The following is a 71,867-nucleotide window of genomic DNA, read 5'->3' as shown; positions in this document are numbered from 1 at the left end:
ACCTGCAGAAACTGAGTTAAGTTCGAGTGGGAGTTTGTCAATCGCTGACGCACCTGTGAGCAAGGACAGTGCGGAGACTGCTGGTGTTGCAGCACCAGCCGTGTTGCAGGAGTCTGCTGAAGAGATCAAGGAAGGCTCGGAAGCAAGGAAGCGCAATAGACGCAGAACAAAGAAGAAACCTGCAACGGTGGAGAAGGAGACAAGTGGCTTCGAGACTCAACCTCCATCAAGAGAGCCCTGCCTAAAGCGACCAAGAAGGAAGCAGAAGGCGAACGTTCGATTATCGGATTACGTGGTAGACCTAGTGCAGGCTACGACCACGGATGTGCAAATTCCGACGACGTACAAACAAACACGCGCAAGCAAGTACTGGCAGCAGTGGAGAGTTGCAATGTTGGTGGAACTTCAAAAGTTGAAAGGTGACAAGACCTGGAAACTTGTACCCCGCAAAGAGGCCAAGAAAGTGAAGGTGATAACGTGTAGGTGGGTCTTTGTTGTGAAGCGAGACGAGTGTGGACGAATCAAACGATTCAAAGCGCGACTAGTGATCCACGGATTCAAACAACAACTTGGTATTAACTACTCTGAGACCTATGCACCTGTGATCCGGCCCGAAACCATACGAGCGGCTATCTACTATGCTGAACAAAGAGGTTGGCAATTTGACGTGAAGACGGCTTTTCTGTATGGAGCCTTGGACGAGACTATCTCCATGGAGCAGCCTCCTGGCTTCCAGGTGGATGGACCTGGATCCATTTGCAGGTTGTTGAAGTGCCTGTACGGACTGAAGCGAGCACCGAACGTTTGGAATCGCACGCTTCATCCGAAGCTTGCGGCGATGAGCTTTACTAGGACGGACTCTGACTATGGACTATATGCATTGAGGGAAGATGGTAAAGTCAAGTTGCTACTGACTGTTTATGTGGACGGTCTACTGCTGATGGGACCACGTGACCTGTGTGCCACGATTGCTGCCTCACTGTAAGAGACATTCGAGCTTACGACGATGGGCACAGTCAAATATTTTTTAGGCATCGAGATTTTGATTGACCGACCGCGCCGGCAAATTGTATACTACCAGAAGCAGTACGTACTGGAGGTGTTGAAGCGTTTTCATGTGGAGAACTGTAATGGCTGCGCTACACCAGAAGCTACAACGCCCTCGAAGCCAGACGTGCCTGCTTCGAAGGAGTATCTTCCCTACAGAGAGCTAGTGGGTGCTCTCCAGTACCTCTTTAGTGCATCGAGACCTGACATAGCTCATATTACCCGACACATGGGCAAGAATCTTGCGAGCTACGATCATATGCATTACGAACAAGCCAAGAGGGTGATTCGTTACCTGAAGGCTACATGTGACTACGGACTAGTGATGAATGTGAAGCTACAGACTGATGTGCAAGTCAGTGGTTACTCCGATGCTGATTATGCGAACGACCCTGTGGATCGACGGAGTATCAGTGGCTACATCACTATGCTGGACGACAACGTCATCTCCTACGCATCTCGAAAGCAATAGATCAGCGCACTCAGTACCTGTGAAGCGGAGTACGTAGCAATGGCAGAGGCGACCAAGGACTTGTTGTGGCTTGCTGGCCTATGTAAGGAGTTGAGCTGGAAGCATTCAGTACCTCAACGTTTTTGGAGACAATCAAGGAGCCATGACCTTAACTGCGAAATCTGGCAAACATTCGAAATCGAAAAATATCGACAGCAAGTACCACATGATCAGACGCCACGTGGGGTTGAAGCAACTTACGACCCAGCACATCGGAACTGATGAAATGGTGGCCGATATCATGACAAAGGCACTTGCAGTGCAAACTTTCGCAAGGTCATGAAGATCTTACCTATTGTGTCGAGCGACGACAACGTATCCACCGACATGACTACGACTACTGCTACTGCGCTGTTGATGCGGAGGCTGTACCTGAGCGACCTTGATGAAGACGAGGGCGATCGAGTGGGAGTGCTGCTGCTGAGTGGACTGCTATTGCTTATGGGCTTTGGCTACGCTACTGCTAGGACTATGGCGGCAGCGAGGATGCGCGTGTGCGATCGTACCGACTTCCAAGTGCGTCGCGGAGATCAAGTGGGAGTGTGAGCTGCGAACTTACCTGCGTGTCGAGCGCCAGTGCAATGCGTCTGCCAGTGTCTGCAAGACACATCCCAAGGACACTCATGCGCCTGGCAGTGCAGCTTGCGGCTGCACTACAACCGGCCACACTGAGTACACATGCGTGCAATGGCGAAGGACTATACCAAGGACTGTATGCACAAGAACATCGTTGGCTGTGCGCTGCCAAGATGGTGTACTCAACGAGAGTGCATTTATCTAGAGTTTAGTACTGACCTATCTGCTATTTATATACTAATCTACCTTTTGCGGAACAGCGGTGTTCTGGCGGAGGCTGCTCCCCACTTTGCGTTTTGACGCCTGCCGCTTACCTGAGAGCAGCAGAGAAGAGCAGCCTCGCCAGATACTGTAGTCCTGTCGCGGCCTTTTGCCCGACACTTACGTGTTTACGCATTTTCCCTGATTACTTCTCTAAAGTTGATACTTAAGTGTATTTACATTTAAATGGCTCCTACGCCTAGAAGCGATCGACACATGGAGAGCAATCCCCCCGTGACGAGCCCTACGTCACCACTTTGAGTGCAAGGAAAACCCAAAATACTTGTTTAAACAGGCACCTTATCTTCCGCTCTGCTGGGTCATAATAACTCTTCCTTCCGCGTAGAGTGTAAAATAATAGAGGCTAACGTTAAAGAGCTGATAAGGAACATGTACCGCTAAAGTACTGATGTGCACCTCAAACTTGGTCTCATTTCCGGCGCTGTAGGTGCTCGTCACAGTCGTAACAGTGCCGTGTGCTATCAGTAGACACGCAGCCACCAGGTCCCGGGTCCGTTGCCCTCTGAAGATACCATTTTTCTTGGCTTTGGACATGAAGTCAAAGCACCGTACTACGTAATCCTTCTGGACTGGCGTCTGCTCTTGCTGCGAGGTACTTGGCTCGGACATGTAAGTAAGGACGCAAATAGCTCACTAGATGCACGAGATGCTGAGGAGCATTAATGTAGACGACTCCTTGTTCTCTTTTGGCGCCAACTCGAGGCGTTTCGCCAATTCAAAATGGTAAGTTAATATAATCTGGTCCAACGTTCAATGACGAGTACAATAATTATCAACTCGACGCTCGGCAGTCCCGAAAATTGTGACATGAAGTCGTTCGAACTGCGAAGTTTGCTATGATGCGATTAATAGTTCAAGCATTCTGTATTGTGGCACTTGCGCAGAGCAAAGGATGGCCCACAAATCATTAAAATGTGTTGGTTTGCTGGTTAAAACTGAAGTGAACAAGATTGATGTTGTCTATCTTCGACTTGTCTTTCCTGTCCTTTGTGCACTAACTGCTCCTACCTACCGTCGCTACCAATCGTATAGGTGCTGTACGATATGAACCAATCACAGGACGGTAGCTACTGAACCGGTCCAACGGCTCGAACCGCGCATGAGCGGTGCCAGCTCAACAAAATGACGCCAATGAAGACTGACAAATAAGCACAACAAGAGCTGGCGCAAGAGTAACTCGTTAGGTCGGCACATCAAATTTCAGCGTGCCCCACAGCTCTTTCAGAGCAATATTTTCGAGGAAACCACAGTTCTTTACTCACTCCTGCACAAATGGTTAAAGGCGCAATAGATAGCAAAAAGCTTATAGGAAAATTAGTGTGGCAGGAGTGGGTTCGAACGACTTCATGTCACAATTTTCGTGACTGCCGAGCGTCGAAAAGATAATTAACTAGGAGAATAAAATCGTACAGCAATATCGGTAAGACAATTACAAAATCTCTTTTTTAATATTGGAATACTCTGGTGCCATTATAAACGATGCGGCTATATATAATCAAATACGACTAATTAATGATATGTGGTCCACATCGTGAGGGGGCTTCGATATTTGTTTTCAAAATTTCGAGAAATTATGTATGTTCGCACCAAATCATACTTGCAGAAAGGAGCACTCGCATAAACACACTCTCATAAACCAAATCAAGCAAAAAGACCCCGACCTCAACGACAACGTCTAATGAATGACACCTCGCTGGTGCATGAGTTGGTGCGCGCTCGGCTTGTCGAAATCGCGACGATGAGAGAAACGTTGGAGCGTATCAATGCTGGACTGAAGAGGATCGTGCAGCTAGAGTTTCAGATCTTGGCCGACAAGCACGAAGAGCGCAGTTATGAGCTGCTGGACACTGTAGCAAAGAAGCCTTAGGAGCTGATAACACTGAGTCACTGTCGTTTGATATGCTACTTGTGGTCAAGCTTAGTTGCTAAGCACAAATAAACGTCACTGAGAAAGCAATATGTATTAAGACGCTAGCAAATTAGCTTTTATCTCTTATAGTTGCTTCCGCAGCAGTTGGTAAATTCGACTAGCCTTGTCTGTGTCATACGCGGAGACGATTGAACGCTCGACACACTACTATCCAGAGCATTAAAGGTTGACATCTCTCTTTGACACTCTGTGCTCTTGTAGTTGCATACCCTCCTGTAAGATAGCTGTATCCCTGTGCTACGACAAAAACGCCGCCGCTAACGGCGTCAGGCTGCTGTGGCCGCTCAATCCACTCTGTCGGGCTAATTTCCAGCTCGTAACCAATGCCGCAAGCAGCATGCCAGCGTTTCGCGAAGTCAATAAGTTCTTCTTTGCCCTCGCTCACTTCATCGTCACTCCCTTCTGCATCGTTCATAACACCATCCACACCGTATTAATTTGCTCTCGATACTCTTCATCGACAAGCGGTTCGAACATGAGCACACTTCCCCGTAAGGTTTTAGCCGCAACCTCGTGATACTGACGCACCACAATTAGACCCCAGTGATTCGTATTTAAGTTCACTGGATGAACAATGAGCTTTGTCTCATGTATTTATGTTTTGGGGGTTGTTGGTCAGCCCACCACTCCAAATAAGGTTGAAAGCATTAGGGTCTGTCCGATTGACCCCGCCATAGCTTCCATGCAGAAATCCATCGCACTGTCGTTCAACCAGCCTCGAGAGATAGCGCTGATGATGTTGTCGAGCCTGGGCCGCAGCTTATTTGATTGCGTCACAAATGTTGTACGCAATTTGCTTAATGCAAAATTTGATATATCTTATTGGCAATTGTCTTATGCCGGACTTGGACTGCTTGTGGAGCAAACCCCGCGGTTTTGGTTTCGACACAAAGCTATTTCCCCAAGGGTTAATCTTCATCCAGTCCTGTTCGATCCACTTCCTGTCTTCGATCCACGATTTAAACTTCGCCCTTATATCATAGTAAGCAGTCAAAGCACCAACGTACTCTCTGTATAAACACAAGACATCATCTGTTAGACAACGTTAGGTAAATAAAGCAACCTTTGCTTTGAGCAACCCTCCTAGAGCAGCTCCAAGTCTACAGCAACCTTCCAACGGCAGCCACAGCAGCAAAGTGACTGAACTTCCAGAACTTGGTGTCGATGGTGATGACGCGTCGCTCTTGAGTCCTTGTTTCTTCATCTTCCTGTCGAGACTGTAAGGATACGCCTGGTCTACCTAGATTGCTGTGGCTCGCGCTCGCATCGATCGTGCGAAATCAACAGGAATGACAAATATGTGCACGTAGCCCGACGGTCGTACAACTTCCCAGTGACACTTCATCGAACGGGCTCGTATGTAAGGGTCTTCTAGCTGGACAGGATACTTCTCCATCTGCTCCAGTACATGCTTTAGATATGGGGTGCTCCTTGCCCAAGCTAAAAGCTCCTTCAACGATACTGTTAAATTACTTGGGTACGTGTGCACGGCTAGTCTGTCTGACCCTCGTGGTAGTTTTAACTGCTTGATCTGGGTTCTTGGTTTATTCCGGCGTTTAGGTTTCGGAACATTAATAATATCAACCTGCCGCGCAGTCGTCTCTATCGTGGACTCAAACCCTACTGACACATTGCGGGTACGAAGCTCTTCCTTTATCGATACCTCACTCGTCCCTGCCAGTTCCCGTTTTTAGACAACGGTAGCTCACACTCCGGTTCATTTGAGCTGGTTCCATAGTTTGAGTCGGGAGCACATCATCGTTTGGCACGCTGTCATCATCTGTCGACTCACCTCTGTGCTCGGCTTCATTTTCGAGTTTTTGCATTAGCTTCACCGTATCCATCGTCTCCGTAGGATCAGTTATTAAGGTTGATTCGCTTTCACTGTCACCATCAGCAGTATCTCCATCAAAGGGTCCATATTCGACGGCACCGGTTTTCTCGCATTTTAACTCGACGGTTTCTTTCCACGTTCTTGATAGAAGTCAGCACTAGACAAATGTGACAAATGGTCTAGAAGGGGTCCCAGCATCGCCTTCGCGTACGAATATTTTTCAGCTGACGACAACACAACTTGATGTGCTCTCGTTACGACGAAGGCGAATGTATGCTACTTCTTTTGTCGGCCTTGAAATTGAAACAGCACTGTCGTTGGACTGATTACCATACGTCGACCCATACGGCAACTCTTCCGGCAGCCTTACCTTTGACGACTTTAGCTTAGACATCTGTACAACTGTCTGTAGTGCGTCTGCTGCCGTCGCTATATCGTCTTTCACATTCAGCGTCTACGACATACGCCATCGCTCATTAGTCGCGAAAGCAGGAAGCACTTCAAGCCCGTTCACTTCTCGGGTCAAATGCGTAAGATGACGGCACAGCAACTGATGACTGCTGTAGGATAGGAATGTACGCATCCACTCACGCCGTCGCATAAAAACGTTTGGCTGAAATTGTGGACCTTCCATCCAGACACACTTGATGCCACTCGCTAGCATCTTGCATGACCCATAGGGATAACGAAGCGTTCCAAATCTTGCTTGAGCTTTAAAAGCATGTCTGATGCCAATCGTGTGCCAACTACCCTAAAAATGTCGTGACAGTCATCGGCATTCTTGCTGTAGAACTATGCTGCCCAATTGCTAAAGCGAACTTGTGCCCAATAGTAATCTGATGTTGAAGTAGCCCTGTAATTGTTTTATCGACCCGAGTTTTGTGATCTAACAACAGCTTAACTTGGTTCCAATTTGATTCAATACAATTCGTGATCGTATTGCCAGCCGTAAAAAAACATTGCTACGAGAGAAATTCGATCCTATCTCGGCAAGAATTCCGGTTCTCTTTGAAAAACGAAAAAAATGGCGGGTCTGTTAATCGTCTCACAGTAACGTCTTACCGCATCGTCCCGCGCATCATAGTCATTTTTATTGGCGCTAATGAAAATATATACGCATCTTAGATTCCTATCGAATAGCCGATTGTAGTGATACGTACCTGTACAACAGACTCGTCATGAGTACGATCAGCTCATCTTGCTGTGATATCGTCAGACGGAATGCAGATCGCTTCATCACCTTCTTCTAGTAAGTGATTGCGTGAAACTGACACAACAATACGGAATGCTTCCATCGGAGTGCGAAGGCCTTGTTAATCACGACTGACGAGATGCTCCATCCTGTTTTCTTATCCTTGAAGCAAGTGATAATTGTTGAATATAGTCATAGCCTGTTAGTCTAGGCAGATAAAATCCAATACATGGAATCCTCTGCCAGTGGCTGTAGCGACCATAAGACTGCCTAATATTTACAGAGGAATCGCATGTTTCGATTAAATTCTGAGCCTGCTATACGGCTGCTTTACTTGGGTTGTCGTATGGTTGCTTTGTCATATAAGGCTGATATTATACGTAACCCAATGGTAGCCCAGATTGGTGGTACAGTGTGTAAAGTCCGTTGTAAGCGTCTCTTCCCACCGCTCAAAAACTAATGCACCTTGGCTGCATTACGACTGCACATGTGACATCCATCTGGTCCTGCGTGACGAGTGCGGCATTGCTTTCCTGTTCCACCAGAGCGTAGAGAATATTTTTGAAGCGCTCCTCTGCCAAGTCTTGACCAAAAGTAAGACTTCTCACCAATGCGGTCGCTGAGATGGTGGGAATTTGCTTTGACGACACGTGGGCGTCGGCAAGTGTCGGAACGTCTTTAATATCTTGCTCATCAATTGACAACATTTACGCTGTCAAATATGATACAGCCACTGTGTGCGTGGTGCGATTCAAGTAGGTGTGATTATAAAAGGTAGTAAAGAAAAAAAAAGATGGATGCATAAATGTAGCACTATGAGAAAGCTTACCTCATTTCTGATAAAAAATCTGGTACGTTCCTACTGTCTGTCACATCGCTTGCATATGCTCCCATGATCATCAGCAGAGCGTTGCGGCTGCTTTGATCAATTCCCATATGTGTGTAGGACATGTAAGCGTTTTGCGCCATCGAAGACAGGTTGCGTGTTAAGTTGGCATATTTTTTTGAGATCGTCTCTTAATAGATGGCTGTAGAATGCGATAAAGCGCGCCAGGCATCCGCAGTACCGCGCTTTGCAATTGCGCAGCCCAGTAAATAGCGAATTTATGACACACCGCGCGTAGAGCAAAAAATCCTGTAGCTACAGCAAAAACTTGTAGGTATGTCGGAGCACTGATTTCTTCAAATAAAAATAGCACCAGCAACATCAGCTCATATTCGCTCGTTAGATCGACTCGATACATATATAAACATTTTAGTACACCAACCTGTTGCATGTTGTCGATGATTTGGAGCTACGAACGCGGAAGTGGGACTTCTTGGCCTTCGTGTAGAGTTCAAGTGTGGTGTCAAATACATCCAACGACTTGATTGGTACCTGGGTAAATGGAGCGAGGACATTCCCAATATTTTGCTGTTGATCCGCCTTAGAATCAAGCTCAGCAACATGGCTGCTAGCTCATTTGCGTGGTTAGTACCCGTCGTTATCGTCCTCACTAATCGCATAAACATAGAAGTGCATCGAAGATGCGTGCTTGTCCGAAGCCTCTCCAGTCGTCCCAGTACCCATCATTCGCGGAGACTTCACAGTGTCGAACGTCGCCTTTGTCGCATCAGTCTCCGACGTCTCCACACCCCCCACAGCCGTCTCCTTCATATCGAACGTAACCTGTGTCTCATCAGTCTCCGCTTTTGCTACAGCCGTCTCGACCGTCTTTTGTGTCTCCACAGTATCCGCAGTCTCGGACGTCGACTGCTTCTCCACATTCTCAGACGTAGCCCGCGTCTTCATCCTCCCGACGCATCCAGCGTCGTCGCATTATTTACATTCACCGACGTCTCCGCAATAGCCACTATCTTCACACTCTCCGCTTTGTTTAACGTCTCCGACTCTTGTCGGGTAACTATACTGAAGGGATACGACGGGTCCAAGTCGGCCACTGATGTTTTACTCGAGAGCCAACGGCTGGACAAACGCGGTCGATCAAGTAGCGAAACTAATTTAGAGCGACGCTCCAAACACTGTCCGTATCGGTTGCCCAACATTCTGTTTTCGGAGGGGGGTTTCGACAGGTTTATCAATAAGAGCGGCCGCGCATACTACAAGCCTCGATATTTTTGTTTGTTGGATGTGTGAGCTGTGATCTCATATGAGGGCATGATCCCAACTTGGGGTCATCGGAGTATTTTGAAAATCACATGTTTATTTTTAATATCCAATCAAGTTTCAGATGATGGGATCATGCGCCGAAGATGATCCCGTTAGGAACGGGCCTAAGGCGACCATAAAGCTACTTTGCAGTAAGACGACCATAAAGCAGCTCTGCGACGGTGACCATAAGGCAAATCGGCCGAACAGCGACCGTACAGCAACTTTGTCGTACAGGTATCCATGGCAGTCGATGATGTATAATACGAACGCACCCAACGTATTGCCAACCCCCCCCTTCATGCCAGCTTTTCTCCCCTTCCGTGTCAGGCTTGTGTTTTCTCTTTTCCGTGCTAAATGCCCGACATTCGGAAAGACTATTATCTAACCGAAATCTGTCAGCGCAATTTAAATATCGTACCGCTACGTTTTTTTTTATTTTCAATTCCTTATCTTCATCGAGGGCAGCGATTTCGTTGCCTGGTGTGAAGTCCTCATCGCTGGAAGGATCTTTCTGGATCCCGAGCGTCAGCTGGGCATAATGTGGCCCATTACCGCTTCGTTAGCGTCGACCTGCGAGAAAACATATGTCGAATTAGTAAAACGAATCGAAAACAAAATTCTGACTTCCGAAGCTTACCGCTCATTTCTGCCAACGCTCTCTATCATTCGGGGTTGAGCTGAAGACGCTTTCGGCGATGCACGCTTTGTGTCCCCAATGCCGCGTACAACAAATGCTGCGGCGTCTACTTGCCGCGCATCGAGCTCCTTATGGAAATAGGCGGCTCTGAATTGTCGCACCTAGAAAAGAGCTTGTGGTAACTGCGTACTTAGTAGCCAAAATGCGAAATTAAAGGTCGTGTAAATTTTTAAAATATTTTACGCCGGAATTTTTTAAATTGAGCAAAAAACCCACCTTATGCTGATCAAGCAACCTTACTTGTCTCATATCTAAGGTTGCGGTAACCACTCCGTCACAAAATACTGTAAGATGTAATAAATCCGTAAGCTAGCCGCTTTATGCCCTCGATGGATCAGCCTTGTTATCACTACCCAGAAACCGAATATCAAATTGCTTGGAGGCGTTTTTATCAACCCGAACATGAACAATCCGATGTACGGCCACTTGATACTCCTCGCAATTCCTGACGTCTCAATACAGGATATGCAGCTCAACATCCATTATCATGGGTAACAAATACTGTAGGTCAAAAGTATTTCGCTTCAAATCATGGGAAGTCACGACGGTAATTTTAAGCCTTCAATTCTTTTTATTGCTATAGTAGCCGTTTCCACGTGGGACCAGCGTCCTCCGTATCGAAGATGGCGACACAAGTGAAATAGGGCACCCCGTCCGGTAGAAAGTCTCCACCGATGACTTGGCCTGCGGTAGCAACCGGTATGGTCTCGTACACTTAAAGGTTGTGACTTCAATGCCTTGACCAAATCTGTCCGTGTTTGGGACTATCATGGACAATGGATAATTCAGCATCGTCTATGTCACCCATTTCGATTTAATGATAGCTGGTCCATGGTAAGGAAGCGCCCCATTGGAATCACACAGCCTGTAGTATGTTTTTTTACAATATTCACATCACTAGTGTATCGGTTTCCGACCCGACACGAAAGCGATTTGCCAAAGAACCTTTTTTTGGGTCAGCGGGATGTGTCGTCTTCTTCCTCCAGTCGTGTAGATGCCCGTTTAGAAATCAATTAGAACGACAGCCCAAATAAAAAAAACATCACCTCAACATTTGTATGACAAACCCATTTTATCAAACTGATAACCGAGATGAGGAAGTGAGTATTTACACGTTTTGCTTTTTTATGTTACTCGTCCGTTCTCGCCAGTATTTTCCGTGAGAGGTGAATCATGCGCTAACTACGAAGTGAGTGAAGTTAACTTGACTTTATATGTTCTTACGACTGCATCGTCACCCTTAGAGCTTGCAGTACTATTTCCGTGCGTTTTCGCAAAATCGCACGATCCCAACTTCATGGTTAACCCATGCAGCACCTTTCAAGAATAATACTGGCGACAAGGAAAACGTGACGAGTAACATGTAAAACAGAACCCGTACAGCCTCATTTCCAACCCCCCCACAGTATCGCTACAGTGAACATGTCTAGCTTAACAAACTAATGTACAGCCGCAATCAAACAAATACAAGATGCTTCAGATAGTGCAAAGCACACTCGAGATATTTTCAATCCAGGTAAGTCGCTCGCTACAACCAGCATGGGGTAACGGCGCACTTACAGTGGTGCAACAGCCTGTGAAGATGGAAACGAAGCCTGACAGCAGCGACAACATAAGTCTGGAAAAGCTGTGGCATAATTTAGGAATAGAATTGTCGAGCCCTCCAGAGCCAAGTAATCTTTCCTCCAAAACTTGCCATTCCGACTGCGCCTTCGGAACAAAAGCTGCTGACGATCGCTTTGTCAAGGCGGGGACCCAGCTTCGGTGTGATGACTTATCTGTGCTCATTGATGCTATCTATCCTCATGACTCATGAAGTTGGCAGTGGCGACCAGAAGCACTGCCAGTTGCTGTATCGACTGCTAAGCCAGATCTTCTGAACAGTAGTCAGCAAAGAGTCCCAGCTCTGGGACAGCACGCCACACGGAATCCGCCTTTGCAACGATCTCTCCATATTCACTCGCATATCTTGAGTAGTGCATCTCATAAATGTAGCGATAAACCAAGTGCTTGGTGTTGTTTGACAGTCCACTGAGACGCTTCTTGACATTTTCAAGCACGAGAAAGAAGTACATCAAATAATATTGAATCTACTTTTTGTGCCAGCGCCTCTTTAAAGCCATCTATTGCGCGCCTTCAGCGTCACCCATGAAGTAGCTGACCAGCAGAGGTTTCCCGACTACTCCCTTGTAAACACTCATCAAGCTCCGAAGGGCGTGCGCGTATTGAACTGCTGTGCGCTGGGAAGTAATGAAAAAAGCAACTGGGTGAAACTGCCGCACCGAATCCGAAATTCCTAAGACCATAAGAGAATCCGCAGAGCACGAGCTTAAACGTATCATCCATGTGAAATACGAACCTTTTAAGGTCTCGGTTCACAGCTCTCAAAAGAAACTTCGTAGTTATGCCAATCATTAAGGGATCCACGTCACTACCATCACCGAGCCCAGGGCGCTCATCACAGTCCACTTCATATCCAAATGAAAAGGCAGCTGTGTCAGGTAGATGGCTCGAATACGGGCAGCCCGCAGCGATCTCAACCATCTCCTCTACTAAGTCCGTGTTGGAAAGGTTGGTTCTCTTGTAGTTGTAGACAAAGTTCTGGATCTGCTTAAGAGCAGACAGCGTGTCTGCAGTGAGAGTGAGTCGGTCAATGAGCTCGTTTCGAATGCGCCCAGCTTCACATCTTGCAGAACAAGGTCCTGGATTGAGGGCTTGACCTCTCTTGACATATTTGGCCTCTTTCTCTGCCCGCCCGAGGAAACGTCGTGCTCATGCTGATAAAAGTGACAGAGCTGCATATTTTCGCAGGACACAATCTTTAGCTTAAAGCTGCACGTAGCACTGGAGTCTAAGCACGCGTCAGATCCGCATCCGTAGATGCGATAGCGCATTAGATGCTCGTCGTAGTTTACCTTAGACACCGAGCACCGTTTCATCTGACTCGCAAACACTTTCATGGGAGGGAATGCGTCGAGGGTGAAAGGAGGGAAGGGTACTCCCGCCACTCGTGGCGAAGCGCTCTGATTGGCAGTTTGTCCTCGCGGATGATGTTGACTGGTCCCTAGGCTAGTCTTTAGCTCAATAGTTCAGTTCAGGAGACACAGATCTTATTGCTCAGGCCCTCCGTACAAAAGCTAGTATTTCTGGTTCAGAAATAAAGCTCCCTTTTTAACTAACATGTATTAAATCAACACGCAGTACTGTAATCGTAATCACTCTCCATCGTTTTATGTAAAGTACGTATGATTCGTACTATATATTTTTTAATCAATCCGCAGGTTATGCGTTCATTTTAGCCCATATGAGTGCGTAGTCTTGTGGTATCGCTGGAAGCGCAGACCCAGAATTATATAGATGCGGCGAGTGTGTAGTTTTGCTAGATCTTAGCGAGCGCTTAACTATGGAGGGGGTGGACCCAGAAATATATATATGATACGTAAATACATGTAAAATAATTTCTCGCAAACACGCACTGCATGTTGCACTGCTGTGTGCACTGTAAAAGCTGCTGGGTGGCACCCAAGGGTTATTAATAAGATCAATGTTAGAGGTACCGAGTAGCTCGTACTTAAGCGAATGTTAGGGTTACACGGTGTGAGTGACTCAAGCCCCTTCGTGTTAATTGGTCCCGAGATACGTACTAAAGGTACTACGCGAAAATATATTGCGGTAATTTAATTTAAACAGATTAAAAAAATCATCATTTTTAGAGATATCGGTGCTTGCGACGACAGCCAGTCGCGCGACTGGTAGCATGGAGTGTTGCTGTAATGTAACTGGAATGCCTGAATGTCACCCGAAGGTACGAAGCACTTAGTGAGAATGTGTCTGACGAGTACTGCTAGAGTAGAGCAGACCATGACCAGTATCTTTCACTTTACGCAGCTCAACAGTATCACCGCAGCACGCACACATTGGAGTTAACAGACAGAGCGAACTACAGGGGTACATTATCTTCAGGTTATTGACTTCCTAACTCGCCTACTGCAGGCACTTCAACATGTACCGAAGCCTAAAAAAACGCATTGAGGCATGGCGAAGCTTTTCCGGCATATCGATGCCGGTGAGGTAGCACTCAAAGAATAGTAAAACTGCTGCTCCACAGCTTGAGAAGTCCGGCTGGCGTACATTCGTGACTCTCTGAATCGGTAAGAGGATGGAGCTGTCTTCACCTTCTAAAAACACGTCTTTAAGCAGTTCTTCGCATTTGGCGTAATATTTTGACTTGGGGTCTTGCAAGGGGTCGAACACCAGGACTCCTCGACGTTCGCTGCGATAATCGAAAATTGCTCCACACCAGTGGTTGTTGTCTATGTGTAGCGGCAACAGAATGATCTGGTTCGTTTTCTTCAAAGGCTTGCCTGCATTAATAGCCCTGAGCCGGGCGTCTTTATCGTGGAAACGATTGAAGATCGGGTTAACGACGCCAACATCCGGGTGTTCTCGTTGGAGTAGAGCAATCCGATGCCCCATGCATGCACATATTTTCTCGAAGCGTTAATAGTCCGTTATATGGAACACTACCGAACGAAGTCTCGCGGCCACCCCTCAGAAGAATCCGCCTGATAATAACTTCCCGTTCTGCCGGATCACTGCTGACTCCATCATTGATCTTTACCGGTACAGACAAGCGCTTGACGCTAGTAGTGACGGCCCAAGTAATCGCATCTTCAGTGGCAGATAAATACTGCATGGAGGCGTGCCATCGGTCCATCGCGACAATGTCCTGGTATTGGAATATCCCAAAGCGAGGAACTCTTACACCAATAGTGTTGTCATCGACAGTTTCAACCAAGCCTTTAGCTAGAGGTGCGCTCTGTTGAGTCGGAGGTTCGTCATCGTCCGAGGTCGCTGTGGAAGTTTTCTTGATTTTTTCTTCATCGTCAGTATCGCTTTTCATCACAGCATCCCTTGGTTCAACAGCATTGGTATTTAACGTAGGCGAATATGCCAGCGACGATAGCTGTGAAAGCGGGCCTACCCATTCACCTTCTCGACCAACAAATGATGCAACACCGTCCTTGATAATGGCTTCGAATTTCTCCAAGGCGTTCATCATTTCTCCAAATACAAACGTTCCTTTCCTGCTCATAATGTCTGCAATACCCTTTCCACACTCGAGAGCGTGCTTGTACTTCGTCGTCCCATTTAAAACGTGATGGCGCCTTGCTGGCACTGCAGAGTCACGGACTTGGAAGGTTGTGCACGCAGCGGTTTTGTCTGGTACGTCTTCTTCTGGCGCAGGTTGATTCAGCTTGCACGACGATCTCCAACGGGGTGCAATGTACCGAATAGGAATTGCCTGATCTCCACGTAAAAGGCGCCAATGCATGACGTGCCGGCATGGAAGCAACATCGTCTTCATGAATACGCATGAGCAGTGATATTTCTAAAGGCACGCAATAACAGCGACGTACGTTAGGGTTTGCACGGACCAGAGCGGGTGATAACCTTACCGTAGTGTCGACATGATAGGATGTACTGGTGTCGCCACCTCCGGTCAGAACAAACAGGCTGGAATGTATTTCCGCCACGCCGTAACTTGTGTTGCGATCCTTAGAGGCCCAATGCTGCTCTTCAACAAGCCGGTACGCATACGGGCTGACTTCGCGCGCTAGCTGTTCAAGCTCGTGATCTGCGCCGTCATAGCGCATCTGGCCCACGTCTGTAATTTTCTTTCCGTACGCCATCTCTGCTACTGCTTGCAAGAGCATCAACGTGTCTACGCACTCATCCAGCGCCATCTCCGGCTTCAGAACCTCTTTGATATGACCCCATGATGTTTCAAGCCTACAGACCACCAAACCACCAGCCAACAACACAGTTAAAGGTGAGTCTAGAACCTATAGCGCAAAAAAATGTACCTATTTTTGGTGTGGTTGCCTAGATGTGGAACATCCGAGCGTGCGTACAGCGCCCATCGTTCTTTCATCGAATCCCAGTTCTTCATGAAGTACTTCAAAACTAGATGCGTAGGCACAGGTACTGGGTCTTCACGTTTAAGATGAACACCTTCCAGCAAGAAGTATAGATACTTCAGATACTTAATGTACTCATCCGTAGCAACCGCCAGCCGCATCATATCAATAGCATCTTCAACTTGGTCTTTGTCGAATCTGGACGGGCCTCCATACTCGCACTTTGCAAGCTCGGTCCGAATATACTTCTTCAAATGGAAGTGACACAGAATCACTTTCACGCCAGGGAACTCCATTTCTAGTAATCCAATTCACCCATGACCTTGTCAATTACAATTACCCTGACTTGCTCCCACGAAGAATTGTTAAACTTGAACGACCCGATAGCATCTGAAAGACACTCTGCACTTTCGTTCTCCATGAGAATGTGGTGTACGTATTGACCCTAGGATTACGTTAACAATCATAAGTAAGCATTTGTACATATCAAGTACATCTTGCAGCTGAAGCTACGCAAACAGTAAAAGTGTAGCTAGAGGCACATCAGGATGTAACGTCAGGTACATTTACTTACATGTCCGTACACATCGTTTACCATGAACGAGAAGAGCTTGTAGCACGATTTGCTGGTGTTATGCGTCGCGTCAATGAGCATCACTTCAGGAAAAGCCTTGACCCAGCGACGCATTTTTCTTGTCTGCAACGCGATGGTCGGTGTAGTTTTGGATTCGTCGACGTAAACGGTTGCTCGGTTTCCACGACATTCGCAAATCCCTCGCAAGACAGTCTCCAGCCGTTCTTCAGTAGTCGCCACCCCCCTTCGTCTCTCCTTCATCTTCGCCACCATGTTGTGTACGTCTCGAAGCACCACATTTATTCCTATATGGAGTCCAAAACAAGAAAGATACCCGTCACTATATATAATTCAGGTTTGAGTTTAGCGCACCCACCTGTCTTCTTTCGCGGGAACTGCATAATTAGCTTCGGCTTAGAGCCAGCAGCTTGGATTTCATCCACGAATGCCAGTATGTCCGGGTCCCCCACGCGACGGTTCGACACATGGCTCTCAAATGTAGCGCATGACACATTATGCTTGTGTCTTGACGTCAAAGTCAGTGACGCGTACCATGAACGTGTCGTGTTCATCGTTCCACACGACAGCAGCCTTAATTTTTGCCTTACACCCTGTAGTCTTCTCGAAAAACGACCTTCGTATCCCCTTTCCACGGCTCTTGCGCTTCCACCCAAGAGTGCAGACCAACTTAATCCAGAAATTGCCGAAATCCTCAGGGATCAATCGATCCGACGTCTCATCAGTAACTGTGTTAGTCGTGCCGGAATCATCTGGGTCCTTCGCATTAACACTTAGGCTTACTCGCGCCTTAATTTCTCGATTTCGCTTTTGAACCGACGTGGACGTGCGCTGTGGAAAGATCTGGTGTGTCTTCTCTTGGTAACGCTCCATGTATTTGCGGAAGACATCCCAGCTCTCATGCTACTCGACATCAACTGGGGGACAGAGCCACGAGACCCCACGAGGGACTTGCCGCTCGGGTTCACTGTCGCTCATTCGGATTGCACACATGAGTACCACATAATACGCTGTTAGCTTACCCCCCCCTTCTAATATACATGAACATGCATGCTTACCTTCGGAGATGTCGCGTGTCTTCGTCTTGTATTAGAGTTTGGGAGGGGCGCGTGGCTGATGTAGTGCGCGGGAATTTTTTGGAATGAAAGGCTCATAGATTTTGGGGATGGGAGTAAGGGGGGAGAGGGGGTGTCTTTTTCAGAAATCTTGTTTTTCAGAACTGAGTTGAAATTTACCTCAGACAGTATTTTATCGTCGAAATTCCGAAGGTACTACTGTAATGTTTCGTTTAAGTACTATTTTGCTCACCAGTTCCTATTAATAATGGTAATTCCATAATCGGTTAAGTTAATATACTGTATCACCTGGTAGACCAGCTAATATCAAAATAGTATTACCGAGTTGAGACAAAATGATAATATTAAAAAAATCAATTTAATATTAGCTATTCCAATACCTCTGAAAAAGCATTACTTACACTTCAAATACCCCTTGATATTAGATTACTGAAATTGGAGGAATGTGTGAGCGCCACTTAACCAGCGCTGAATAGAAATGACTATACCAAACGTTTTTTTAGTTGTCGCCCGACTAAAAGCTATTTAAATTGGGTCCGACAAAAGCTAGACAATAATAGTCGATGGCTATTTGTATTGCGGTCAAATATTGCCGCAGGATAGCCTTCGACAAAAACCACACAAGGGGTTGCGCTGTGCAATTCCGACCAATATCTGTCCGCTCCCAGTCTGAGCGTGACATTTGCCAACCAAACCAGAATGAAAGGAAATTTACGAGTTTATTAGATGCTTGAGCTGGCCGAAACCGCATACGTTTTAGAAATGATGATAGAAATAATCAAATTATGTATTCAGTAGGTAGGCTGGGGAGCTTCAAGACACCTTGCTCTTACACGGCCCAAGTTAGAGGTCGACCTGTATAGTTTTGGCTTGACTAGTGCGAAACAGAGTGCAGACAAAAATCGGTTTCGCGATTGTCCACCGCAATTTCGATCGTTTTGTCCGACAAAGTTTGACTTTAAATTTGTAAGTAGATTTCGGATTCAAAATCTGTCGTATGTATGTTATAACAACCAATGCACTGCAATCGGTGACTAAAGGTTTCCCATACGGCATACTTAACTCAAGTGAAATCAGCATCTTTGTCGGACATAATGATCGCTTTAAAATATTAGTGGGAAGATCTATGAAGCTGCTATTACTTTTTGTAATACCACGACACCAGACCAGCTCATGCGTGGATAGAACGAAGACTACACTGTAGACTTTTTAATTTTAGTCCTATTTGCTCGGTTTTCGGGACAGTACCGGTATCCAAGAGAGTGCAGCAAACATGTTGCCCTTTTATTTGTCCTACGGACGTCTCAGTCGCCGACTGAGGTCCGTGTAACATATGCAAAACAGCTACTAACACGCAAACCAGGCTGAATTTTTCGACTTGCACCCATTGAAAAAGGCATTGTTAAGACTACGACGCTGCCAAAAAGTTACAGGACGTCGTTGTTAGCCGTCTTCTTTGAGCTGCACGCGCCTTCCTCCTCCACGATGTTCTGCTCTGGGTTCTTACAGGCAGCGATCTTGAGCTCGCACGGGTTCGAGTACCAGACACCGTCGGAGCCGCAAACGCGCAAAACGACGTCGGGGCAGGCGCTCGCACATTTCTTGCTAGCCTTCTCAGAGTCCTCATCACGGGGGGCGCCAAACTCCTTGCCGTAGATTCGCTTGTATTCGTCCAAGGGATTTTCTCTCGGACCCTTGCACTTTGCGGCCTCCATAGAGCACTTGTTAGGGTACATCACACCATTCTCGTCACTCACGGGTTGGTACACGGCAGGGCACATGATGTTGGGACAGTACGACTTCGGGGTCTCTTCAGCAGAGCCTTCTTCAGATGCTGGCTTCGACTTAGACCCGGTGAGTAAATCCTTTGTCATGGTCGGGCTTTCAGCATGGGCGGTGTTGATGGCGATGGCCATGAGGACGAGGCAGGCGGCAAACTTCATCTCAATGGCTTAAGTACCCAGTTGTCTGTCTACGCGCGAAATGAGAAATGATTAAAACATGACTGCCTCGAGCCAGGCTGTCAATCGTTTCCGTCCCCCCAGTAGCGCGACGCAAGCTCCGCCGGGCAGCGAAAAACGTTGTTCATCCCATCTGGGATTATTTTTCGTTGCTCGGGATTCATACGGTATTCAATTACAATACCGTTTAGTATTGTATTGGGACTTGATGCTTTGAAGACTGACCTATTATCCGGATATAGTCGGTTTCGCTCGTCAGTACGAAGGAAGAGCCATCAGATCATTATTAATAGCTGTGGTGGGAAAGACAGGCACAATCCTACATAAACTTCTTGGCTGTGGTGTAATGGTAAGAAAAAATGTCGATGAAATCGTATGATATTTCCCACTTAAGTACGTTTCTTGCCACCTTAGGGCTCACCAAAGAACTATTTCGGTCAGGTTTTAAAACAGCAGCAAAACTGACGAGTACTTTATCTAGTATTTCACTGTCACAGACAAAGCCGGAATACCGCAAACGGATTAAAGTCGATACAGCGAAATCGTGGTATTCGTTCTTGTTCTCTGCCGATAGCTTCGTTCATATCGTGCCTCTCGTAAACCTGCAGCCTGTGACGCTAGATTAACAGAAGTCGAAAGTTGGCACGATTGGTGCGGTGTGTTGGCAGTGCCAACACTCCACACCAACCTTTTTGAATTAGAGCAAGACTGGTCGATGTGAAATGGTATTTAAGTCTGCCAATTCGGCCACGTACTCGCTCATTAAAAAAAGGAATATTAATAATTCTGCTCTAGTTCACATATATCCTTAGCTTTTTTTTAACCAATCAACAATCAGCTACAAAATACTAGTTTCTGATTGGTAGCTCTTAACTGTCCGTAAATGGTGAACGTCCGTTCGCACATAAGTTTTATGGTAGGTCAATCAATGCGATTATTGTATGTTGCAAACTGCTCGTAATATATATTTAGTGCTCCACTCCTCCTCTCTACTTAAATCCCAGCAGCATTAACCCCTTGGTTCCCGGCGAAGTGTATCGAAAACGAGATAAATAATGTCGTAACTTACGACATGTCCATGTCACTACTTGTTTGTATGTGGCATATGTTCGACGTGCGTATAGGTGTATAAGTATTTGACAGGTTGCTCTCTCAGAAGTCGTAAGTTATACTACTTAGTAGCTAGCAGAAAACACTGTATGTCGTAAGCTGTCCCACATTAGAAAGTACAGCGGGAAGATCTGCTGCATATCGGGGAAAATTGGTGCACAGAGCTGTTTTATGAATCCAGATCAGTAGAATAGACAGAACAAAAAGTACAGATGCTCAAGGAAATGTGTATTACGACATGACAAGCGCCCACACTCTTTTGATGTCACGCTGGCAAGCCTACTCTTGTTCACTCTCATGTTCATCACCGCCGTCTTCCTCATCTTCACGAAGTCGCAACTCTCGACGGGTCTTTTTGTGGACACCTGCCTTCTTCCCCGGGCGTCGCAAGACAGCTCTCTTTCCCAGTGTTGCAGGAATGTTTTGGCCGCAGTCGAAGTCGTCGTACCAGATCTCAAAGCACGTTTTAGCTACACCCTTGTACTGACGTCGTATCTTGCTGCACAGCCAGCACTTTGCATCGTCAGTAGAACAGCGTTCGCAAAAGTAAGTTGTAGCAAACGACTTCTCCTTTCGATCCGTGCGCAACAGGGCACACACCTTTCAAGATCGCTGGCGACGCTTCTGAATGCCCGTAACGGTCACCCAGTCGTCGGCCTTTTCGACAGCATGTGTCAGACGTAGTTGGGGGCGCTTCCGCTTCTGGCTGCTAGGTGTCGGTGTTGCAACAATACCAGCGAAGTCCTCCACTTTCAGCTGCAGTAATTGGATTTGCAGGACTCCGAATCATTCTCCTCACTTCATCACCGGCGTTCCAGCGATACGTGCAGCCTCTTTGTGCGAAACAAACGCATTTACAAGTGCCAAATCCACGAAGCCTAAGAAAAGGCTTTTGTAGTATTTCTTGAACTTCGTAGACTTCTGCAAAGAGTACTTTTGTAGGCGGAGTTGATCATGGACATCAACTCCGCCCATCCAACGTTGATAGCCGGTTACAGCCGCTGGGCAGGGCACGGTAATTGTACCAACGCGCTTGACGTTTCGTGTAATAGTCGTCTCTGTCATTGCCGAGACTGTGCACAGGTAATGCACAGGTTTCCGGTCCCACCAGTGAAATGCAACCATATTTGGAATGGCGACAGAACGAGAGAACGTGAACATGCCTCGGGGAGCGCTTGCTGGACGTGACTTGCGTTTCTCGTTGACATTTGCATCATATCCAAGCCGGTTGGTCATTATCGTGCCTATCACGTACACCTGCATGCCCAGTAGCTCGAGAGCAAGTAAAATTGACGAATAGAAGCGGTCGATAACTACTGCGTGCCATGGGAGCCGGGTGTTGGGGCCAAGCACTGTCTTCAAATTTCTAACGACTGCAGCCGCACCGGTCTTATGGTCAAATGTTGAATGCTCTCCATCTCTTCTTTCGCCCGCATACAGCTAAAATCTAGTAGCATACGACATAATTAGTGAGAAACCAATCTAATGTCATAACTTACGACGTACAGTGCGCGTCGTAATTATAGCCGCACCTGAAAAGTAGAGCTCTTGCGCCAGAAACTGAGAGCTGCCTGCAATCGAAGGGCTCGGAGGCCGTCTTAAAGGGATAGAAGACTTGTGCAGCAAGCGAGGTTGAAAACGACTAAGTCGGCTTGGAGCCAGGAGGCAAAATCTGGTTTGAGGTCGGGTCAGAATTATAGCCGCACTTGGCAATTTAAAATTCAGTAAAGTAATAAACAAAAATGATTGACTTTCAAATGAAATAAATGAGACCTGTGGACAGCCGTGTGAAAGACCTTTTAGAAGCACTACAGAGGCGGAAAAAGCAACCGAGAGATCGGCAGGCTCTTAGGACGCGACGAGAAGGCAATAAGGAACTACTTGAAGCGCGGGAAGGCGTCCTCGCTGACGAAGAGGACAGGAAGAAAGCCGAAAATAGTTGGCCGGGAGGCCAGGCGCGTCGTTCGACTGGCAATTGTTCGGAACCTGTCCGCCCAAGAGATCGTAGGACTGCTCCCATCGACACCAAGCAAGTATACGGTACTTCGCGTACTACGTAGCGACCGCTACGTCACGTACGCGAAGAGAAGACTTACCCCTGCCATCAAGCCGCATCATAAGAAGGCTAGGGTAGCATTTGCGGAGCGTTACGCCGGTAAAAGGGTCTTTTGGAGACGCGTGCTGTTCACGGATGAGAAGTAGTTCAACCTAGATGGCCCTGATGGGTTTAGATTCTACTGGCACGACTTGCGAGCAGCGCCCAAACTCATGTCGAAGCGGGTCAATGGTGGAGGAAGCGTCATGATCTGGGCGGGGGTGAGCTGGCATGGCAACACCGAGCTAGTCCTCCTCAAGGGAAAGCAGAACTCTGTCAAGTACACCGAGACGCTGACCTCCGGCAGGCTTCCATGCCTAAGAGAACTGAGGTCAAAGTTGGGCAATTTGCCCCCATTTTCCAACATGATAACGCGTCCATACATGCCTCGAGGCTCACCAAGGGCTTCCTAGCCACCCATAACATCGAACTAATGGCGTGGCTTGCCAAAAGCCCCGATTTGAACATCATAGAGAACGTGTGGGGGCTTCTAGCTCGCCGGGTGTACGCCAACGGACGCCAATTTGACAAGCATGCCGACTTGATCAGACAGATCAAGTTAGAGTGGTCTCGCATTGATCCTGAGTATGTTAAGAAGCTAGTGCGAAGCGTCCCAAAGCGGCTGGAAGCGACGCGGCTGTTAAAAGGAGCTAAGACGGGTTACTAGAGCCGTTTGCATGTAGAGCCTGCAAGTGCGGCTATAATTCTGACCCGACCTCAAACCAGATTTTGCCTCCTGGCTCCAAGCCGACTTAGTCGTTTTCAACCTCGCTTGCTGCACAAGTCTTCTATCCCTTTAAGACGGCCTCCGAGCCCTTCGATTGCAGGCAGCTCTCAGTTTCTGGCGCAAGAGCTCTATTTTTCAGGTGCGGCTATAATTACGACGCGCACTGTAAGTAGAAAAAAAACCTGTGACAGTACGCGGTCCTTGAATCACACACCATAAACATTTTCGAGCTATACCGATGAGGCTTATCGGGCATGAACATTCTAGTCGTGTTTCGTTTAGAAGTAGAAGGCAGAACACCCTCGTCAAAAGCGAACACTGCCGGGAGGGTCCACGCAATCAAGAAACGACTCTGCATTGTCTCGACTACCATTCGCAACTTCTAGAGCCTGTCTCGCGTACGCTACGCCTCCTCGTTGTCCACAAAGTGCAAGTCGCGCAACATGCCTTGACATCGATTACGGCCCATGAACCTTCCAAAATTACCTGCAGGAACGGCCCCGTCCTCCACCATCGACCAGTGAGCGACAAAACGTCGCTTTTGCGGGCAGAGCATGCGCGCAAATAGGAGACCTATCACGTGTAAGATCTCGTGCGTCTCGTATCCCGGCTTCCCCTTCAAACGCCGACTAATCTGCTTAACCGTCTCCTTTCTCCGATCGTGTTGCTTTGCATGAATTCTTTCTGCACGTCTGGTGACTTGCTGAAGACCATACCGATTCGTCTCTGCAGCTATCTTGACCCATAGCGACTTGGGCATAAAGTAAGAGAATGTAAGTAGTGAAGAGTGGCAAACGTTTAGCAGCTCAGCGACCGGTCGTGCCTCTTCCATATTCAGACCAGAGTACGCTTCGACACCCTCCTCAAGCTCGTGATTGACTGGAAACCACTCCATTGGACGTAACGCGTCCTCACGTTGCTGCTTGGCTTGACTATTGAGGGCATCGCTGCCTACTTGAAGTGATTTAATGAACGCTGCGTCCATTGGCACAGCGTCATCTTCTGACAGCTCATCCAATTCTTCAGGTACTTCACAATCATTGCCATCATCGTCATCATTGTCTTCTTCAATGTCGTCATCACTGTCTCCAGAGATAAAGCTCTCGTAGTCACTCAGGTCTTCGTCGTCAGCCACAAAATTTACATCCTTCTTGACAGGATCAGGGGGCGTAGGACAGGGCAGGTCGGCGTAGCTGGCACACGAACAGGTTGGGAAGCGTGCTCGCGTACGGGTTGGGCGTCAGGATCACGTGTAGGCTGGGCGACGGGCACAGTTACAGGTAGGGCGGTCGGCACAGCTATAGGCTGTGCGGGCACTGGACTGTCAGGCGGGGAAGCAGCGCCAACATCCGACTGAGCGTCACTCTCGGGTCCCGATGACAGAAACTGCAGGTTTGTCGCTGCGTCGCGAAGCTCTCCGGGCGACAAATTAAAAGCCCGAGTAACTGCTGCCTGTGAAAGCTCGACTTCAAAGCTATTGCAGCTGCTTGGGGTGCCAAACAGATCATTCATGGTCTGCTGCGACAGCTCAGCACTTGTGTCGATCTGCGACGCACGTACGTCCTCTAAACAATTATCGGCGGCGTCTTTACTGGAAGTAACGGCGTCTTCAGTAGCAGAGGCAGCGGCGCTCTCGTCATCGTCGGCTACTACGTCAACAGCGACCTCATTGTCTGCAGCGTTGGCTTCCTCTGCGCTCTCCTGTTCATCCAATTTTCCTGTCTCTAATGCATACGCCACCACAGCCTCCTCTCCAACTAACACCTTTGAACCATCTGCACTTACGTACTTCCCTTTAGTTTGTATCCCTGTTGGTCGCTTGTACTTCCATCCCACAGCTCGAAGTTGTCGCCTAAAGTGGCCAAAGTCAATGTTGCGCGCCACCGCAGCTGTTTTGGTTCGTTTTCCAGGCCGGTTGCGAGCCATCGAGCAAATTCTGTAATGGGCTCTGGGCCACTGAGTGGCAACTGGATACTTTCCCGCGTATCCCATCTTTTCCGCGCGTCCCTGATCCCTGGCTCGTTTTTGGATTTTTCTCATTTACCGGTTGAACTTTATCGATTTCAACTGACTTGATTAAAGTAAAGGATTTCCATTTTTGAGCCATTTTCTAATGTTATTCCAATTATGTCGTAAGTTACGACATAAAAAATAGTCATGTCGTAAGTTACGACGTCGGGAACCAAGGGGTTAAATGCGAGCAACATAAATTAGAAGTTAGCCGAGCAACACTAAAACTGAGCAACATTTATCTGAAGCTGTTAAAAATGTAGACACTCCAACCCGCGAGATGTAATCGGCGCGGGGGGCATTTGCAATCTTTAAATTTGGCTCTAAATACAATGAGTGCACAGGTACAAAATCTCGATGCTTTCTGATGTAGGTCAAAGATTATACGACGGTGATGCACAAGGTACCTTTCTTTGCAAATCTAAGATGTAATTTGTGTAGTTGCCGGAAGTTAGGGTGTACAGCTGATATTACTCCGCAGCTTTATTGAGACTGGATTTACATCCCACCAGACGGGCGGCGGGGTATGTCAGGTATATCATCTATCGAAGGCATTGGCATTTTGGCCCCTATGGCAGTTTGGATGGCGTCCAGTATGGATGAATATCATCAATTCTGATACTACTTAATTTTAGTATTGGTATTAATCACCAATCATCTATTTTTATTTATTAGACAGCCAATCGTACGGTCTTGACAAACTGATTTGGTCAATCCAAATGGTAAGGGTTAGCTTGAACCTCGTTGGAGTTGGCTCCGACATATCGGGTCGGAGGGGACCCAGGAAATATGGATATTCTCTTACAAATTTCGGGATATCACATACAAAGTTATTTCTCCGACTTCTCTGACCAGTGCAATCATTACCACACATTAATTTTAAATCTTAGACTTATTATGCTACTACTAGTAAATTTTTAGAAGAGTTGGGAAGCAGCGCCGCAGGGAGCTTGCTCGTCATTAGGAGCAATACATGCAACAATCCTGCGTGGGGATCCATTATTTTGTATTACGTAGAGCAATATGTAGCAAGCGTCAATTAAATGTGCATGTATTGCATTATTTATACTTGAAGCGGTTCGGCTCGATGCCTCCTGTGCACCCTTCAGGCACCATATTCTGTTGGAATTCATATTGGAGGCCAGGCACAATGGGACATTGATATACAAGACGATAATCAGTTGGGCCAGGTCATTGTATGGGAACGGGGTTGTACCCGTGAGGCTTGGTAGGAGTTCTGGGAGAGCAGGACTAGCACTTAAAACAATTCAGTCTTCATATTCTTCACGACTCCGAAGTGTTGCTTATCGGAGCGGAGTTCTAATAGAGTTATGAGCCCAATGACGAAGCCGCAGAAGTATATGAGTGAAGGAGTACCGAAAAACCGGAACGGCAAGGATTGGCAGACGTATAAGTGGGCGCTCTTCAAAGAACAAGACCTCAAAAACATCGCGGTCGGTGATTTGACCATGGCGATGCTGTCTACGGCAAGCGCAGAGAAAAAATAGGAGTTCGAGAAGAAGCAGTTAAAGATCTTGCGCTTGATTGGTACCTTGGTACCGGCAGACGTGCTGCACCATAAACGTAACAATGAGACCGGATCTGAGATGTGGAGTGAGCTTTGCAGCCTGTATGAAGGACAGCAGAATGAAGCGATCAAAGCGTTTACGATCCGTCGCGTAAAGAGCGAGCTTTGGAACATGAAGCTCGCTCCTGGAGGTGATGCCAACCTTCATCTTTGCAAGATGTTCAACCTCAGCCTGAGTTTGGCCGACTTGAATAATACAGTTGCGGACACCACGATGGTGGACATGCTACTGGAGAGTTTGCCTGATCAAGTTGAGCTCGAGCATCTGAAGTACTCTATATACTATGGCACAGACCCGAGTGTATACTCACCTAAGAAGATTAGAGAACTGATTCTTGCAGCGCCTGCTCGGCAGAAAGCGTTCCAAGGCACTCGCAGCGAAAGGAAGGGTAGTCAACGAAGAGGACATGGCAAATGAGTATAGAGCAAAGGAGGCTCTCAAGAGGACAAGTCTGCTGAGCTCAAGAAAGTGCGGAAATGCATTTCTTGCGGGAGTGAAGACCACTTCCGGATGAATTGTCCCAATAAGTCGAAGGTGCAGGAGAAGGTTGATGACGCTGAGCAGAAGCGCAAACCACGCAGTAGCTGCACACTACGACAGGAGACCGCGGTACCGGTGCAAATGAGCTGAGAGCAGGACGAGGGTGTTGTGACAGGTGTCGGACGGCCTCGCGAGGTTCATGACGCTCCTCGGGAGCGCGGCGGAGCACGTGGAGTGGATGAGTCCGTGCATGAAGATACAGCTCGAAGAGCTGGAGGCCATCTTGAAGGTCGCGACCTTCATACTGATGATGTACGTGATATAGGAATAGTGAGTGATGACGAAACAGCGAGTGATGGAGACCCAGTGAGTGATCCTGAGGCAGACAGTGTCGAGGCACACCTGTATACAGTGATCAAAAGGCTAGAAATCTTAGTGGCGGGTGGTGGTACCTAGATACGGCCTCCAACTCGCACATCACGGGAATTTTCGCTGAGTTCGTGTCTTACACGGCAGACTCGGAAAATTTGCGACATATCTGAGGGGTTACGCCTACATTTGCTCTCCGAATAGAAGGAATGGGAGCAATGGCGGTTACGACAGAGGTTAACGGAGACCAAGTAGCGAGCTATCTCGATGGAGTGTTGTACTTTCCTGATGCTGAGTATGGCTTGTTTTCTTCGGACTTGGCCTTCGAGCAGGGTTTTACTCTGTATCTTGACAATGAAACCAGGAATTTTAACATCTTGAGAGAAGAAAGAACAGTTGCTGTTGCAACGCCACACGAAGCCATTTGGGGATTCCAGGTAGCAAGTTCAACTCAACAGGCAAGAGTAAAACTTTCTGAAGAATCAGCACTGTGCAACCACACCATGGCTCAAGAGGCTGCTTCGCTGCGGCTCTGGCATGAGAGATTGTGTCATATCTGTCCACAGTACCTGAAGAATCTGACTAACAAAGAGTTAGTGCAGGGAATGATGTTGACACAACGGCGGCGAGATACATGTGATGCTTGTCACATTGGGTAAGTACAATTCGACTCAATACGAGGCTGTTTTGGTGATAAGGGATGGCTATTCTCGGTTTGACACTGTGCATCTGCTGAGGAAGAAGGACAGCAAGGTAGCGAGCAAGTACTTGCATGTGTACGTATTGTGGGCGGAACGACAGGCAGGTCGGACTGCCGATGGGACGACATACAAGGTACTGCAGATCTTAAGTGAAAAGGGTCGTGAATTCTTCAATGGCGAGATCGATGCGTGGTATTGCTCGAAGGAAATTGAGCATGTGAAAGTCGGGCCGAAGAGCTCGCAGCTCAGCCTGTGCGAGCGCGCGCACCAGTCGTTGGAAGACATGACGCGGTCTACGATGGCACACTCGGGGTTGCCAAGGAGCCTGTGGCCGGAAGCAATGAGAAACGCGGTTTACGTGACAAATCGCGTGTTCAATAAGGGATCTGGCGGAATTCCTTATGAGATGTTGTTTGGCGCCAAGCTAGACGTACATCACGTCAGAAGTTCAAAGGCAGGCTTATGTGTATACCAGTGACACCTGGACGCAGAAAACTGAGTGACCATGCAAAAGCACTGGGGTACGCTGAAGATGTTTTCGGATGTAAGGTGTACGCCACACAGTGAAGTTCGTGCCTGACCAACGTGTTGCGGAAGATGTAATGTATCGAGATCAATACGAAACTGAAGTAGAAGATGATGATCTATCTTCTCTTCAGTTTACCCACGGGGAAGACGAGGACCAGACTGAGCGGAGCGAGCTGAGTGACGTACCGTCTTCTGAGCTCGAGATAGGCGAGCGTACTGACGTCCAGACAGATCATGGACGCGAAGAGTGCCAATCTCTGCAGGTACAAGTACATCATGCCGATGGTGAAGTCATTGGTGGGCTCGGTGGCGGCTATGCTGTGGATGAAGAGACTGTTCAACTTGATGATGAAGTCGTCGAGGCTGAGGTCGATGAGTACGGCGATGCTGTTGTCGGAAGCGCACAAGATGATGGCGAACAGCCGAGTAAGTTGGCTGAAAATGACGAAAATGATGTTACTGACATTGGTAAGGGCAAGAGCAACCGTTCGAGAGTGTCGACATATCGGATGTCGAAATAGTGTCTGTAGTCGGATTTGACGCAGTTGACCATGAGCTGAAGGAACACGAAGAGCAATATGGTAATGACGAGACCTTAGTAGCAAGTGTCTTTGCTGAAGACCGGGGCGGCAAAGATGCAGAACTGGAAAACGATACTGGTGAGGAGGCACTGCCTGAAACTAAGACAGACAGGGAGGTAGTGGATGCAAGTTCTGTTTTGCCGGTAGAACTTAGCCAAACTGGCAAGCGCACACACCGCGATGAGACTCCTTCGGAGGAGGAGCGTGCTGAACAGAAAGCATACAAGAAAGACGTGAAGAAGACTCGGACTGGACTTCGAGAGGTTCGCGAGCGCTAACATCCTGCATATCTCGATGACTACGTTGTGAATGGGACGATGAATTCCTCACGAGTACCTGACACGAATGGAAGACCCATTCGTGCGAGCGAGACCAAATTTTCACGCAATCGTCGCCAGATGCTGCGGTCAAAGTGGTGTAACTTCTTCCTGATGGCTGAGATGAAATAACTAGCAGCACTAACGGCGAAAGGGGTGATTGCTGAGATTGCTGCGAATGAAATGCCAAAAGAATCAGCACCTGTAAGCACGATGTGGGTGTATGACATCAAGTCAGATCTCCAAGGGTATGTGATTCGTTTCAAATCCCGCGTTGGGGCACTAGGCAACTATCAGAGACATGGAACTGACTTCAAAGAGACATTCGCGCCTGTGGCAAGGATGTCGTTGTTCAGACTGTTGTTAGCGTTAGCAGCAGAGATTGGGTTACTGTTGTATGGCGGTGATATCAATACCGCGTACTTGAACGCCTGGCTAGGGATTCAACAGTATTTGAGATTCATCGATGGATATCCATGCAAGGTCAAATGACACGTGTACGTCGTGTTAAAAGCATTGTATGGCTTGCATCAGTCGGGCCGTGAGTGGAATTTGGAGCTGAACAATTGGTTCATTAAGCACGGATAGATGCCGTCGCTGACAGAACCATGTTTGTACTACCGTTTTGACGGGAGAACGATAATTTACGTGCTGGTGTACGTCGGCGATATACTAGTGGCGACGAACGATAAGCAGAGCAAGAAGGACTTGCTCGAAGAGCTGAATGAGGCATACAACATCAAAGACTAACTTCTGCTAAGCGAGTTCCTGGGTGTCAAGGTGAAGCAGACGCCTGAGAGAGTCACAACCCACCAAGGGAAGTATGCGCGTGAGATTCTGAGCAAATTTGGGTATCAAAATGCCCATGCCGTTGGGAATCCAATGGAGGTGAACCTCCAATTGGCACAAATTAGTGAGGGGGAGACCGTTGTCACGAGCTTCCCCTACCGTGAGGCTATTGAAATGCTGATGTATCTTGCCACGAGCACGAGACCTGATTGGCCTTTTTGGTAGGTCAGCTTAGCCAATTTGTGTCCAAACCTTCGGTGAAACATATTGGAAGTTTAAAAAGAGTACTGCGGTTCGTGACAGAAACGCTTGACTATGATTTCACAAACACAAGAACTCAAGGAAAAACAAAGGAGGTTATACGCTAGGGGTATTGCGACAGCGACTGGGCAAGCGACCCAGATCAGCGGAAGACGGGTTTCGTGATCACGCTGTCTGGGGGAGCTATTGCCTCGATGTTGAGACGACAGTCGATTATTGCACTATCGACCGCAGAAGCGAAGTATGTGGCAGCGTGCGAAGCAACGATGGAAGCTGTAGATCCTACAAGGAATTTTACCAGAGTACGAGGTCAAGCTGCGAATCGGAATTGACAATCAAGCAGCTCATGTTATGGCGACAACTTCTACCTACAGCAGACGCACACGACATATTGAACTCCGGTGACACTATGTGCGGGATCAGATGCAGAAAGAGAACGATCGAGCTGCACAAGGTGAAAAGGTGATGTGAATCTGGCTGACACGTTCACCAAGCCGCTCGACAAGAAAACGCCTGAAGGCGATGTTGGAGCTGGCCGGCGTGAAGGACGCTAAGTAGTGGAGCTTACACTTCGAGGGGGGCGTGTTGGAATTCATATTGGAAACCAGGCACAATGGGCCATTGATATACAAGATGAGAATCAGTTGGGTCAGGTCATTGTACGGGAACGAGGTTGAACCCGTGAGTGTTGGTACTAGCACTTAAAACAATTCAGGCTTCATATTTTTCCACGAGTCCGAAGTGTTGCTTATCGGAACGGAGTTCCAATACCTTCTGTGCACCGCCTTCTGTGCACCACCCTCCCGCCGCCCTGCCACCGCCTCCACCTCAGACTCCTTTTTTGTGAATACATTTTCGATGTGGCCCACAACTAAAAAAAGAAAAGTAGTTACTGACTTAGATGTGCCACCCTTTTGGCACAGGTCGGAGATTGTCGGAGGTCGAAGATTTTATGTTATGGTAGTATGGTATACTGTAGTAGTAGAATATACAGACACCCCTCTTTGTAGCTGTACCACCGGGAAGCCATTTATTACCACTACCTGGAGAAATCACTTTCTAAAACTGTACCATTACAAGGACATCATCGCCTTGATGGCTACTACATGTACAGCAGTACCTATTTGATAGAATTGTCTTTATGGGCTATGATGTCACGGTTTTAAAGCTATATAGCGTGAGAGTGCAGTAAGTCCCTACATGAAGTGTGGAGCTCTGGGATTTGAATTAATCGCACCAGTTTGCAAACAGTTGCCTGAAAAAAAACATTTGTGTTATTATACTGCTGAAAAGGTCGATCAATAATGGAGATTATAAGATTTACTTTCGATAATAGCTAATACCGTACAAAAACACATGCTATCATTGCAATAGCTACTTGTCTCGTCAGAAAAATGATTAACAGTTCTTTAAATCGGCGATAACTTCGGTCGTACGGATCCAACGGAAGCGTGGTTGAGCTAGTTTGAAAGCTCTACTTACGTAGCGTCAGCACGATTTTTTATGAGCAAATATCCCGCCAATTTTGGCAATACCTGACCATTTGAACTATCACTTTATGGAGGGGTGAAGATTTGTTTCGCTTTAACGTAAAAAATAATCAGAATTAAAATTTAAAATTATACTAGAAAAAAAGCGCAAACGGAGCTTAATCAAGAGGTATACCACTAAAAGCATTTGAATCCGTTTTCGTGTCATTAACGCTCAATCCGTGTGCAGACAAATCCTCATTTGAACTTATTTTAACCAATCGTACCCATCTCAGAATGGACCAACCACACATGCGAGGTTTTTAAAAGAAAAAACTTAACTTCTCCGGACCGGAGAAGTATATTTTAGAGTTGCTTTTTATGTTTGCTAAATCTAGGTTTATTTCTCTTTTCAGAAATGGCAAGAATTGTAATTTCAATACGCCTTTAAACATTTATTGGCTATTATACTTGTATTCCGTTAAAAAATACCCATAATTATGATATCATATTTTTCCATGCCTTCAGGACTATCGTAGTTGTGAACGTCTTGAGAGGAGGACAACATCATATTAATATTATGATGCTGTCTTTCTCTACAAGTGATGATGTCGCACTTGCACACAAAAGACCTGATGTCCATCGAAGAGCGATTAAACACGCGAGAAGAGAGCGTAGTCGCTGGCAAACCCACTGAATTGGGTCGCAGCAAAAGTCGTTTCTGGTAGCCCACCAAACGAAGATTTTCTTTAAGCTTAGTTAAGTTCCTCTTTATATTAATAGTCGTCGATTTCGTATCCCTAAGTACGATCTACAGGTTAAAGGAAGTTTGCCCTACTTACCTACTACGAAGTAGAAGGTATCACTATTTGTGATACCACTTTAAAGATGATTGTCTGTAGTCCTTTTGGCCACTACATCGATCTTGCCATCCGATTTATCAGTTTACTAAGTATTCTACCACTTATGTAAGGTGCTGCGTTACTCAGAGGATTTCAAAGCAATACCAGGGAGTTTATTATACTGCTAAATTACTGACCGCCCTACTCAGCCCTTCGATTTGCAAATTTTTGGATGAAGTAAATAGTTCATCATGGTCACTTCATCGTTGATCAAGTTGGGCACGCTGTGGTAACGACACCGTCTCACCTAGTCCACCCCATAAGTTTTCCGTACCAAGCTATGAACCTGTCAGCAATAATGCCCTTCTTATCCAGCTTCTCGGATTTGATGTTTTTCGGCGTCTTACCGAGTTCGACAAGCTCAGAAAACAGTTTCTCCTCCTTGCGCGGTGACTGAGTCTTCGGAGAGAATCCGACCCTAAATCCATAGATAAACTTTTCTAGCTTGTCCAGAAGCTTTGAAACAGTGAGGGCCCTTTCTTCAGCATCATTGCCGAGCTTTTCCATGATTGCGTTGCTGTCATCGCTCCGTAAGCTTCTCTTTTTTATGACGTTATGTCCAGCCAATAGCGAGCGAATCGGGAACGTCGACACGTATTTCGAATCTGTGACCGTTGCGAGTTTCCGAGTGTTAAGTGAGATCGCTCCGGTCGTTGCCGAAAGCACGACTAGAGTCGACAGGATGACCAACAGCAGCGATCGCATTGTTTGGAGGGACGTCAGGCAAGGTAAATTCAGAAATGAGCTCTCGACAGGCACGCTCGCTATGCCAGCCAAGATCTGAACCTTATCCGAACCTAAATGCACACGGACGAATGTGAACAGTATTTTGTGAGACATGATACGTATTGCTACTTTCTCAAAATACCTACTCCCGTATTCTTTTTTTTTAAATAGCTTGGGACAAGTAGTTAATACCTACTCCCGTATTCTATTTTTTAATAGCTTCGGACAAGTAGTAGCAGGCAAGTTAAACATTGTTTAAGTTTTGGCAAGATTCAAAAGAGGCACTGTTATGTTTCGCTAGATTAACAACGAGGAAGAGAAGTCACTTACCCCTATCCCTGAGCTCTAAACCTTAAAGCCCCGCACGCGAGCCTCGCTTGATAGCGATGACCATGATCGGTCTTGGGTTTGCATCCGCGTGCTCCTCACACGGTTTTCAAACCGCAGGCATGCTCGCTGCGCTTTTGGTACTCTACGCGCTTCGCGCGCTTGGCCTCAATCCTTCGTTGTCGAGAATAGCGATAAACTTCCTTGTATGAAAATGTGGAGCATTCAATATGTGCTCAGGAGCAGTTTGGAAGGATAATCACAAGACCGCATTGATTGACCTACCGCAAAACTTATGCAAACGGACGCTCATCATTTACTGACTGTTAAGAGCCACCAATCAAAAACTAGTATTTTGTGTATGCTGATTGTTGATTGGTTAGATAATATAGTCTAGGATAAATGTGAGCTTGAGCAGGATTAATTCCTTATTTTTAATGAGCAAGTACGTGGCCGAATTGACAGACCCGAACACCATTTCACATCGACCAGACCAGCACTAATTCTAAAATAACATACTGTAGTCATCTTCTATACGTAAACATATGAAAAGCTAGGTTAAATACGGCACAGTGCGCACTGATATTGACGGAGTAATGGCCAAATGGGAAAGGGATGCCAATACCAAAGTCAAGTGCGCAAGGTTGGTGTGGTGTGCTGGCAGTGCCAACTTACCACACCAACTGTGCCAACTTGGCACTGCTGAGCACGTTAATCTAGCGTCACAGGCTGCAGGTTTACGAGATGCACGATGTGGACGAAGTTATCGCCTTGATTTCTTTGTGTCGGCTTCAATCCGTTTACGGTATTCCATCTCAATCGGCTTTGTCTGTGACAGTGAAATACTAGATAAAATACTCGTCAGTTTTGAAGTCTGCCATCACTGTACCGCTGTTTTAGAACCTGACCGAAAGAGTTCCTTAGCAGGGTAAGCTGGCAACTTAAGTGGGAAAATATCATAAAATCTCATCTAGCTTTAATATTTTTAAATATCTAAGCTAATTTAATAAACAAATGCTAATTAAAAAATATGAGCTTGTTGTTGCTGTTAAAGGCAAATGCCGAAGTGAGTAGATTAAAGTCAATTAAATCTGTCCTCTAAACTTTAGTGCTCCTGGCCATCCACCAGATTAACCGGTTTGGGACCGGTCCAGTTTGGAACGTCACGCCGGTTAGCCGAACCGTGCAGAGTCGGTGCATATCAACACTCCCACTCACCGCTACTGCACGTCGTTCCTCTTCTTGATTCCACTTGCTTCGCGAAGGAACGCTAGCGACTTCGTTCCCAGTGCTTTCGTAAGCATGTCAGCTAACTGCTGCTTCGTGTCGATGTAGGCCACCTTGATTGTGGAACGTTCCACATTCTCTCGAATAAAGTGGTGACGGATATCCACGTGCTTGGTCCTCGCGTGATATCCAGCGTTGCTTGCAAGTGCAATAGCACCTTGATTGTCTTCCCAGACCTGCGTCGCTCCCACTTGCTCGTGACCCATGTCCTTCAGCATGGCACGTGTCCATAGTACCTCTTGAGTACAAAGGCTTAGTGCCATGTACTCTGCTTCCGCTGAGCTAAGTGCAACCGTCCTCTGGTACTTGGACTTAAACACCACCGGAGCGTTCCCAATCATGATCATGACGCCAGACACTGAACGTCTGTCGTCAATGTTGCTTCCCCAGTCTGCGTCCGTAAACGCTTCTGCCTTGACAGCTTGCGTTCCAAATCCACTCGTTCCACTTTTGTAAACGATACCATGATGGCGAGTGGGACTTCAAATACTGCAGAACACGAATCGCTGCCCTCCGGTGTTGCGGTGCCAGGGATCCTCTAGAAAGCGTGCCAGCTGCGTGACAACGTAAGCAATGTGCCGGCCGAGGTACAGGTTGTGATGTACATGAGGCACCCCATGAAGGAACGATACGGTCGTGACCGCATTTCGGCACGTTCCTTTTCCGTAGTCGGCGACATCATCTTGGACAACTTCAGGTTTGCTGCACAAGGGTTCTCCACCATCTTGGCGTTCCGTTGATTGAATCGTTCCACAATGTCGTCAATGTACCGAGTTTGCTTGATCATCAACGTTCCACATTCTCTATCGTGGTCAATCTCCATTCCCAAAATGAATTTGGCCTCGCCAAGCTCCTTCATCTTGAATGCGCTCTTCAGGGCGTTTTTGACCTCCCGAATTTCGTCGCGCGTCTTGGCCGCAATGATCATGTCGTCCACATATAGACATACGTACACGAATGCGTTTTTGGAACGCTTGACGTAGACACACTGGTCGGCTCCGCAACATTTGAAACCATTCTGCAGGAACACGCGATGAATAGTCTTGTTCCATGCACTTGCAGCTTGCTTCAAGCCGTAGATGGCCTTTAGCAGCTTGCACTTCATGCCTTCAGCATTCTCGAGGCCAAATGGAACGTCCATGTGGACCAAATCCTTCAAATTACTGTTTAGGAATGCTGTGTCGGCATCCAGTTGCTCCATAATGTAGCCGCACGTAACGCAAACAGCGAGTACAACTCGAATCGAGTTCATATTCGCAACTGGAGAGTACGTCTCAAAGAAGTCTATTCCAAACTCCTGCTTGAACCCCTGCGCCACTAGGCGTGCCTTGTAACGGATAACCCGGCCGTTCTCGTCACGCTTCTTCGTGAACACCCAGCGACATCCAATGGAACGAGTTGTCGTTCCACGTGGAACGAGCGTCCATGTTCCGTTCCGGGAATGCGAATTCAGCTCTGACTGCATAGCACGACGCCACTCTCCTGCTTCGTTACTGGCAATAGCTTCTGCGTACGTGTTAGGCGTATCTGGAACGCCACCAATGCTGGCCGCGTACGCCAACACTGCCTCTGCGACCAAACCATCTTCGTCGATTCTGGCACGCTTAGGAGATGGCGGTCCATCACTTCCACGCTCCACATCTTCATCGTCACCATTCCCAAGTAGAAGTAATGGCTCACGAGGGCGCGTAGATCGTTTCGTTTCAGGATGGAAGATCATCCGGTCCTCATGGAACGATGGAGGCTGCGAATGGAACGTTGCCAAATCCAACCCATTTAACCTGGGCTCCTCCGGCGCGGGTAGCTGCTGTATTTCTGCGTTCCGTTCCGGTTCAAGGTCGTCCATCTCAATGTCTTGAGCAGGCTCCTCTGCTTCTTCCATCGGTTCATCCTGAGCAGGCTTACGTTCCACTCCCGATATTGGAACGATCGTATCATCGTTCCTCGTCACATGGATGACCGTTCCTGAAGCTGGCGACTGCGTGTCATAGATTCCGCCCACCTCACGCTCGTCCAGCTTGACCGACCGTGTCACCTTGACCTTCGACGCATCCATGTCGTACACACGATATCCTTTCACGTTCTCAGCGTACCCGAGGAACGTGCACTTGAAGCTCTTGGGTTCCAGCTTCGTTCTCATCACGTCGTCCACATGAGCGTACCCTTGTGACCCAAAAACACGTAGGTGTTCCATCCGTGGCTTCACCTGGAACGACAGCTCGTACGGCGTGACATCAGAGTTTGATGTGTTCGTGGAACGGTTGATGAGATACACTGCAGTACTAACCGCTTCCGCCCACCACTGCGTCGACATAGACTTGTAGTGCAGCATGCTTCTTGCCTTCTCCATGATGGTACGGTTCATGCGTTCCGCCACTCCATTCTGCTGAGGGCTGTATGGAACGCTACGCTGATGCACGATACCGTTCCGTTTGCATAGTTCCAAAACTGTCTTGTTCACGAACTCCGTTCCATTATCGGAACGAAGACATTTTAGACGTTCCCCCCACTGGGTTTCGTACAATGCCTTGAACTCCTTCAGTTTGCTGCCCACCTCGCTCTTGCTCTTCATAAAGTACGCAACGACAAACCTTAAGTAGTCGTCTACGAACGTCAGAACATATTTGGCACCACCCTTTGAGATCGTTCTCATTGAGCCCATTACGTCCGTGTGTACTAGTTCCAACACACGCGTCGTTCTCGTTAGCGATCGTGACGGGAACGTCGTCACGGTCTGCTTTCCCTTCATACATCCACCGCACAAAGTCTCGTTCCCATTTTTCACATGTGGGATACCAATTGTGGAACGTTGAGTCTTCGTCAGCGCGTCCTTGTTGGGGTGACCCATGCGAGCGTGCCAAAGCTCCCACTCGCTGTCAGGACCGGCGTATTGCACGAAGTGTGCCTCCTCCTGCTGACAGTCCAGCAGGAACGCCTTACCGACCTTCTTCCCTGACGCTATCGCAGCGTTCCGTCCCCAAATTCGACAACTGGAACGCTGGAACTCCACGCTCATGCCTCGTTCCGCGAGCTTCCCGACCGACAATAACCGTCTATCGAGCCCCGGAATGTGTAGCACGTCCACCATTCGGATGCGTTTACCGTCCAAACCAGTCAACTTGACCGTTCCAGTTCCTGCGACGCGCAGCTTCTTGCCATCTGCAATCGTCACGTTGATGCCACTGTCTAGTGCCTCGTACCCAAATAGGTCGTTCCGGTGAGGGGTCATGTGCGACGTCGCACCACTATCAATCAGCCACCCGGCCGAGCGTTCCCCACCAACTGCAAACACTGCATCGTCTTTACTGCTCTTCTTTGCAGCAGGACAGTCCCGCTTCATGTGACCCACTTGGTCACAGTTGAAACACTTGCCCTTGAAACCAACGTTCCGTTTCGGACCGTTCCATTTTCGATCGTTCCATTTTTGACCGTTCCCTCGGCCGTTCCGGAACTTGCCTGCGTTCCCATTCACTTGGAACGCCTTCTCCATGGTTTCCTTCTTCTCGAGTCGCTCGTACTCCTTCAACAGCTTTTCCTTGGCCTCGATGAGCGTCACACCCTTGGCATTCTCCACGATAGACGAAATGAGCTCGTACTCATCGGGGAGGCTGCTCAGCAGCACCACCAGCTGGCGTGCCTCGTCCATGGGCTCTCCTAGCGTCTGCAACCCGACGATCAGCTCATCAAACGCATCCAGATGCTTGGCCATAGTCGATCCACTTTCCATCTTGAACTCGTGGAGGCGACGCGTCATCGTCACGCGGTTGTGGAGCGTGGTGCGGTTATAGAACTCTCGCAGCGTTCCCCAAGCTTCTATGGAACGAGTGGCCGACCGAATCTTGGTCTGATGCTGGAGTTCCACTCCCTGAGCGATGATGCCGAGCGCCTTGGCATCATTGACGAGCCACGCCTCGGTGATCTCGTTCTCCGGCTTGACGGCTTGAATATGCGCAAGCAGGCCCTTCCTGGCTAGCGTCATGCGCATATTGTACTCCCAGTGGAAGTAGTCCCACTCCCGAGGAGGACTTCGGCGCGCTTGGTCGTCGTCATATTTTGGAACGTTCCAGTAGAGTTGAGCGTTTGCGGCTGTTAACCTGTTGTTGCTGTTAAAGGCAAATGCCGAAGTGAGTAGATTAAAGTCAATTAAATCTGTCCTCTAAACTTCAGTGCTCCTGGCCATCCACCAGATTAACCGGTTTGGGACCGGTCCAGTTTGGAACGTCACGCCGGTTAGCCGAACCGTGCAGAGTCGGTGCATATCAACAGAGCTACTATAGCTTTCTATTATCAAAAATAGTGCTTTTTAATATTGGCGCCTGGTGACATCAGAACCAAGAAGTTTATGCAGGATCGTGCCTATCTTTCCAGGGCAACCACAAAAATGATCTGATGGTTCATCCTTCCTTCTAACGAGCAAAAACGACTACCGTATGACAGGTCAGTCTTCGGCGGGCGTTGACCATCGAATCCCTAAACAATACTATGCGGTATTGGGATTAAAACTGTATGGGATCCGAACAACGAAAAATAATCCCAGATGGGATAAGCAACGTATTTCGTTGCCCGGCGGAGCTTGCGTCGCGCTGCTGGGGGACGGAAACGATTGACAACCTGGCTCGAGGCAGTCATGTTTTAATCATTTCTCATTTCGCGCGTAGACAGACCCTTAAGACTACTGGTACCTAAGCCATCGAGATGACGTTTGCCGCCAGCCTCCTCCTCGTGGCCATCGCCATCACCACCGCCCACGCTGGAAGCCCGACCATGACAAAGGATTTACTCACCGGGTCTATGTCGAGGCCAGCATCTGAAGAAGGCTCTGCTGAAGAGACCCCGAAGTCGTACTGTCCCAACATCGTGTGCCCTGCCGTGTACCAACCCGTGAGTGACGAGAATGGTGTGATGTACCCTAACGAATGCTCTATGGAGGCCGCCAAGTGCAAGGGTCCGAGAGAAAATCCCTTGGACGAATACAAGCGAATCTACGGCAAGGAGTTTGGCGTCCCCCGTGATGAGGACTCTGACAAGGCTAGCAAGAAATGTGCGAGCGCCTGCCCCGACGTCGTTTTGCGCGTTTGCGGCTCCAACGGTGTCTGGTAATCGACCCGTGCGAGCTCAAGATCGCTGCCTGTAAGAACCCAGAGCAGGACATCGTGGAGGAGGATGGCGCGTGCAGCTCAAAGAAGTCGGGTAACATCGACGTCCTGTAACTTTTTGGCAGCGTCGTGGTCTTAACAAGGCCTTTTTGAATGTGTGCTAGTCGATAAATTCAGCTTGGTTTGCGTGTTAATACCAATTGCTACAGGGCTGAAAATTAACTCCAGTCGACAAAATATTTGCTACAATCTCTTGGATACCCGAAAACCGAGCTCATAGGACTAAATTTTAACTGTCTGATTTCCTGCGTCCACGTGGTATTACAAAAAGTAATAGCAGCTTCATAGATCTCACAACATATATATCAAAGCGATCATTTTGTCCTACCGATTGGACAAATATGCTGATTTTACGTATAATATCGACTAAAATCCAACCGACTGTAGCTCCTGTAGCTTGTATGAGCCAATGAAATTAGACAACGACAGAATTATAGCCAATGGGAGAGTTTTTGAAAATTTTCAACCCTATTTGGTTGGAATATTCTCAAATTAATTTGTATTCAATACAAACTTTCATAGTAATGCATGTACTAAAAATATGCAGATGTTTCCTACCAATCTGACAATACTTGGGAATTCACAAGCATAAGCAGTTTGCTGAGCTGAAGCCATGTCCATCGCGTCGTTGGCTCCAGCAAACAGCAAGAAGGCCAGGACGACTGCCATCAACTCGCTCACCACGTTCCTTGCGTCGGAGAGCATAGCACTCGATGCTGTCCATCAACTTATTGATGCCGACAAAACTGGTAAAGTGCTTCGAGTCATTTTAGATAAGTATGCATATCCCCTAGCGAGATCAACAGACAAATCTCGATCTACAAATACGTGTCTGGCATATTTCGGAAATGTGAAGAACTGGCTGCTGGATAAGTATCCGCAGTAAGGTGGAATAGTGAAGCCGCAGCTACAATTTTTTTTGTCTGGTCTTGGTAAGTACTGCAACAATCGAGAAGATGGCGCGTTTGAAAAGAAATCACCCCCTTGTTTCAAGCAAGATCTAGAAAATATCGTTCGCCTCCTGTATACGTCTGCCACCGAAAGTATTTATCTCGATGCCTCACTGGTCGTCATGATGTGGTATATGTACGGTCGCAGCTCCGACGTAGACAAACTTGAGAAGCAACAGCTTTCTATACTATCTGGTAGGTTTTTATTTTACTTTTGAAAAAGCTGTTGTGTTAATATTGGAAGGTTAGGTGGTGTGCTCTTCTTCCGCTTCATAAGGGGGAAAACGGTTGTGTTACAAGGCCATTCCCTCTTCAAAGACCCCTTAAACTTTCTTACGTGTCCTCTATTCACGTTGGCGTCAGCGCTGGGAATGCAAACTGCCCCAAGTAAGCGCATATTCCCTCCGTTTCTCTCTACAAGGCGTAGCACCACATGCGCAGTCGACGTTGAGGAGCTGAGCCTCGTAGAGCTCCTAGAAGCTGACAGCATTCCTGCTCTCTTGGAAGATTCACAGTCAGCACCCAAGCGGACAATCCCTGGTGCACAAGCTTACGTGAACAGGTTGTTGGTTAGAGTGAAAACGCTGGGCGATGAGAAACAAATTAGACCCACCACCGGACTTACCTCGCACTCATTCCGACGCGGTGCCGCCATGCACGCCAACGACGGGAGCGTGGCTGAAAACTGGATTATTGAGCGAGGTGGCTGGCAGCTCGACCGCGCAAATAAAGCATTTGGCTATATGCTGGGCGCGACCCAGGCGGACCAGAATGTATCACGAGTGCTGAGTGGGTGGAAGCCCAAGGAAGGTGCTCGGCTGCCTTCGTTGTGCACACTTGAACAACGAATACATGCCCGTGCTCTGAAATTTCAGGCGCTGCTGTTTTCGAACACCTTGGGTTTTTCGGACGTCGCTCTTAACCTCGACGAGGACGTATCAGAAGTTTTGACAGCCACCCTCGTAATGCATTACCCCAAGATGCTCTTGCTATCAAACGAGAATGCATTGATTGCCCGAATGCGGAAGGTCATGTCTGAACGGTCTATTGGAGAGGCTGAGGTGCTTGCGTGGAGCAACACGATTCGGAGTGCCTTCACTCCTCCAGCGCTTAGGACAGACACGCCCACTGACCGTGACTCAAATTCAATGAAGGTCCTGGATCTCGTGAAGCAACAGTCAGAGCAGATCAATGTTCTCATCCTGCAAAATAGGCAGCTAGAGAAACGCCTGTTAGCTGTTGAGTCACATTTGCACTCCTCCGTAACCAAAGCCGTACCTGGTGCACAAGCACGAGCACATGCTGTTGACCAGCCTGAAGGCATGGGGGCGCCACAACAGCTAACTCGAGCCGTACATCCCAAGAAGAAGGGGTCTCAGTCGTTTTCAGACGTCAGGTGTGAGTGGTTTACGGCGGAGCCACGCGTGTATGCTTCGCCCTCTATGAAAAAGACAACGTTGTATGAGTTACGACACGCCACAGGGTACGTGATGCTGTTCTTACCTTCTAGATTTGGCCTGGGTATTGCTTCCCCAGAATTCAAAAGCGAGGTGTTAGCCTTAGGCGAGAAGGTCCAAGCGAACGCACTTGCCTTCTTGAAGTCCAGCAAATCTTTCCGGCTGTTGCAGCAGACACGGCTGTAAAAGCCTTCCGTAAGTTTCATAAAGCTGGGAAGCTTGAGACGTAAATCGCAGCGTTTCACGAGCGCGTGGAAAATGGGTTCGTCATTGACCCAACTCCATCAGCCGCTCTTCCTGCCTTCATTCGTTTTCGACCTTTTGAAGTAACCTACAAGAAACATAGAAAAAGGAAACAATACAACGGGATAAAGTTAATGCTGGACGGATGCTGGAGCCAGCCAGCAGCACAAGCTGCTGCCTTCTTCCGGAAGGACCACCACAGGAAACATCACCACATTGCATGTCTACACTTTGTCAAACCAACGCGTTATGATGGCTAGCTGCCGTCGCCGGATATCTGTGCCTAATCCGCCTCCACCACTAGTACCACGTCGCCACCGTCGACGCCACCACCAAGCCCGCCGTCTACGCCAGCAACAGTATCCCGCTTCGTCCGGCAACACCATCATCACGACCAACTTTAGCGCCATCCACAAGTCCCCGTCTCCGTCGCCAGCAGCACCACCGCGTCCGACGTCAGCACCAGTACCGAGTCCCCTGTATCCGTCCCAGCGCTGCTAACAAGTCCGCCGTCTCCGTCGCACCGAGTCCGACGTCACCGCCACCACCGTGTCCGCCGCCACCACCGGCACCGAGTACGCCGCGACCGCCAGCGTCGCCACCAAGTCCACCGCCGTTTACGAAGTCCACCGCCGCGTGCCGTTGAGCCTGTAGTCTGTTGGGTGTAAACCGCAGTTTCCTAGTGTCACTGTTTGTCACAAGCGTCACATGCATGTCATAAAACTGAAAAGCGTTCGTATCGGTACAGTTGGAGCCCACGGTTGGACAGCTGGAATTTTTACGGTATGGAGTATGGGCGACCTATAGTCACCGATAGCAGTGTATGTTTTGTCATAACCGACATACGACAGATTTTGAATCCGAAATGGCTTCTTACAAATATAAAGTCAAACGTTGTCCTTCCGAGCGTCAGATAGAACAACATGAGTTGTGTAGGTTACATCAATACTAAAAAGTACTAGCCGAGCGCCGCCGCTACGCGGCGGTAGTTTAGGTTTAGTTTTATTATTATTTGCTTTGACCTTGAAATAATTGCTCTATTGGTCTTGAATTAAGATTCTTACTACAACCTTTTTATTATTGCTGGTTATCACTGTATCTTCGTTTTCCATCTAAAACCACCTGCACTTCAAATAACACTTATACAAGCGCTACACAATATGTTAAGTTTAGCGTCGCGCTCGTTATCGCGATAGCTCACCTGATAGTAATGGTATGTCCAGGTTGCACCACTTACCCGCTTGTACTGCCTATTTAAGCTTGTGCAGTAAGTAGCTAAAGATTGTTCATTTCTCACACAGAAATAAATGAAAGTTGAAAATATTCAAATTGAAATATTTTGAATGCATGCAGCGTTTATTTTGTGCTAATTCATAATTAGTCACTAGACACTCGATTCTGTGCCAGTTCTGACTAAAGCATTTGGATAATGTGGCGCAAGACGCCTTGCTGCTGTTGTTGTTGCCGGTAGTGCTATTTATTTAATAGTTTAACGATAATTTCAGGATGAGTAAAACGTCATTTAGGCTCCAAGTTAAATAACGCTTCTTTATGGGGTCTACTTAACCAATTATAATTAACACCTCTCGTGTTTTGTTGTTGTCTTGCCGCTCCATTTAAAAGCGTATCCTACGCCCCTGTCGCCGACAAGTCCGCCCGTTTAGTAGTATCGGATTTTGCTGTCTAAACAACTCTTAGAAAACAATGCTTTACAGCAGTAACACATGTGCGTTCTTTTTGTTCGATCTAAAGTTATCTTTCTTTATGGATCAAGTGACAACGTTTATTAGCACAGCGTTGCTCTTACGGCTAGCTTCTGTTGTACATGTACTACGATTTGGCAGTTCCACACTCCGATAATTTATTAATGTATTTACAACACAACAGTTGTAGTTATTATTTTAGTCACTGTAACTTGCATAAACTATTAAGTAAAGAATATTACGTATATTATAGTATGGCCTCGAAAACACGCATTCCTACGTGTACGCTAAGCACCTTGCAGCTTAGTAAGCGTCTTTAGGGGCTATTTCATTTGGGAATAAGTAGCTCAGTTTAGCACTCGAATATTAAAAACTTTCATTACTAAAATAGAAAATAGGATTAAAACGATGCCGCCTTCGGATAATGGATAGCCTTGTGCAAATCTCCATATGTACACTGTGAACCACATCTATTTAGCGATGTAAGCTACATAATCATGTCTTGAGCCGCCTTCGGATAATGGATAGCCTTGTGCAAATCTCCATATGTACACTGTGAACCACATCTATTTAGCGATGTAAGCTACATAATCATGTCTTGAGCCGCCTTCTCTCCGCTCAACAGCCAATGATAAATCTCAAAAATCTGAGCGTTTAGTGTGATGGGCGGACAGACACCGTGTTAGTGTTGATAGTTTGAGACTAGTCGGTCGCCGCTGCTTTGCGGAGGAGGTGGTTCCAGAGGAAATGGGTTCCCGCCTTCGCTACCCTCCGGCGTAAACATGTTTTATGTAAACGTGATGTATTAAATGCATACGAAATTGACCATTCCTACTCCGAGCCAAAGATCTGCCTGTGGACATGTTCTGGGTGTAGATCACATCCTCCTCCAGCGTTGGGTTCTCGACCAACGCCTTGAATCCTGATCTTGAAGTAACTCTCAAAATCGCAATGTACAGCTGCCCGTAAGAGAAGCAAGGCGTAGCATGATACAGCCCCAAGTGCTGCACTGTTTGTTCTTGCGCCTTGTTAATCGTCATTGCAGATCCCAGTTGGATAGGAAACTGCTTGCGTCTCAAGTAAAACGGAAAGCTCCAAATGTCTTCGTCACGAATGAAAACAATGCGGGGAATCAACACATGTTGCCCTTGTCACTCACCCGTCATGATTGTGGCGCGGATGACATGTGGCTTGAGCGCCACGACTCAAAGCCGTGTTCCATTGCACAGCCCTAAATCTGAAATTCGGCTTCGCATCATCGTGCTAGGCATTCTTACCTTGGGAGTCAGCTCGTGGGGAGGCATTCCACTGATATTCATCAAGTGGAGTACATCCCGCTCAAAGACATTGCCGTCACCGTCGTCTTGTACACAATCGGAAGACATGTATTCCGCGCCTGTCCTGTTAGTTGATCGGTCACCGCTTCATAAATGCGGTGCACTATTGCTTTCATGGTCGTGAGGATTGTACGGTTAGCGAAGTACTCATCGGTAGCAACCTCGGGGCTGTTAAACTCGCCATACATCTCGTCGATAATCCGATCCGTGCTTCTTGGAATAACACCAAAACGAATTTCATATTCCTCGTCCTCGGGCACATCTGGATTCTCAATCAGCATATCGCGTGAAATTTTCATGTAATTGCTTCCTAAGGAATGGTTTACTTCATGCCTTCCCTTCCCGACTTGCAGCAGGGACTCGGAGAGCCCAGCCATTTCCTCAGCAGTGTCCGCAGTCTCAGCTGTGCGCACTCGCATGTTTTCCGTAAGCCGGAACGTCTGGAATTGAGACCACAGTCTAGACGACTTAAGTCAAGCGTCGATTGTCTCGACGGGTGTGTCATTCAGTCAGACTCTCGAAAAAATCGCCATCACTGTGCCATCTAGCAGTATAGCGTCGCACCTGCTTATGGGAGGTAGGATAGCTCATTCTACGTTCGAGATTTCTTTGAAATTGAGCGAGAGCTCGACGTGCGATTTCATGAAAAACTCCCATATTAAGGAGTTGGTCAAGCATGCAAGCTTGATTATTTGGGAAGAAGCACCTATGGCCCATCGCCACGCGTTCAAGGCAGTAGATCAAACACTGCGAGACATACTTGACAACGATACCGATCCTTTTGGCGGGAAAGCTTTCGTACTTTCAGCAGGTTTCCGCCAGATTCTCCCGGCTTTGACCAGTATGCTTCGAAGCAATGTAGACTTTCCAGTACCACCCGGGTCATCGACAAACAATAACTTCTTGCCTTGCTGGGGACAGTCTACCGCTTTAATAACATGGTCGTACTCTACCTGCTGACCTTCGTTCAGCTGATCTTCTGTGTTTAGAATCGCCTTTAAAGCTGGCTCATCGTATCCAGTGAGCTCACGTCGAAGTAAGTCGTTTTGGCGAAGCAATTCACGATTAATTGTGAGGAACGACACCGTAACTGAGGAAGCTCATCGAATGCAGCTACCGCATACCCGTTCGCTTAAAGTAGCTCTTGAATGATCACCAGTGTTTCAAATTCTACCAGCGCCGACTTGAAAGGGTCCATCAAAGTCTGATGTTTGCGTTCGAAGTCTTGGGAAAGATTAACGAAGAATCGACGCCATTGAGCACCAACATTGCTGGAGCGAAATACACCAGAATGGTGACAAAAACCTGGCGTAGTTGATGCGGCATTTGGAACTCAACAGCTTCTGTCAAACATGAAACCCACTCGTTGTCATTCTTCAAGTAGCCAGCCTCTACGTTGACCGAGCCGTAGCCGGAGACAGAGCAACTCGAGGAGACCCGTGAATCATACAACCAACCATAACCTGATACTGTTTCCGCCGAGCCCACCTTTTCTGTTGCCCTTTCTCAGGCGCTTTCCAACAGAACTCTTTAGCGATGCCCTGATACAACATCGTTCTGGCAATATGGTTTTGAGGCTCTTGACTTGCACATAGCTCAAAGAATCTGGTCAGTATCGTGTGACTACCACGCTCCAAAACTGCCTCCGAATTTTCCGTCTCGCGGAAGCAAACAGTCTGCCCTGACTCGAGATGAACGGTTAGCTGTGTCACCGCGTGGATTTCTCCTATATCGTGAAGTCGAGCAGGTGCATGCAAGCTTCCACCGAAAAAATGTAACGGGCGCTCAAGAAACGTAAGATCAACGTGCTTTCGGAAATGAAGTAAAGCCGCTCCGAGCGCTGGACGGAGCACGTAGTTGGGATCAGTGTTGCGCTGCTCTAGTCGCTTAATGACTGCTTCGCGAGTTGAATCTTCCAGTTGATATTTCTTTAATACAGCGACATCAAACGCAACTTCTTCTTCTTTTAATGCACACAGCTCGGCTTCTGTCACTTGGTTCACGAAATGATGACGGAAACGGGAAAAATCGTCGGCTCCAACATTTTGGAATCCTGGGATGTATTCCACGGTGAGTCGATATTCTTCCAGCAGTAACTTGTAACGTTTGACGCAACGTAAATTCTCCTCTAAGTAGGTTTTTATGGTCCGTTTAAACCACCATGGGGAATCCTAGCAACATCGCACGGTATTCCTTGAGAATTTCGACCTTAGAGAGAAAGCTCCCACTCCATTGTGGGCTATTTCAGGTGGAGTGCTTAAAGCGTTAGCTATGCGCTGGGTTTCTGTCATCGTACGCAAAAAACAGGCCAGGATCCGTTTTCCTTGCAGTATGATACCACCGATTTGGCGTACACTGCCGTCTCAAACACATACAATGTGCGCTCGTAGCCGGGAAATGCCAGTTATACACTGCGAGCTAGCGCTGCTTTTACAGCTTGGAATGCTGTTAAGTCTTCCGGGGTCCACGTAAACGGTATTTCCTTCGACGTCAACCTGCTCAGCTGTGCCGACAACGATGGCGTGTTGGGAACCATCTCTCTGTAGTAAGCGATCATCCCGAGGAAACGTCGCAGCGCCTTGTTCTGAGGTTCCACAATCAACAATATTGCTTCTACTTTCTTGCTCTGTGGCTGGTTTCCATCAGGTGTCAGCGTAAACCTGAGATAATCGACACGCTCTCGTAGAATATGGTATTTCCGAGCATTAAGCGTGACATCGACATGGCGCAAACGATCGAAGACAATTCGTAAGTGCTGCAAGTGCTCCGTGGGATTCTCGAAAAATATCAGCACGTCGTCCAAATAGACAATGACGAAAGGCAGATCTTCTAATATGCGCTGAATACAGGCTTGATACTCGTATGGAGCCGTCGAGGTACCCATGGGCAGTCGTTTGAGCTGAAATTTCCCAAAAGGGAGACAGAAAGCAGTGACAGCCCGAGTTTCTTTAACAAATCGTCTGGCAAAGTAACCCATGTTTGCGTCTAGCGTGCTCATACACTTGGCCTTGCTGAGCCTTATCAGTATTTCTCGTATCTTAGAATCGTAATACGGAGATCTTCGTAGAAATCTGTTTAATCCACGAAAGTCCACTAGCAGACGAAGTGTACCATTGGATTTTGTCAGAAATAAATGTCGGTGCGGCTGCTTCTGCTCCATAAATCTGCTCAATTACGTCGCGTTCAAGCAAGCGCTGTATCTGGCCGTAGGTAGAATCTTCTTGGCAACGAGGCACGGCGTAGGGCTTTGCGTGAGTCGGTTTGTAGTCAGCGCGAAGTGGCAGGATAAAATCAGCAAGATAAATTATTCCTAAGCGCCCATAGTAAAGATCGACGTACTTTTCCAACAGCTTGCGGTAGCAGTACTGGAGTGCGGCCTCGATGGGTTGTGGAAGCAATCAAGCGGTTTCACCTTCGATTCTTCTCCAGCAAGTATATCATCACTCGTCGTATCTGACTCGTCATCTCCGACTTCCACTAAGCCGGGTTTAGTCGCTCGCGACGCTGAATGATTTATGTTGGTAGCGCGAACCATCGTTTCACTACCATCATATTCAATACATCCTCGTCCAATCATTAGGCCGAGTGCGGTCATAAGGTCATGCGCAATCGTCATATCGTCCGCAAGAGCTGGAAGTACTTCAAATTGATGAACAATGACAGAGTCTCGCTTAAGCTGAGGGATCCTGGACCGAACAATCATCGCTCCCTGGCTCCTTGCTGCTCCTTTGACGAAATCAAACGTAACGTCGGACGACTTGAGTAGAGCACCCTGACGCGGTAACACAGCATAAACTCTGTACTGATAATGCTTCGAGAGCACTTACTGTCCAGAAGCGCTTCAAAGCGGTCTTTACCACTTTTCAACTTGATCATCACTCTCATCGCTGGCGAAGAAGCCGTCGGTTTGGCATGTAGACCTACAAACATGTACTCGTCATCACTAGCTAAGATTAAAAGTAAAGTTATCCTGGCATCTTCCTTAGCTTGCTAGCTACTAGACAGTAGTGAGTGAGCCCACGGCGACGGGTCCGTCGAAGTTAGATACGAAGTCATACCCATGACGACGAGGAAATACGACACTGTCGTCACGGAGTGGCTCGTCATACTGTCTTGACGATTGAGCGAACGACATGCAGAGAAAGATGAGAGACTGGCCGTGGGGCTTCTTCTGTCGGCAAACCCGCAACATCGTGATGTTCTTGCTTGCCCAGCTAACCGGGGCGATCGACGAAGTGGTGGAGATGTCGATGGCACAGGTGGTGGAGTCTTGGAGACGCAATATCTTCATCCGCAACGTCGGGTGTGTGGTGATCTTAGAACTGGGGGAGTATAAAATGCATTGGAGTTGTGAGCTGACCGAGAAGTTGCCGCTGATTGCATCGGCTGAATCGAGACTTCTGTCGAAGTACGAAGAGACCTTCGTCCAATAGGACGCGGTAGATACGGCGATACTAGTGTGTGCGGCGATCTCTGTCGGGCGCCCGCAGGACTCCACAACATAATGTGCTGGCGGGTCTCCTTGTAGAAGGCTGTGTAGGATGCAAGTATATTGAAGCGGCAGTTTGTGTGTGACGGGGTCACACAGCACCTTGCGCAAGAGGAAGTTATCTTCCGAGAGTATACAAACTCTCAGTGAACGGCAGTTCACAGGTCCCCTCTTTTATGAAAGAGAGCGAAGTGACCCAAATAAGGTAGATTGTAAACTGAGTATATTTATAGGTAGATTAAGTTTGGGTTTAATACAAACTGTTAAAAAATACAAACTGTAAACTGTTAGTTACCTATAGAAATGCAATGTCATTTAACCAATGGTTGGCTTTGAACGACCTTGGTACCTTGTACCAAATATCTCGGAGTATGACGTGTCATACTCCTGAAGTGTGAAGTGTCACACTTCATGTAACCAGGGTACACTTAGGGCTACGTACCCCGTTACATTGTGAGACATCGGCAACGTCGTCTTCGACGATCAAGATCTTCTCCAAGCATATATAACCTTGTCACTTTCAAAATGCATAAATATTTTCTGTATTGTAGATTTGAGATTCGCCGGATGTTCGCCATAAACGAATAACCAATCGCGGATGGAAATTTGGAGTAGAGGTGGATGTTGGCGCCTTATACATATTTTCTAACTCTAGCAGTGGACCTTTTAGCTGACGATGACCTGAGTAACGTGATATGCTGTTATACCTGATAGAGGAGTCGACGCGTCATATCAGGTAGGAGAGGTTTTACTGTAACAAAATCTTGAGGAAGTACGTAGTGAAACCAGTGAATTAAATTCTGAAGTATGCCGAGAAACTCATTTGTGTATTTTATTTCCATTTGGCGTAACCAATTTGCTTACATAAATTCTATTTGAATGACTCAGTTAGTCTAGTCACTGAATAATCCACCACAGACACTACGCCTTCTTCGACTTTTTGACAAACTTATACTTCATTAAGCCTTAGCGAAGGCTTGACAGGCCGCGGAAACTCGCTCGCACACTTCCAGCATTTGCGGCTTACGCTGGCGTGATATTACCGCGTTCAGATGGTGGATGGTTATTCGCACTGGGAAAGTGTGAAGAGATTCACTTACACTGCTTACACAAATTAATAAAAAATCGCTAAGGTAACTTCGTCAGTGGTTCCACTTTGGAACGTGAGCTCCTAACTTATTAATAGCACCAGGGTTGGTTATGAATGAGCCGACCGACGTTGATATTTATACCCTTGTAGCTCTTGTTCTGACTTGTTAAAGACAATAATGTCAAGCACGGCCGAAAGCTTCGACTTCAGACTCAAGCGCAAAGTGCGCAACGCTGAGACCAAGTTGTTCGAATGGAGGCCATGCAGTTGCACCATTGTGGCACAAGATGGCAACCTCTTGTTGCAGTTGCAGTCGCCTCCAAGAGATGAAGAGAGTCAGGATGAAATTGACAACGAGATGGAGATCATCACGATCGACTTGGCCACCCAACTTGTAAACGTTGTACCCAAGAAGAACAAAGCGAGGTGCAACTTAGAATACTACTCACTACCATCTACTAGGAGCGAAGGCGTCTTGAAAGAAGAACTCATGGCACCGTCGGGTGCTCATTGCCAGCAGTGGATGGCGCAAGTTCGACGTGTCCAGCAACAGGCTCATCAGCACCGAAGGCCAACATCCAGTTCTTCCACTCGATCAGGAGCGTCACCTGTTGCTCCTCTACTTTCACCTCTCACGAGTGTTGCTGAATTTGCTGGAAGCGGAGAGACCAGACTGTCGGCTAATGAGGCGACAGTGGCGTCATCAATTCATAGAGAGCAATCGCCATTGAGAAGACAAGGCTCGCGTGAAATGTCAAGCTCGGAACTAGCTCAACCCGAGGTGGGGTCTTCACACGACAACCTGCCTATACGACGACTCAACTCCTCATCAGAAGTCGCTAGTGCGTTACCGGAACGTCCGGCGATCATCACCTGTCGAGTTCGGGAACACTGCGATGGACCAGCAATTAACAGTAGCGATCTCGACTACACTGTTGATTCTTCCAGTGGCTCGCCTCCACAAGTACTTGAACCAACCGCATACGCAGACTCTCAAGCGTCCATTTCGTCCATCTCTTCCGTGTCGACAACGATACCGCCGACAACGGAATGGCGTAGACGAAGCGGAACTCGAATTTCTACTCCGGAATACCAGTACTCGTCTTCTTCTGACAGTGATACCCACCAACATTCTACACGCTGCTCTCGTCGACGAGACGATTTCAGCGACGATGAACATGAACGTGTACAATTCAGAAGACGGAGCTTACGACAAAGCTCTGCGTCGGAGGAAAGACGCACCTCTCGAGGCGTGAAACTCACTTCGTCTTCTGTATCCTCGCCTTTCCGAGTATCAGTGCGAACACAGCAGTCTTCGCGAGATCCTGCTTCCTATGAAGAAGGAGAGTCCTCCCAAGCGGAGTTGCATATTCTCCAGCGCGTTGAGGCCGCACTGCGAGCACTTGAAGTGGAGAACGCTCAAGCTAAGACACGTGAGCGTGATCTTCTCCAAGAGATACAAACGCTACGTGACGCGGCTCGAGTGGCAGCAGCCGAGCGTAAACACACAGAACACGAATATCGACACGCACGACGCAAAGCTGAGTCCTGGAGACGTGCAGCTCAAAGTGCTGAAGCTGCAGCCGCTCAACTACAAGAACAACTGGGCGTCGCACGCGAAGAGAATCAACTCTTAGCAGGCGACAAGCTGCGACTTAAACGTCAGAACAACGAGCTTCTGACGCAGGTGCATCGTCTTGACTCGCTCGTCTACGGTCGATTTTAAGTAACTAACACAAAAGTCCGATAATTGATTTAAAATTTCTAGAATCGTTTCTGAATTTCAAGTCTTTCATCCCACAAAGCCACTGCCCGAGCCACTCCAGTGTCGATCTTCGTATCGCTCAGCGAAGTCCGCTTGTGATGACGCAATCTCCGCTAGATCACTCTTCGGATCCTGCTCCGTCTTCGTCCTCTTCCTAAGCTTCAACGAGCTCGACGTATCCTTCGTCTCAGCTTCCTTCTTCTGCTTCTCCAGTTTATCTTCAGCTGCAGTGGCCGCCACCATGACCTTCGCCGCCTCCGCTGCTGGCGTCGTGGCTCCGTCTTTAACCACTTTGTCCGGGTTCTCCCAGATCCACGACAGCCAACCGGGAGTTAAAGCGTACATGAAGGTGCCCCAGATGGCTTCCCCGCTCTGAGCCTGCACTGTTTGGTCCCGAACCACACCGCTGACAAACTCCTTGGCGTGGTTCTGAATGTCTCCACGACTCAACACGTCGTGTACCGAGTCTCCGAGCGTTTTGGTCACGTTCTGCTTCACTGCGTCTTGCAGGAACGTGTGCGCCAATAATTGAGTCAAGTTGGCTCGAGTCTGGTCGTCACGCATAATTTGCTCCAATAGCAGCAACAGAGCTTCTTTCGCCTGTGGATCCACTACAGTCGAGCGCAACAAATCGACCAATTGACGCAGAGTCTTGGGGTCTTCCAGTAACGCTGCCACCGTGTGCTTCGTGATGTCCGCTACCTGTGTCCTCGTCATTGGATCGTTTAGTGTATGGATCACCAATGCTCTCAGAGCTTCGCGCGTCGTCTCCACCACTACAAGCTGTATGGAGAAAGCAAATTATCAGCAAATAGTTTGTTTCAAAGTGATTGCACCACTTTATCCATCCTATCAAAACAAATGTTGCAATCATAACAATACGAAAATGTCTTGTCGTACCCTTTGCAGGAACCTAGAGGCTTGATCAAGCACCTTGGGGTCATTCAGCACCGTCTGCACGATCTGTGACGCTAGCTCCCGCGAGTTATCGCGTAGTGTTTCGTCCTGCAGCGAGCGAGACGCTACCTCGGCGGTGTGTTTACTCATACCGAGCTTGAGCTCAGGTCCAAAAGCTACAAGTCCCACACCGCCCAGAACAAGCGAGCCCATCCACCACCAGACGCGCTGGCTACGCATGAGGCGCAAAACCATCTCAGGCTCGCTCATATCGGGCGCTGGAGAACGTGGTGACACTTGGGATTGCTTGTCCGAGCTGTGGTATCGCCTTCGCACATACAGAGCGCGCGGGTTCCGTGTGGGGCAGAGCTGGCGGCCTGATAAAGATATTGAGCCATTTGTCAGCGCCGGCAGAGCCCCAAAGCGACCACTAGACGCCGCGACGCGCATCATCGCGAGCCGCATCGTCGGAATCCGATGTGAGGCTGAAGTTGGCGTATTTAGCGCGGTGTCCGATTGAAAGTGACACATAAAAATACTGACAAAAGTTGATTTTGTGAAGTTGAAACAACTGGGACTCATGCAACAGGACCAAAGTGAGATGACAAAATGTATCTATGCAGACTCGGTGGCCGCGACTACCTAAATACGGCTATGCACCGCCACACACTTGGCTTGTTCAGAATCCATTCCATTGCACACGCACTATCCACCCTCTCAATTCACTTCAGGAGAACGCATCGCGCGTCTTCCTTACTCTGCCTAATGTTGTCGGCCATCGCACAAAAGTTTTTTTTTCGTCTTGATTCGTTTCGATGCCTTCTTCTCTCTCAGTCTCGCTCGCTGATAACGCACACGTCTTCCAAGACCAACTCGTATCACCACGCGCTTGCCGCAAGCGTCACGACTTCAAATTTATCCGCTGCGCTTCACTTGGTTTGCTCCGAGTTCACACTTGTTTGTCCTGAGTGCGTCATCGCGTCGCGTCGACTTGATGTATAGTTTAAAAAGTCTGGCACTGGTACTTCCAGATCACAGCAAAGCAGTCTCCGCTTCCCGTTGCAAAGTAGGGGGACGCTGGGGACGACGCCACACTTATCACGGAATTCCGGTAGCCCGTCAATGTCAGCACAGAGCGAGACGAACGCGGATCCCAGAACACCACAGATCGGTCCTTGGAACCGGACATCAACCACCTGAATAAAATATAACAGCATACAGTTAGCAATGAGGCTGACATAACGGGAGGGAGACAATGACATTGAACGCACCTTCCATCAGGCGTGTAGGCGACTGAAAGCACAAAGTCCTTGTGGCCCTGGAAAAGCATTCGCGGCCGTGTCGTCGTGCGGCCCTGAGCACACACGTCCCACAGCATGATGTTGCGGTCAAGCGAGCCAGAGATCACGTTCTTGCCATCAGGCGAGAACGCGATCGAGTACACCGAGTCGCTGTGGCCTTCCAGTCGGTCCAATAGTTGTGCTGTCTCCGTGTCCCAAATCCGTACAACCTTATCCAGCGACGCGGCAGCGAGAAGTCGTCCATCCGGTGACAGCGCCACCGACGTCACACCGTCCGACGGGCCACCGCTCTCGTTGCCGAAAATCTTCTTGCACTGGCCATTGCGAGCATCCCAGAGACGCACCTTGCGGTCCCCAGAACCAGACACAATCAAGTCGTTCACGTAGTCTAGAGAGTAGATTTCCGACTCGTGGCCAGTCATGGCTGGGCCTTCCTCGTTCGACGCGATATCCCACACACGGATAGTGTTCTGCGGCATCCCTGCAACGAGTTTTGAACAGTCTGGCGAGAAGCAAACAGCGCGAACATAAGCGTCGTCAGGCTCGTTGGCCGCAGCATTGGACTGCGACGTAGGCGTCTGTCCGGATCCAGCAGGACGCGACACCAGGAACTTGCGGTCTCCAGTCTTGACATCAAAAACTTGTGCCGTCTTGTGGCAGCCCGAAGCCATCATGGTACCGTCAGACGAGAAGCGTACGCAGCACACAACGCTCTGGTGGTCCATAGACTGATGCATCTCAGCGGCCGGACGCTCCGACTCCTGGTACGACATGCTCGTCTTGGACGAGTATACACAACTCCAGTTGAGACGACTAGCCTTCGTGTTGGAGCTCTTCTGGGTCGTATTGTTCCCGGAAGCTGCTGACAGCGTCGACGTGGCACTGGCGGACGGACGACTGGTCTCCGTGTTGTCACTCTCAGTCTTTGTAGAGTTGGATGACGCGTTCTGAGACTGGTTAGCAGCGCTGGGACTTGAGTTCGTGCTGGCCGATCCCTGTTCACGGTTCATCTTGGACACCTGGGGCAGCATTCCACTTGATGTAGAGGCGTTGCCGGTCGAGCTAACGGAAGGAAGCGCGCCCTTGCCATTCCCGTTCAGACTGGGGATACTGGGCTCCGAGCCATTGAGCTTCGACTTCTTCAGGGCTGGGGGCGACGCAGCACGGTCTTTACCGTTCACTTCGCTATTAATGCTGGGCATGCGACGTGAAGACGGAGTCGTGTTGGCCTGGCTCGTGTCCAAAGGGCTGAGCTGTGGCGGTGGGTTCGTGTTGCCTCCCTGAGGAGGAGGCGGAAGCTGAGGGGGCTGCTGGCCAAGCTGCTGCAGGCTTCGTGAGGCCGGCTGGACGGGTACAACGCGCACAGGAGAGCTTCCACTTCGCTGCTGAGAGCTGGCCACCCCGGCGCGGCCGGACGACGTGGCGGCTGCCACGAGATTCGACATTAGTGAGTTGGAGTCCTCCTGCATGCTGCCACTAGTGGGCGGAGCACGAGAGCGTTTGGCCGGGAGCTTGGCCGGAACGGCCTGCTGTTGGGGAGGCACCTGCTGCTGTTGCGGCACTTGGCCGGTCTCGAGCTGCCTGCGCATACGCAGCATGTCCTCTTCGTACTGCTGACGGATACGGCGGTGATTGGCCTCTAGCGCCTTAAGCGACTGCTGGATCTGGTCCATCTCCACGACCTGCGACTGAATCTTGCGCTCCATCTCGAGCTGTTCCATCTTGGCCATGTTAAGCTGCTGAATGGCAGCCTCGTACTCGGCTTTAACCTGGTCCAGCATCTCACCTACGCGGCTAGTAGCCGCTGTGGCCAGTTGCGGTGGGGCGCCCGGGTTACCTGACGTTGGTCCGCGGAGCTGTTGTGGCTGCTGCTGTTGTGGGGGCGGCACACCCGCGTTCGGGTTGCCGCCGCGGCCACGGGCCGGTCCGGGGGCGGACGACGTGTACATGGCGGTGTCTAATAACGAGGTAGGAATAAGTGGGCCGACGTGGCGACGAGGAGGGGGGCGCGAGATACTACAGACCTACTATGAAGTCAACGACGGCTGGAAGACCTCGTAGGGCTGTGTGGTGTCTACTGGGATTTTGCCGCGCTTTACCCTACACGAGTGTTTCCTGGAGTGTGTGAACGGCAGAATTGGGGGGAGGCGGGAGCGAGAGGGGGCTGCGTGGATGGGGGGACTCGGAAGGAGTGATGGTCAGCAATTCAAACAATAGACCTGGCTTTGCACGTCACCGGATGGCGCGAATTCGCTGTGCTGAGACCTCTCAGTTGGTATGGGTTATTCCAAAGTGAATTGTCCAATCAGGCTATCCTTTGATATTTTCTTACACTTTGACCTTCACGTTAAAATATCGGAATGATTCGCATTATGAATGAGAGGATTTCGGAGAGTTGATGGAAGCCCCCTTGATATTTCTTCAGCTAACCCGTTAAAAATAAAGGTTATGCATGTGTCCATGCTCATTACCTCGTAATAGTCATATAATTTATAAGATACGATCGATAAAAGGAGGTTTGCCCGGCCCATCTTGCCGCCACGTGGTCACCAGCGCATTGCAGCTTGCCATCCGAAGGCTCATTGAGGAGCCATCTCGTTTGCCATGCATAAATGCAAACATCATGAGACTGCTCTCCAACGCCGCCCAGCAGAACGTTACTGCTCTGTCGGGTTAATGTGGCTACAGCGCTGACTGGCCTTGAAGTTCGGTGGCAGTGATCTTGTAAGCAGGTTGCCCCGAAACTTGTGAAATGCTACCACCGACTGCGTCCGGTGTCTGTACCGAGAGAGATGACCTCTTTTTCAGCACCGCTAAAAAGAGAAAACGTATCGCATCTTCTAGCACATCAAATGGCGTGACGCATTACATGTACCTTGGGCCTGTAATATCAATGGTCACCCTGTCTTGAGGAGGGGCGACGTGTTTGATGATTGCGCTGCAAAAACGATGCATTTGTATCCACCCGACGTTCTGTGGCACAGTCCCAGCTCCACGTTACACACAGCGACTCGTCTCTGTCTTTCCTCCCCGAAGTCGATATCGTCTTCCGAAGTCTTGCCTCGCACAGACAACCGCACAACAATAGGGCCAGTCGCCTACAGTACCCGACGACTTGGCTGACACGCATTTTCGTTTTTAGAGCAGCACAAAGAGCTCTCGCGTCATGGTGCGGTCATTGCCGCTACGCAGCGGCTTCTTCAAGGCTCCAGAGCTATCGGACATCGAGCAGACTGAGCTGTTGGCCTGGGGCCGCTCGCTCGTTCCTGATCTAGTGCGTCAGCCCGACGTGGAGTGGACAATGATTCATGAACGGAAGGGCGTCCAGCTGTGCGAGGACCGGCAGAAGGGCGGACTCACGTACTCTATCCGCGCAGTGGGGCCCGTGCGCGCGTCACTGGACGACGTCATGGACATCTTTCTAGCGCAGAACACGGTGGACTACCGCTCGTTGATGCAGTTGCAGCTTCGCGAGTTCTTCGCGGACGCTGCCGTGCTCTTCCACAAGGAACAAAACGAGTCCGAGGCGCTGAGTATCAAGTGGACAGCGGCCCGCACCAAGAAGAGCGTGGCCAGTATTGGTGGACAGGTGGGCGTCGATTTTTGCTTTTTCGAATACGCGGGGGTCATCTCGTCGGAACTAGTAGACGGTAACAGCAGTACACTTCAAGGCTCTTCGTCCTCTAGCAAGGGCACACCTGTGGGCGTGTGTCTCTATGAGTCCATCGACCAGGCCGAGTGTCCATCGCTTTATGACTCGCACAAACTCGAGCGCGCAAGTGTGTCCAAGTGCGGCTCATCTCGCGTCCAACATTGGGAAGAACGGGTGGTTGAAACCCCACTTTTTTTTACAATCTTCCCCCAACCCCCAGAGGACCACGCATTAAACGCCCGCTGGGACCCGCCTCTATATTGGCCCACTGGGGCGAGGGGCGTAGGTGGCATCGAAGAGGCCATCAGTCGACGTCGCATCTCCAAGGAACTGACCAAACGCCGAGTGCCCACGTGGGTGAACGACAAGGACCGCGCGTGCTGCCACTTGTGTCTCAAGACGTTCACGAATACGCGGCGTAAACATCACTGTCGTGCATGCGGAGAGATCATCTGTAGAGCGTGCTCACTTTACAAGAGTGTGGACTTGCAGTCGGTCGGATTAACGATGCTACGGGTGTGTAAAGCCTGTATGGACGGCACGTCCACTACAGCAACCGATCGCGAGAAGGAAGAGGCCAATCTCAAAGCTGTAGCCGCTGTGGCGGCCGTAGCGAATGGAGTCACAGCTGACAGCGTGCCGTTGCCTGAAGGCGTGGACAACTCGATCCTACGAGACGCAGTGGAGGAATACGCCTTGGCTCTACCTGGAGCTCAGGTGTCTACTGTCCCCGACCTCGTCGGGATTGCCTGGCTACAACAGTTAGCAGCCAGAGACCAGGAGAGTAAGGCTATGGTTAATGCCTTGATGGAACGACTACGTATCGACTCTCAGCAGAAGGACATGGGTGGGACGCCCGAGGAGCAGGTGGATATCTACGATACACTATGTGATCTGGCAGCTCAGACGTTGGCTTGCAAGTACGCGGTTGTCAGTCTGGTAGACGAGAACCGCCAGTGGTTCAAGAGTGCTGTGAACGTTCAGGAGTCCGAGGTGCCGCGAGACTTCAGCTTCTGCGAGTACCCGGTACGAGACCAGCGACCGCTTGTGGTCATGGATACATTACGGGACCCACGCTTCAGAACGAACCCGTTTGTGACGGGCCCGTTAGGTGTCCGCTTCTTGGCCGGCGCGCCATTGTTCACAGTGGATAATGAGTGTGTTGGTGCTGTGTGTGTGCTGGACACGGCTCCCCGGGAGTCTCTGCAAGAGTCGCAGATCGCTACGATGCAGAACCTGGCGCACTTGGCCATGGTTATGGTGCAGGAGCGGAGAGAAGCACAGAGTAAAGTTGCCCGTGCCATGGCAGCATCGTCTCAAATTGTGCCAGCACGTCAGAATGGCGGACAACTTACGAACAACGCCGGTTCGTCTGATCTCGTGCCGTTGAGCAGCTACTCCGAGACGTCCATGGTCGTACAAGGTCGTGAGAGACCGAAGGAGGACCCGGTGCTGAAGGAACAAATGATCCAGCTATTGCACAAGGCGTCACAGGTGCGCGACCAAGTGAATCAACAGACACACAAGCAACAGGCAGGTCTTCAGAGCTCTGCTGAGTAGATCGTTATCATCGGGAATGTCCATCATCACATTACGCGCTCCGTTTTCGTCTCTTGTGAGGACTGGGACGAAAGCAATCCACTGTGGATTGGATTCCACACGAGTTAGCACAATCCAAGAAAAGATAAAGAGATCGACCGACTTGCCGACAGAAGCACTCAAGAAGGGGGAGATTTAGAAGGATGTCTGTAGCCGAAATGGGTGAACTGCAAGGTCGTAGGTAGGACCACCCCGCGTGTAGTAGACGCCAGTGTATGGAGTATCCCCGCTTTTAAAAGTAAAAAAACGGAGCGTTAGAGTGTATACCAAGTACTACTACAGTCAAACTCGTAACTTAAAAATTGGCAAATACTGTAGTAGGAACATTACGGTAGAAGCCCCTAATCAGTAATTGAAAAACTGCAATCAACCTCGAACAAGATTTGCGCGACTGATTCGCGCCAAAACGGCAGGCTCTGCTCGACTCGCGCCAAAGCCCGAGGTTTGTACAACTCGCTCAGAACGAAGGGAGATCTGGTTCATTTGCAACCTTACCGTTTGTCGCTAAGATGCCTTCCCGAATCACCCTCATCGAGAAACAGCGAGCCCATCGTGCGGAATAATCTTAATTTATGTGTGCTTAAATACTTACCAGTATTGATCTGTTGGTATTGCTATTTTTGTCGAAGTTTCCGGCTTTGGGGAGTAAACCTTCGCTCAACCCACACCTCCACTTGATTGGACATAAATAAATGGGTACATGTAGAAGAAGCCCAGAGGCATTGCTGCAACTAGACTTAAAGCGAGTGTTTTTCAGACTCTAGCAGGCTACGCGCGTACCAAGAACTAGTGTGGTCTGCCAGCCACACCTGAAGCAGCTGACCGGCAAGGAGAATCGCCGTGCTAGTAAGCCGAGTCTGCGTGGGGGAACCGACTTCGGTAAGATGTAGAGCGATGCCAAGAATGATGACATCTACTTTGTCTATATCTTGCAACTGTCCTATACTGGTATGCCTATTGACTAAAAAAGCTTATTTTGCGAAGATTGCAGTTAAAGCAACGAGTTTGACACTTAGTTATGGAGGAAGCTGCTACAAAGCAGCACTCTCATCCAAAAACAGTTTTTCACTGTTTGTATGGATTCTATCATCTTGGCTACACTCGACCACAACTTGCGCACATATACAACAAGAATAAAAAAACAATTGGCCATTGGATTCAAGCTTACGAGAGGACTGGAACCTATCAGCGTGCTAAAGCCTCGACCGACAGAAAGTTCACTGCGGACCACAGAAAATGGCTGTGTGATTTCTACTCAAAATCACCACTTGCTTACCTTGATGAAGCGCAAGACGCTTTCCAGAAGGCCAGCCACATTCGCATCTCGAAGTCAAGTGTGTGGAAAATTATTCATGGCTGTGTACTTACATACAAAGTGCCGGAACGTCGTGCTATGCACATCAAGGAGCACGACGTATTTCGCTTTGTTGCAGAGTTGAGCAGTATCGACTGGTGTCATCACAATTTAGTTATCCTTGACGAAGTTTCTTTCGATAATCGCGGTATGATTCGAAAGCGTGGCTACTCTCTCAAGGGAAAGAAACTCGCAGTTAGGGGCGACTTCCAGCGGCAGCCCAGAGTGTCAGTTTTGGTTTTTATTAATCTGCATGGACTAACTGGTTACTACGCCACAGAAGCCACATTCGATCGAGCTGAGTTTCTGAAGTGCTGTCAAGACTTTGCCTACTCAAAGAAAAGCAACGTTCGTCTGTACCCTGGATCACATTCTGTTTGGATTTTGGATGGGGGTCGATTCATCGACATCCGGAGATTGATCAGTTTCTCCGGAGCATTGGCATTGTGCCAATATTCCTGCCAGTTTATTGTCCCTTCTTGAATCCTATCGAATATATGTTCGGTTATGTCAAGCGTGCGTTTCAACGCTATTACAGCGAGTCAAGTGGTCGCGATTTATTGCCATTTGTAGTGAGGACTTTTCGAAGGTTCGAAGACTTTTACATGGGTAGAGTATTCGAGCATTGTGGCTATAAAATACAGGGTCATTTTGACCCTACCGGACCTATGTCCACCGAAAAGCGTCATGTTCCTGACATCTGGGATGAAAGTGTGAGACCTGAAGTAGAAGACGTGAACTTAGAGTTTATTGAAAGGTGTAATCCAACGTAATAATGACCCAAGTTCTTAATCTACTCTTCATGCTCGAAGTCATCGATGTTCTCAAGTGTTTCCAGTGGATCTGCTACTGCACTTGCAGGTGGCGGCTGGGATCGACCATACGCCGACCTACTTTAGGTCAAGAATCGGCTCGGTCTGATAACCCAGAGCTTAGGAGCCAAGGATCACGGTAACTACTCGGCGATCTGTCCGGATATGCTATCCGGACAGCCGCTGAGCTCAACGGTCGCCGGAACTCAGCTGAAGGGTCGGTAGAGATCCGAAACGACTACATTTCATTAGATATTTGTATGAGAAGCATAGGATTAAGTAGGGGGAGCCGAAAGGGCTCCCAGAAGATAACAGAGCAGAATTTTCCTAGTCCAAGACACGTGTACACTTTTCCGGTAAGTCCCTGCATAGGGCTGGATTATGCCTGCCGTCAATACTCGAGAGGCATAGCTTGTAGGGTATTGACTGGTAGCGCCAAGAGATTAGGTCGGTCCGGGTAGGACAAAGTCTCGCTACGCGCGAAAGAAAGTCCCGCATACTCAGCGGGCCGGTACGTCGGATAGCCCGGGTGCCGTAACACTTCTAGCTGAGCTGCCTCTGCACTCGGTGACCTGTAAAAGCGCTCGCGCGCCGTCGTCCATCCTTTGGTGGAGGGCACAGGGCTGTAAACGAGCTCAGCCGAACCAAACTCGGCGGAGCCTCGGTAGTGATCTGACTTGGTTAGTCGGAACCGGGTGGAAGCGAGCCACTCGTCTGTTCCGGAAGGGTCGGACCGCGAGGGGGCCACTCTCTGCGCAGGCCATACAAACCGCCGACCTAACTCGGCGATTCGTTGTGGTTTGTGTAAGGAATTCCACATCTGACGATATTTGTGTGTTTCTACTACATCACAGCTGGATATCACGGAGAAATCCCTCTATAATAGATTTTTAGGACAGCAAAACATTTTTTTTAATGTCCAAGCGTCGCGTTAGCACTTCCACATCATGCTACAACTGATGATGATCAGCTATTGATGCATTAATTACAGTCTAACGCCATTTGAGCTGACCTTGACAGGTGTGCCAGCTGCTGACGATCTTCAGAGTCCACATTTCTTAGAAGACGAGCAATATCATCGGGAGGCGACTGCGATACTGCGTCACTCCAGGTGGAGCGGTTGAGGTTGCGAGTGATGTGGTTTCCCCACATTCTCCACACCACTGCTTCTGCTTGAAAAATGGGCCCCCAATGCTCTTGCAATTGCTGGACCACTTCTCGCAGAGAGCTCCCTGCTGCTGCCCCCGCTCGATCGGTCTCTAAAGGACGAATGCAGGCACTCAAAAAAGATTCCAGGTCTTGGTTTGTTTGAAATAGCAAGACCATATTCGTAAATCAGGAGTTTCACAGTCTTATCACGCTTTGAGGCCATCCAGAGATTCCATGCATGTTCAGTCTTATCGCTATCAACGATGTGATTATTGTACTTGAGCTGAATCACCTTCGACCATGCTTCAATTGAAGGAGCTTCAACTGACCAGTCACCATCATGCTTGACAGCCTGGCCTTTAATGCGAGGACAGAACTCCTCCCTTAATTTGTTTATTCTATCTTGGAACGTAGCGCCGTCAACCAGACAGTTACTCAGCGTTTCACCAGACGTCTCACGCTGCCCAACTGAGCTCTTAATGATGGGCTTGATAGCCAGTTGAAACTGGTCCGACGGTGGTGGAGATGTGCGCGTTGCCTGCGCTGATGTGCGCCGTGGGTCACGAGAACCTGGTGCCCGTGTCGGCATTGGTGGTCGAGGTGTATGCAGCTGATGTCTGGACAGCTGCGGAGTTCGTGCTTGTGGTGTATTCAGTCGAGGAGATGCATTGAGAGCTAGGGATGAATCGACACGAGTTGGAGTACGTACGCGCAACGGATATGGTGATACGCGCCGTGTAAGTTCTTGATGTGAGGGCTTTTCAGAAAACTCGCAAATTCTGTAGCTTCTTCGGAAATCTTTTTAAACCCCGATTTTAAAACAGCTTTCACCAGGTTGCTGATAGCGTGTGCGAAGCAATGTAAAACGGCGATATTTGGGAAGCGAGGTGCCAATATACGGCGTGCACGACTGCATTGGCCGGCATTGTCAGTCACAACTGCACCTACTTTCCACTCTGATGCCGAAAGCTCGTCAATCACCCCTTCCATCTGCTCGGCAATTGCAAGCATCTCAATAGTATCAATCAATCAACACACAGGGCGCTCGACTGTGTGAACGCATCCATTGCCGAGGCTGTTCAACCTCGCAACGACTGGGATATATATTGGCGCCGTTTAGAATGCTTCGAAATAAGCCTTCAGACACGCAAGGATCAGATCGAGTCGTTCCTCCACCACACCGACCTTCTCGATCTTGGCGATCCGCTGGATAATATGGATAGTAATGAAGACATCGAGCTCCAATAGATGGCTGAAGCACCGGGTTGCTCCAGTACTAGCAATTATTCCGAAATTTTATTTACATTTTACTAATCAGAAGCATTCAATCTTAGCGTACGAAATCCTAAAACATCCTCATCTAAATTTTTTTCAATCTCGCCCAAATCTTGATGCATATCTGGAACTGGTCGCGTCTCGAATGGCAATGGTCCTACAGGATTTAAGGTACCGTCGGCCATCCAGCCGCAGTGTTTAAGTACTCGGGCCATGCTGACCCTTTCGAAGCGCCGGAACGTCTCCATGATGAAAGGCATCAAATCACGATCACTGGACTCCACGTAAAAGCACCAAAACGCTTTTTTCGCGTAGCCAACATGAATTCAATGGGATTGAAAAACGGCAATAACCAGGAAGAAAAATCGGCAATTCAAATGCTTCTAAGATAGTGCATGATTTCAGGATGTCGGTGGATGGATGCCCCATCACGTATCCACACCGAATTTGCCTTGGGTAAGGTCGAGCCCCCGCTCTCTTGAAATACGCAAAATCTTGACAACATCGCACGAAATATATACGGTCAAAAGTCGCCACCGTGTTGTAGTAATCAATGGCGCCGTCGATATTAATGAAAGCAAGCAACTAGACCCTCGGCTTCCGTTGAAACTCACCGCGAATTGCCACCTTATGCCCTCGAAGAGCGTAACCACGCTTCCGTTGAAACTCACCGCGAATTGCCACCTTATGCCCTCGAAGAGCGTAACCCGCTTCCGCAACATTCTCCTGTTGTCGAACGATCTTCGTCCGAGCAACGGCAAGATGCGTGAGGCAGCGGACGAGCGTTTTACAGTCAAAATCCGTCTGATTGTACGGGCGAGCTGCGGCTCATCGCCTCGCTGGGAGAAACGAAGGGAGAAACGAAGGACGAAATGAGTGCTTTTTACGTTTTTGAGCACCATGGCGGCGGAAGAGACACCTCGTTTGGAATTGCTTTTCCAAGTCACATTATTAAGCTAAACATCCACAGCACCGTGCTGGGACAACAAAAGGATGGTATACTGGCTCTTACCGATGGGACTTACAAGCTACACTTCGATGAATGAACTCAAGTAAACTTTGGGACATTCAGAGCTAATTATGTGCGTGGGGGGCTACTTTAAATATTACGCTCCGCAAACGTTTTTGTTTACCCGCACGCAAAGTGGTTACATCACGCAAAGACTGGCTAACAATTTGCTGAATTGGATTAACTTATGTGTTAAAGTGGAAGGAAGACGGACACGTCGCGTACGCTGACTGATTTAAATACACATGCGTATCACCGCCGTGGGCTGCTGGTTTGTGCGTGCAGCCTTGTCGGTTTAAGGAATCCTCCCTCTTTGAACCCGCCGGAATGTTTTCATCGAGCCATTAGGCTCGCTGATCGCAAACATGGCGACGACCCTTAATAGCTCACTATCTGGAAATGATCGTGTAGCTGAGATGGATCAAGCGCCGAGTGCGCTGCATCATTATGAAGAACGTTTGCACTAATATGTTAGTTTTGCGATCACTTTAGCATAAAACATGTGTACGGCGGCACGACCAATCGTAATTGAGTGCTTCGTCCGAACGTGATTGCTACTGGATCTAAACAAAGTCATCTCCGTATGTGTAAACAATCGTACGAGCCATCGCCTACAACGGACGTAACTACGTTTCAGCGGGCTGCATCATTAGACGGGGTCTCTGTCACTCCCGCTCGAGTCAAGCGCTTTACGGAGTCTACCGAAAATAGTCTTTCCCGAGATAAGCCCATTTCCGATGCACTGCTTCTCTTTATGTCGCTACATATCGTCGCTGCTCACGGCGAAACCCCGACACAAACTAACTTGGCTCTCAAATAGGGTAAATCATAATTACAATGTGTGCATTAATTCATCATTTCAAACGTGATATTAGTATTTTATATTACTTGTAGATTGATTCTACTAGATTTTGCTACTCGTACACTGCAATAAAGCCCGCCAAAGTGGCGGGATCTGCAAGCGTTGCTGTCAACGTTGTTCTTACTCAGAAACTCAGCGTGGAATACGACCCACAAACCATACCTACCCGTCGTCTACCATGGTGAAAGCCCAAATCTCACGAAGCTCTTGTACTAGATACTAGGGATGAGCACATTTTCAGTGCTAGAAAAGCTCATCGCAATACTTACGAAGGCTACAGGGGGATGTTTTCACTGATCGATCTTGCACAAGCTCGAAGAGGCTGGCGACGGCAAGATGAAACGCGAGCACATCGTTGGGCAGGTGAATGCATGGCAGCTGGAATCACCATTACAAGTGGATGCGCAAGTACGTACGTGCTTAAAAAGTGTTCCTGATCTCAAATCCTGCTGCGTTCTTGCAGGCTCCGTTACAATCACTTCCGACACCGCCGGGGTGTTGGAAGTCCATTTCCATGGACTTTGTATTCGGTCTTCCGCCTCTAATCAATGTCATCACATGGATCTAAATATCCAAGCCACCTGTGATGCATCGTGTAGCTTTTTTTAATTCTCTGTCACTACCCATGGCAAAAAAATGATGTGTGGGCGTTGAAAAGGACACATCTAACCGAATGTATGAAAACACTTAGTAGCGGATGCCTGACCTTGTGGTCTTCGTTGTCGACGTGGTGCTCCGGCATTATGGAATGTTACTCCAAATTGTGTTAGACCGTGCTCCACGCTTCAAAGCGCATTTTTGACATGACGTATTTACATTTCTTGGCACACAATTGTCGCTGTTGATGCCGGATCACGCATACAGGCTGGCAGACTGAGCGCGCGATTCGCGTGCTCGACGACGTGCGGAAGCGCTACACACACTCGTTTCCACCGTAGAGCGACTGCTTGTCGATGGTGGAGCTTGTCATCAACAGATTGGTGCATACAAGGGGGATCTACGGCTGCGTCGAACCAGCCGCAGAGTAGTACATATTTCGAAGCGGTATCAGCAGTGACGACGCGACGAGAAGCGTCTCATTTCCGGACCAAGCGTCTTGTTTGTTGTTACAAGACGGTGGCACAAAATGATGTATCGACGCCCAGCTCGAGCACAGCGAGCAAGAAGACTTCTGTACCGGGTGCAGACAGCGAGCAAGCCTAGCCTGCTGCGGAGAAGGTAATCATGCTGAACAAATAATCAGCAATGTCAACCACTGAGCTTTGTCCGGCGCCGACATGCCATGATACGGTTTGTCCACAGAGTTTGTTTTGTAGATAGACAGTAGCTTAATGCAGCCACTGTCGGCAGAGGAAACAACAACGAGTTTAAAAGAGATTCATTAGCTCTGCTAGTTACACAGAACCTGCCTAGACTTGCGGTCGGGTTTTTGAGCAATCATACTTGTTCTGCGCTTCATCAGTCTGTTCACGGTGCTTCAACGGTATGGCAACGCGTATAAGCTAGACATACCGTCCAGCATGCGACTCCATTCGACTATTTACGTTAGGGTATGAAGCCATATGAGCAGCTCGAGTCATCTAACCTTGACGTCTCAAAGAGGACGACGAAGCGGTCGCGCAGCCTTGCCAGGTCCGATCCAAGTGCGACTTGGATGTCCAAAGCGGTCTGAAATCCATGGGGACGTCGCCAATGTCAGACCCATCATCCATGGGCATACTGCCGCCAGTGTTCAGCACTCACGAGCTCTTCATGACGACAGAATGGGTGTCAATCGTGGTTTGCGCACGCTTCTGCAGTTGCAGCGTAGAATTGGGCGATAGAGAGCTTCTCTTCTGTCGCTGGCGTGTCTACTCGTGTAGACACGGACATTGTAGCGCATGCGAATTCAGCCACATTTGCTGGCGTCTTTGTTGGCGAGCTTATTCCGCAATGATCTCGAGTTTCCGAAGAATTGTCATTTTGTTTTATTGACTTGTTAAGACTAGCACGTCTTATCTTAACGAGAAGGGGGGGGGGTAACGGAGCTACACTCAAGTGGCTTCATGGAGCGATTTGACTATGACGAGAGGTTTCACGCTAATGTGCGACACACCAATGACTAAATTGGCAGACCACTGATCTGCATGCATTAAGAGGCCCCATTAGATGACGGGCGACGGCTAGTCAATTACAATTGCAGGATTCTGCCAGCCACTCGTTGACAAAGACCGAGCAGCAGTTATATGATAAAACCAAACCAAATACACAAAAGTAATAAACAGCTCTCATTTTACGGTAAATCGGCCTTTGCTATCTTATTTAAGCAAATAAATACTTACGAGTTGTAAGTTTAGCTAATCTAAGTACGCTACTTCGCTAGCGGGAGTGGGCAGACAGTAGGCCCATTACACCACTTTATATATTCGAATTTAACTCCAGTGCTTTATGAGCAACAGCTCAAGCAATATCCCGTTTACATGTATAACTGCGAAACAAGTTTTATTCTCATTGCCTACTATCCCACCATAGCTAATTTCCTGGTAGTTTGTAAATTTCTCGACTGTGTATAAAGAGCAAAGAAATAGTAAAGAAAAGCAAAATTGAGTGAAAAAAGATCAACTTCGACATTTTCGCGGATAAGCTTTTAGGTTACGCACAGCAGCGTACTCATAAAAACAAAGTTGCGATAACTCAAAAGGTTTCTCAAAATCCTGTTTCCGATATTTCTCATCATATCTAGAGCACGTTGAACTACAGGTTAGAATATTGTCGTTGAATTGACTAGCCGAGTGCCGCCGCTACGCGGCGGGTAAGAATGAATGTCGCTCCTTGTATTTTGCCTCCGTTCCGCTCGCCACGGGCTCGCTTCACTACTCGCACGGTAGGGTGGCAGATTGTGGCTCAGGCGGGCCCAAAGGCCCGCAGGGTTGCAGAAGGTGCCGATATGGGCCGCCTCGCTGCGCTCGGCAGCTTTTAGGCCAATCGGGGCCACCTTCGCTGCGCTCGACAGCCAGTAGGAATATTTAAATTATTTTATCCAATGATTTGTCCGGAAAAGCGTGACAGGCACGACAATTTAGTGTGACGGACAGACAGGTTGCTGCAGTAGATGTTCAAGACTAAGCGCTCTGGGCGCCCGCTCCGCGGACGCTAGAGCATGGTTGGTTGGTGTAGTGCGGGCTGACCACCTCCGCTGCGCTGCGGTGTGCTTAGCGTTTCTACGTACAGCAAAGTAACATATAGTACATGTATACTGTGTTCTACTTATATTACGCTCCAAAACAACACCGCACAGTATCCTGAGTGCTCACATGTTATGGTAGATATGACCAGGGTTTAGCATGATCTGCAAGATGAGCACCATCTTACCCGGGAAGGTTTTGTCTACAATCGCATTTGAGCGCATAGCTCCTAAAATGACACGAATCGGAGGCGTGCGTGGCTGCAAAGCTAACAAATGCTGTTCAGAAGACATGTTAGCATCAGTGATGATTCAAATTGGCATAGACTGGTGAGGAATCCCAGTTTAGCTGGAGTAAATACGCCTTCTCACACATATTACCCATCTGCACGTCATCGCCGTGAGGCAGTCGACACATATCATCGATTGCGACGGTCGAATAGAGAAATGTTAATCAGCTCCTCGCGCGAAGTATCTTTTAAGATAGGTAGTATTTGCCGATGGTCGCCACAAATCTCAATATTATGCTTTGAAAATATTCTGCTGAGCTGGTTGTGATGTTACT

The 71,867-nt window shown here is 48.5% G+C and overlaps 6 protein-coding genes across 6 annotated transcripts; 2 read left to right on the top strand and 4 right to left on the bottom strand.

Annotated features, from left to right (window-relative positions):
* Window positions 1-19,237: 19,237 nt before the first annotated feature.
* PITG_22936 (Epi2-like protease inhibitor) lies at window positions 19,238-19,753 on the bottom strand (the record flags this gene model as incomplete). The annotated part of the gene is made up of 1 exon (XM_002900965.1): window positions 19,238-19,753. One exon carries the CDS (start codon window positions 19,751-19,753, stop codon window positions 19,238-19,240), a length of 516 nt encoding a protein of 171 aa, XP_002901011.1.
* Window positions 19,754-33,942: 14,189 nt separating this feature from the next.
* Window positions 33,943-34,404, bottom strand: PITG_11429 (secreted RxLR effector peptide protein, putative; the record flags this gene model as incomplete). The annotated part of the gene is made up of 1 exon (XM_002900964.1): window positions 33,943-34,404. The coding sequence occupies one exon, from the start codon at window positions 34,402-34,404 to the stop codon at window positions 33,943-33,945; it is 462 nt and encodes a 153-aa protein (XP_002901010.1).
* An 18,238-nt stretch (window positions 34,405-52,642) lies between these two features.
* PITG_11427 (uncharacterized protein) lies at window positions 52,643-54,190 on the top strand (the record flags this gene model as incomplete). The annotated part of the gene is made up of 3 exons (XM_002900963.1): window positions 52,643-53,102; window positions 53,454-53,612; window positions 53,805-54,190. 3 exons carry the CDS (start codon window positions 52,643-52,645, stop codon window positions 54,188-54,190), a joined length of 1,005 nt encoding a protein of 334 aa, XP_002901009.1.
* Window positions 54,191-54,256: 66 nt separating this feature from the next.
* Window positions 54,257-55,381, bottom strand: PITG_11426 (uncharacterized protein; the record flags this gene model as incomplete). The annotated part of the gene is made up of 3 exons (XM_002900962.1): window positions 54,257-54,350; window positions 54,405-55,012; window positions 55,130-55,381. 3 exons carry the CDS (start codon window positions 55,379-55,381, stop codon window positions 54,257-54,259), a joined length of 954 nt encoding a protein of 317 aa, XP_002901008.1.
* Window positions 55,382-55,801: 420 nt separating this feature from the next.
* Window positions 55,802-58,536, bottom strand: PITG_11425 (transcriptional repressor TUP1-like protein; the record flags this gene model as incomplete). Its single annotated transcript, XM_002900961.1, has 3 exons — window positions 55,802-56,322; window positions 56,398-58,384; window positions 58,452-58,536. The coding sequence occupies 2 exons, from the start codon at window positions 58,374-58,376 to the stop codon at window positions 56,130-56,132; spliced, it is 2,172 nt and encodes a 723-aa protein (XP_002901007.1).
* A 1,040-nt stretch (window positions 58,537-59,576) lies between these two features.
* On the top strand, window positions 59,577-61,958 carry PITG_11424 (uncharacterized protein; the record flags this gene model as incomplete). Its single annotated transcript, XM_002900960.1, has 1 exon — window positions 59,577-61,958. The coding sequence occupies one exon, from the start codon at window positions 59,594-59,596 to the stop codon at window positions 61,637-61,639; it is 2,046 nt and encodes a 681-aa protein (XP_002901006.1).
* Window positions 61,959-71,867: the final 9,909 nt, after the last annotated feature.

Source organism: Phytophthora infestans, genomic scaffold (genome assembly GCF_000142945.1).
Source record: "Phytophthora infestans T30-4 supercont1.23 genomic scaffold, whole genome shotgun sequence".
NCBI classification, from domain to species: Eukaryota; Oomycota; class Peronosporomycetes; order Peronosporales; family Peronosporaceae; genus Phytophthora; species Phytophthora infestans.
This window is presented reverse-complemented; position numbering and strand designations above follow the sequence as displayed.